Source organism: Pholis gunnellus (assembly GCF_910591455.1).
Source record: "Pholis gunnellus genome assembly, chromosome: 3".
Classification (NCBI taxonomy): domain Eukaryota; kingdom Metazoa; phylum Chordata; class Actinopteri; order Perciformes; family Pholidae; genus Pholis; species Pholis gunnellus.
In genome coordinates this window covers 28,853,064-28,912,500 of record NC_136529.1, presented here as the reverse complement: position 1 = coordinate 28,912,500, position 59,437 = coordinate 28,853,064, and the positions used below count along the sequence as shown (strand labels likewise).

At 43.7% G+C, this 59,437-nt stretch overlaps 6 protein-coding genes across 11 annotated transcripts in view; all 6 read left to right on the top strand.

Moving 5' to 3' along the window:
- Window positions 1-1,461: 1,461 nt before the first annotated feature.
- Window positions 1,462-5,577, top strand: LOC306693947 (deoxyribonuclease-1-like 1; the record flags this gene model as incomplete). Its single annotated transcript, XM_079156634.1, has 8 exons — window positions 1,462-1,542; window positions 1,731-1,825; window positions 2,488-2,574; window positions 4,207-4,210; window positions 4,458-4,612; window positions 4,694-4,790; window positions 4,880-4,994; window positions 5,501-5,577. 8 exons carry the CDS (start codon window positions 1,462-1,464, stop codon window positions 5,575-5,577), a joined length of 711 nt encoding a protein of 236 aa, XP_079012760.1.
- Window positions 5,578-6,632: 1,055 nt separating this feature from the next.
- Window positions 6,633-11,898, top strand: LOC306694024 (deoxyribonuclease-1-like). Its single transcript, XM_079156724.1, has 10 exons — window positions 6,633-6,677; window positions 7,693-7,835; window positions 7,941-8,035; window positions 9,576-9,662; window positions 10,122-10,234; window positions 10,319-10,431; window positions 11,003-11,157; window positions 11,239-11,335; window positions 11,425-11,539; window positions 11,709-11,898. The coding sequence occupies exons 2-10, from the start codon at window positions 7,755-7,757 to the stop codon at window positions 11,789-11,791; spliced, it is 939 nt and encodes a 312-aa protein (XP_079012850.1). The 5' UTR covers window positions 6,633-6,677; window positions 7,693-7,754; the 3' UTR covers window positions 11,792-11,898.
- Window positions 11,899-15,462: 3,564 nt separating this feature from the next.
- On the top strand, window positions 15,463-21,862 carry LOC306694028 (keratin, type II cytoskeletal 8; the record flags this gene model as incomplete). The annotated part of the gene is made up of 10 exons (XM_079156728.1): window positions 15,463-15,780; window positions 17,605-17,813; window positions 17,979-18,039; window positions 18,395-18,490; window positions 19,469-19,633; window positions 20,503-20,628; window positions 20,796-20,939; window positions 21,248-21,324; window positions 21,557-21,603; window positions 21,756-21,862. Exons 1-10 carry the CDS (start codon window positions 15,466-15,468, stop codon window positions 21,860-21,862), a joined length of 1,347 nt encoding a protein of 448 aa, XP_079012854.1. The 5' UTR covers window positions 15,463-15,465.
- A 3,499-nt stretch (window positions 21,863-25,361) lies between these two features.
- smpd4 (sphingomyelin phosphodiesterase 4) lies at window positions 25,362-36,973 on the top strand. 6 transcript variants are annotated; one of them, XM_079156706.1, is made up of 20 exons: window positions 25,362-25,490; window positions 25,787-25,931; window positions 26,074-26,160; window positions 26,451-26,587; window positions 26,677-26,752; window positions 26,918-27,026; window positions 27,378-27,430; window positions 27,606-27,757; window positions 28,217-28,349; window positions 28,494-28,565; window positions 30,504-30,584; window positions 31,754-31,911; window positions 32,578-32,668; window positions 33,475-33,572; window positions 33,702-33,865; window positions 34,331-34,536; window positions 34,617-34,847; window positions 35,018-35,149; window positions 35,352-35,480; window positions 36,061-36,973. In XM_079156706.1, the coding sequence occupies exons 2-20, from the start codon at window positions 25,893-25,895 to the stop codon at window positions 36,382-36,384; spliced, it is 2,472 nt and encodes an 823-aa protein (XP_079012832.1). In that variant the 5' UTR covers window positions 25,362-25,490; window positions 25,787-25,892; the 3' UTR covers window positions 36,385-36,973. The 6 variants fall into 6 exon arrangements, with proteins under 6 accessions (XP_079012832.1, XP_079012834.1, XP_079012831.1 ...); XM_079156708.1 differs by having other exon boundaries at window positions 25,362-25,501; window positions 28,494-28,559; XM_079156705.1 differs by having other exon boundaries at window positions 25,362-25,501.
- A 948-nt stretch (window positions 36,974-37,921) lies between these two features.
- Window positions 37,922-54,420, top strand: LOC306694009 (DDB1- and CUL4-associated factor 1-like). The gene is made up of 29 exons (XM_079156703.1): window positions 37,922-38,108; window positions 39,649-39,845; window positions 39,925-40,001; window positions 40,110-40,183; window positions 40,275-40,388; window positions 40,806-40,943; window positions 41,148-41,729; window positions 42,235-42,336; window positions 43,037-43,195; window positions 43,481-43,660; window positions 43,743-43,852; window positions 44,049-44,148; window positions 44,336-44,505; window positions 44,695-44,819; window positions 45,038-45,114; window positions 45,954-46,115; window positions 46,197-46,352; window positions 46,793-47,431; window positions 48,490-48,767; window positions 49,259-49,457; window positions 49,606-49,688; window positions 49,786-49,870; window positions 50,031-50,264; window positions 50,579-50,672; window positions 50,848-50,952; window positions 51,082-51,155; window positions 51,392-51,481; window positions 53,374-53,529; window positions 54,135-54,420. Exons 2-29 carry the CDS (start codon window positions 39,655-39,657, stop codon window positions 54,273-54,275), a joined length of 4,695 nt encoding a protein of 1,564 aa, XP_079012829.1. The 5' UTR covers window positions 37,922-38,108; window positions 39,649-39,654; the 3' UTR covers window positions 54,276-54,420.
- A 2,653-nt stretch (window positions 54,421-57,073) lies between these two features.
- LOC306694008 (dedicator of cytokinesis protein 3-like) overlaps window positions 57,074-59,437 on the top strand; it is a gene marked incomplete at both ends in the record, with an annotated part of 93,052 nt that continues 90,688 nt past the window's right edge. Inside the window, one exon of the mRNA XM_079156702.1 lies at window positions 57,074-57,110. Coding sequence (XP_079012828.1) covers window positions 57,074-57,110 — 37 coding nt within the window. The remainder of the gene's footprint in view (window positions 57,111-59,437) is intronic.

Sequence of the window (59,437 nt, the reverse complement as noted above, 5' to 3'; positions counted from 1 at the left end):
GCACTGAAGACGTTTAGTTTCACTGCTGCAAACAGGAAGCTGGTGGAGATCCCGCCTCTCTCTTTGTTAACATTAGTGTGTTGTTGTCAGAGCTTCTTCTTCTTTGCTCACATAGCCGGCCGCGTACCATTTAGTGCATGTTAGCGTGCTACCACTGTTAGCTGTGAGCTGCCGGCTCGATGCCACCATGTTGAGAGCCGTTGGGAGTCAATCAAAACGCTCCCGGTCTCTGACTTTGCACCTTTAATATCTTGTGATTTCATTTTGAATCCCCGTGAATAAGAACAGACGGTCTCGTCCAGCGTTCGTAGGAAAACACACTAAAAAGAAGAAGTAACTTCTGATCCATATCGCTCGAACGAGGATTTGTTGACGCTCTGTTGGTTTAAACGTGAGAGTGCAAACAAGAATAATGGAGATCTCAGCATTGACTGAAATAATTGTGATTATCATTTCAGGCGAATAATCAATAATAATCAATAATAATCAATAATCAATGAACGAAGGGATTCAGTGACTCCGTTCATTTATTATCTGTTTTATTCATCATGAACTCAGAGCTACAGGACACGTTGATGTCTGAAATGACACTGACAGAAACATTTACACAACAACTCTTTGTTTGTGTGAGACGTGTTTGTTCAGACGAAAGAGAGGAACCAGAGGAACCAGTGGAACCAGAGGAACCAGAGGAACCAGAGGAACCAGAGGAACCAGAGGAACCAGCGGGTGTCACTGCTCGTCCACTGAGACGCGGACTAAAGGTCCTCGTCAGCAGTGAAGCGCTCGGTGATCCCTGAGGAGCTGCTCTCTAATCACAGCCCTGGAGGAGCTCCTGCTGCCTCCTTCACAACAATCGGCCATCAGGGAACTCCTCACCTTTCACAATGACACAAGAGTTCAAAGTCTAACAAAGAAAAGTTCAGTGAAGATGTTTCTCAGCCCGTCTGAAGGTGGACCTGGTCCCACGTATGACAGGAAGTGGTTCTGGATTACAGATTTTTTAATGCAGTTCATACATTCAAGGTTCCCAGAGGATGAATCCTCTGAGGATCTCCTCACTTTTCCTCTCGCGCCACCACGAGGTTGACATTTGTGGTTTTGAGTGAAACATCCCAACATTTATTGGACGGATTGTCATGAAATTTGGTACAAATATTCATGTTCCCCTCTGGATGAATCGTATGAACGTTGGTGATTCTTTTAGCGTCCAACACTTTGGTTTATGAACAAATAAAAAAATGATATTTCCCATCAGCCTCAGCTGGACTTTGTTTAGTGCTAATTAGCAAATGTTAGCATGCTAACAGGCTAAACTACGAAGGTGATCACGGTAAATGTTACACCTGCTAAATATCAGCATGTTAGCATTTCTGTGAGTGTGTTAGCATACTGTTAGCATTTAGCTCAAAGCAGAGACGGTAAAATAATCATTCAATGATTTTATGTTTTAAAGAGAAAATGAAGATCGCAGCTTTCAACGTCCAGAAACTTGGAGTGAGAAAAGTCAACAATGAAGACATCTGTAAAAATCTTATCAAGGTAACTCACAGTGTGATGATTCATTCATTCATTCATTCATTTAAATGATTTATGTTATGTCATTTGTGATGCTCAGACGGTGTGAAAAAACGAGCTTTTTATGATCAGAGGTCAGATTTAGTTCCAGTTATTATTAATATCACTGAGTTTGGTTTGGAGTCAGTCTTTCTCTCGTGTTCTGTTTGTAGATCGTGTCTCGGTACAGCGTGGTGGTGATGCTGGAGGTGATGGATGTGAGCGGGAAGGTCATGAAGAACTTCCTCTCAAAGCTCAACAAATACGGGTGAGTTCAGTTCACCTGCACAGGTAAACCATCTCACAGAGCTCTGAAGAAATAACTCAGAAGCTAAAACAAATCTGTAGCATGAGGATAATAATGCCTCCTTCAGTATTTCTATGTTGCTTCAGCGTCCGTCTCTGCAGACATTTAACCAGCTTAAAAACACTCGACTCTGCTGTTAACAGAGCCGAACGGTTTGACTTGGTTTGGTTGTCGTTAACCATGTTTTTTCGTTTGAAAAAAAGAATGCTTGATTTACCCAGGATTCATTGCAAATTAGTCCTACTTCAAGTCTAGTTTGATCTCAGTCTTGGTCGTAGTCTACGTTTGTGAAACCGGCCTCAGAAAAGTCAAAAAAGGTCTATTTGTTCAGTAAAACTAGTTAAATTCATCCAAATGGACTCAAACTTTATTTTGAATATGTCAAAATAAATCAGGCGTAATCATCTTATTTCCTTAGCGACGATGTTTCCCGTCCGTCTTTATTAAAATAGTAAATAATATCTTTTCTCTCTCATGTTTAAACTGTTTAGAAAAGTCTGTAACAGGAACAAGAGAATAGTTCAAGTTAAAGAACGAGACTCTCTACGGACTGAATCTAGCGTTTTTAATGATCTCATTATAAATGAAGTTCTGTGTGAATGACGGTTGTGTTTTGGTGACAGGAGGAACAGAAACCATCAGTTCACCATGAGGTGCAGTGAATCTCTGGGACGAAGCTCCTACAAGGAGCAGTTTGTCTTCTTCTACAGGTACGAAGACGATAAATCACCAAATCCTCTTCTTCTCTTTGTTCAGTAAAACAGTTAAAAGAAGAGAAGCTGCAAAACATGAACACATTTTAAATGTGATCATGCTGCTGCAGCGCCACCTGCAGGTGAAACACCATCACGTTACGCACGGACAACAACGACTTTAATTTGGCTACAAATTACAGTAGAAATCTGTAAATGAGTTTTGTTTGAGGGCGATTTGTATTTCTGTCTTTATTGTATTGATGAGTATCTTTAATAAGAGTTATGAGATCAAACATCTTATAAACGATGAGATGGTGAAACTGTCCACAGAGTTTAACTGAAACACTTCAATAGGTTTGCGATATCGTATAAATCAATCCATAAATATAAACATAACAATAATGAATATGAAAGAGTTGACAGACGTCATGAGTACGTCTTCAAAAATAACAACAAAGACGTTTGTTTATAAGGTTTCTGATTAAAAAACAAACGTGTGTCTCAGAGAGGACGAGGTGACGATGCTCAACTCCTACCAGTACCAAGAAGATGAGGAAGATGAAGAAGAAGAGGATGAATATGATGATGATGATGATGATGATGAAGAAGAGGATGAATATGATGATGAAGATGATCAAGATGATGATGATGATGATGATGATGATGATGATGATGATGATGATGATGATGATGATCAAGATCAATATCATGATGAAGATCAAGATGATGATGAAGATGAAGATGATGAAGATCAAGATGATGATGATGATGAAAAAGAAGATCATGAAGATGGAAAAGTGGATTTGCTCGCCAGAGAGCCTTTCATTCTGCATTTCAAGTGTCCAAATACAGGTACTGTGTGTGTGTGTGTGTGTGTGTGTGTGTGTGTGTGTGTGTGTGTGTGTGTGTGTGTGTGTGTGTGTGTGTGTGTGTGTGTGCGCGTGCGTGTGGACACTTTGGTCCAGACCTTCAAAGAGCTGATTGAAGACTTTCGGGGCTTTATGTCTATGAGGGTCCTCACCAGTCTAGTGTCTCACTGGGTGTGTGTGTGTGTGTGTGTGTGTGTGTGTGTGGTCCCAGTTGTGCAGCAGCTGGTGCTGGTCCCCGTTCACACCAAACCAGAGGACGCGCTCATCGAGCTGGATGCTGTGGCCGACGTGGTGGAAGCCGTGAGGAGGAGATGGAGCACTGATGTGGGTTTGAAATGTGTCGAGTACATAAAGTAACAATGTAATTATATACAACAATAGATTATATGAGCCGTGTTTACAGTTAACAATTAACGTAAATATACAAGTATTAGCCGTGTTTACAGTCAGCAGCCTCACAGAAGTCCAGCCGGTAAACGAGCAGAATGTTAGAACAGCTTCATATACAAAACCCAAACTGGGTTATAAATGTTTACATTTATGTTATTGTTGTTCTATAATTAAACTGCAACAATAGAACATAAAACATCTCCGATTTAGCTTTTTTGTACGGTAACACTATAAACATCTCTCCAATCACATTCACACTCATGTACTGTAAACCAAAATCATTTCATCTCATAACATGAGACGACAATTCACGACATCACGTCACGTTAAAGGATTTAGAGTCGTTATTAAGATGCTGTTTTATTTCTGTGTGCATGTTGTCGTCCAGACGAGTGAGAAGCTCTGAACATTGAATTTAAACAACGTCGACACATGAATTCAGCCGATCACAGAGAAACAGCTGGTTCAGAGGGTGTTGAGTTATTCTTTGATATGTTTTTGGTTCTGACTCGGATGTGAGCCGACTTTAGTGATGAGCATCTTTACGACTTAATGATCTGCTCAATGACTAAAGTAAAACATGAACACGTGTGTACATGCAGTGGGTTTTCATCATAGTTTTGGTCATTTCTTTTGCAGAACATCATGATTTTGGGGGACTTTAATGCAGATGGCCGTTATCTCTCCAAGAAGAAGAAGGCAGAGATCCGCCTCTGCTCCGCTGACTATCATTGGCTGATAGACGACGACGTCGACACGACGACCAGTAACCTCAACGACCACACCTACGACAGGTGAGTCCCTCGGCGCTGCGGTTTGATCCGGCTGGTTGTTCTGCTTGATGACCTGATGCTCGACGCGCTTCCTGTCTGCAGGATCGTGGTGTTTGGAAAGACCATGCTGAACGCCGTCGTGCCCGGCTCGGCCAAGTCCTTCAACTTCCAGACGGAGTTCAAACTGACGGAGAAAGACGTGAGACGCCCGTCTGTGTTGAACTCATCGAGAGTTTTATGATTATAATTATTATGATTATTATTATTCAAGCTGTGTTTGGTGTCCAGGCTCTGAGCATCAGTGACCACTACCCTGTGGAGGTGGAGCTGAAGACCAATCAGAGACCCAGAGCACAGAGACAGAGGAGGCCGACGCCCACTGAAGGACAGAAGAGAGGTCGAGGTTCGTCTCTTTGTTACATATATATATATATATATATATGTACACTGAAAGCATTGTTTAACAGCTTGAATGCTTTCTTCTGTCCATACTGGTTGCAAAGTAGATTCAATACAAAAATAAAAATCACATTCCTCTTCATGTGGAAACGTGTATTCCTCATGTGAAATAGTTATTATTTCCTGTTATTGCAGCTTCAGGACGGAAACAGGAAATCTGGTCATAAAAAGAAACTAGTTTGATGAGCTGGAGTTCTGAAGGATTCAGACTGAAAACATTTGTTTAAAGTAACAATAAAATACCTCAATTCAAAGAGCTGAAGGAAAAGAAACAGCATCAGAATGACATTTAAAAACTCAAATAAACGGAATAGAATCTGAACAGATGAGATTAAAGCGACCGTCACAGCTGTCAATGTACAGATGAACGTAAAGGTTTTATTGAAACACAACAATTAGAATCTTATTATCCTTTAATGTGTCTTTTTCTGGGTCAACTGCACATTTCAGGACCACAGAAGAAGAACAACACGCCAGCAAAAAGGAAGAGCGGAGCGTCAAACACACGAGCCAAGAGGAGCCGTTAGAACAAACAAACATCTTCCATCATTCAAGCGTTTGAAAGCAGCATTACTGGAGTTATTAGCTAATCCTGTCATTGCATGAATAGCATAAAGCATAAAGCGTGCATTCTATCATGAAATGTTTGATCAATTTACTTTGAAAACAGTTTTAATTAAAGTGGAAAAGATTCAACAATGTGTTGGTTTTTTTGTCAGACGTTTGAGCTTCGTTGTACAGAATGATTTATCCATTCAGAGCCTCAATCAACCTGAACACACGTCTACGGACTGAGCGAGGAACCCGGAGAACCCAGAGAACCCAGAGAACCCGGAGAACCCGGAGGAAACCCACGTGAAAACGTGGAGAACAAACCCCGGGAATGGAACCCCGGCTCCTGCTGGGAGGTGACAGTGCTCACAACTAGAGGATCTATGAGCACACAAGAAATCCTGCAAGTCATCCTAAAGATATCATTTACAGATGTGCTCAGAATGTAACCTGCTATATTTTATATAGTAGGCTATGTCTCTGTTCGCCCAGCAGAGGGCAGTGGTGGCGCTGCAACAACAAAAACAACAACTAACAACGACTAACAAGCTAATTTACTCCTTAAACATTAAACAAACACAATGTAACATGCAGATCAGTGAGATTTAGAGGTTTGTTAGGGGTAGGCTAGCTGTTCCCCCCTGGTTCCAGTCTTTATGCTAAGCTAAGCTAACAACATCCAGACCACAGCTGTCTACTCAACACTTGTGACATTGATGTCGATCAAAGTTTTCAAAAACTATTTAGTCTCGAAGGAATTAATTTAAATATTTATCTCATGAAATAATCTCTTTTCTGGTGTTTGTGCTGAAGACAGGAAACGCTCACCAGCTCAGATAACAGAGAGAGAGAGAGAGAGAGAGTGTGTGTGTGTGTGTGTGTGTGTGTGTGTGTGTGTGTGTGTGTGTGTGTGTGTGTGTGTGTGTGTGTGTGTGTGTGTGTGTGTGTGAGAGAGAGCGGGCTTTGTGGTGAACAGAAGCACTTCCTGTCTGTTTATTCTTCTTCTACACTTTTCAGTTTCATTTGGTGAAATGATTCAGTCGCAGCTTTCATTGTGTGTATTTCTTCCAGAACTGTGAGTTTTTCTTCTGTTTGTTGTTCTTTTCTGGACTAAAACAATCTCTGAAGCTCAGGAACTGAAGCTGTGGAAGAAACTGCTAAATAAAACAAAAAATACTCTTTTACACCGGAGCAGAATGGTGTGAGCCAAACATCCAAAACATAATTATCCATTATTTTAATTAAAAGGATTATAACGTAATGATGCTTTTAGAAATCCGAGCATTAATAAATGTGTAATATCTGAAGCATTTATAGGTTGTGGGAGTTTAAAAATGTTTTTTTTGCATTTTATGAAAATGTATTTCCATTAACGACAGCGTTATTTCTTTTCCACCACATGTTAGAGATATACTTATACTTATACACACTTGTTTTACTTTTTGCTTTAGTTATTTGTTACTTTACAGGTTAAAACATTTTGTACAAAGCGTGTCGTCATCTTATGAAATTTGATACATTATTACAGATGAAAACCATAACATGTCTAAACCATAACCCTGTAATATGATAAATATATTAATATATAAACTGATTAATATATTAATATATATCTGAACTGTGAAATTCTACATAATACTGGTGTAACTTTATAAACAGATGGATGTTGCTTATACTTCTGTACTCAAGTAAAATAAGTTTCATTGGAGTATTTTTTTAAGACATTTATACTAATAATTATACAATACATAATTCATAGCAATACCAAAACTCCCCCAAAATGCTTTAAGACATGAATGACGTTAAATAAATTGTGTTCTTGCAGAAATTAAATATTTAAGTCAATTTAAGTTCTTTTTACAACAAATAACATGATTTAACGCTTCATATGAACTCTTATCTTCATAAATAAAGTCACCTTCATGCTGCATGTAAAATCATAAACGCTGTGTTGTGAACGTGTGTGAAGAAGCTGACTGACAACATCGGACAGAACCATCCGCAGAGTTCTTTCTCTTCTGGGTTCATCTCTTAGTTTCCCCTGGTTCATACCTCCATCTCTTCCTCATTTTATTTCTCTCCTTATTTAGTTTCGCTTACAGTTTGTCCTCGTTATTCATCCTCTGAAGAGTTTTAATCTTCTGAAGTGAAGATGAAGATCGCAGCTTTCAACGCCAAAAACCTGGGAATGAAAAAGGTCACGGACAAGAAGGTGGTCCACTACCTCACCGAGGTACAACTGCGTCACCAGAATTTGTATCCATAATGTACTTTTCAAGTGTGTTCAGTGTGTTCAGTGTGTTCAGTGTGTTGGATTGAATCAGTGTTGTGTGGACAGATCGTGTCTCGGTACAGCGTGGTGCTGATCCTGGAGGTGATGGATAAAAGCGGTACGGCCATGGAAGAGTTATTTAAAGAGCTCAACAACAACAGGTGAGTTCTCTGCAGAGAAGCAATCTTTTTCTCTCACGGAAAACATTTCCATTTCCCACAATTTCAACCAGAAAGTTGATTCAGACTGAGCACACCTGTTTATTTGCTGCCTGTGGAGCTTCTTCTGTCCCTCAGACAGACATTAGACAGTCATGTCCAAACGTCTGTAAATTATCAGATATGTTTTTTACGTTGTGGATACAAGTGTGCCGGCTGTGAACTCCCTTACTCCAGCAGACCGCTGTTGAGACCGCTGTTGGTTCCTCATTTGAAACGAGAAGTCAATGATGATTTATTTGTTACATAACTTCTGCAGTCATTTTAACTCAAAACACAATCTTTTCCTAAACCTAACTAAGTAGTTTTGTTTAAACCTAACTAAGTAGTTTTGTTTAAACCTAACTAAGTGGTTTTGTTGCCTAAACCTAACTAAGTAGTTTTGTTTAAACCTAACTAAGTAGTTTTGTTGCCTAAACCTAACTAAGTGGTTTTGTTGTCTCAACCTAACTAAGTAGTTTTGTTTAAACCTAACTAAGTAGTTTTGTTGCCTAAACCTAACTAAGTAGTTTTGTTTAAACCTAACTAAGTGGTTTTGTTGTCTCAACCTAACTAAGTAGTTTTGTTTAAACCTAACTAAGTAGTTTTGTTTAAACCTAACTAAGTAGTTTTGTTGCCTAAACCTAACTAAGTAGTTTTGTTTAAACCTAACTAAGTAGTTTTGTTTAAACCTAACTAAGTAGTTTTGTTGCCTAAACCTAACTAAGTAGTTTTGTTTAAACCTAACTAAGTGGTTTTGTTGTCTCAACCTAACTAAGTAGTTTTGTTTAAACCTAACTAAGTAGTTTTGTTGTCTAAACCTAACTAAGTGGTTTTGTTGTCTCAACCTAACTAAGTAGTTTAGTTGTCTCAACCTAACTAAGTAGTTTTGTTTAAACCTAACTAAGTAGTTTTGTTGTCTAAACTTAACTAAGTGGTTTTGTTGACTAAACCTAACTAAGTAGTTTTGTTGACGAAACCTAACTAAGTGGTTTTGTTGTCTAAACCTAACTAAGTGGTTTTGTTTAAACCTAACTAAGTAGTTTAGTTGTCTAAACTTAACTAAGTGGTTTTGTTGTCTAAACCTAACTAAGTGGTTTTGTTTAAACCTAACTAAGTAGTTTTGTTGTCTAAACTTAACTAAGTGGTTTTGTTGTCTAAACCTAATTAAGTATTTCACTATCTTTTCCTGAACTTAACTGAGTTTCCTGTGAAGACAGAATTTATTCATAATTATTTTATTTTATTTTGAAAAGACTGTATTCATGTAAGGAGTTGTAATTGACACCTGTTGCTGGACTTTTGTAGGAAAATGTAACAAAAAAGAGGAGTAACTTCATGTAAGATATCGTACAAACCGTTGTCTGAGGACCCGTTGAGAGTGGGTTTCTGTTCTCCTTTACAGTCGGGGCCTTTTTGCATGTCTGTGCTCAGGGGCCCGTTGTAGTTGGATGTTAGGAAACACATGCTGGTGATTTAGCTCCACAAACTGTTTGTGTTCCAGCTCCAACAGAAACAGTCCTTACTCCATGATCGCCAGCCGCCAACTGGGACGAGACACCTACAAGGAGCGCTTCGTCTGCTTCTACAGGTGAGAACGCCCAGGTGTGATGAAGCCTTGTGACGTTAGTGTGTGAGGGTTCAACATGCAGGTACATGTAGCATTCAGATTCATGTGTTCATGTAGCATTCAGATTCATGTGTTCATGTAGCATTCAGGATCATGTGTTCATGTAGCATTCAGATTCATGTGTTCATGTAGCATTCAGATGCATGTGTTCATGTAGCATTCAGGATCATGTGTTCATGTAGCATTCAGATTCATGTGTTCATGTAGCATTCAGATGCATGTGTTCATGTAGCATTCAGGATCATGTGTGTTTGTGCGCGTGTGCGTGCGTGCGCGTGCGTGTGTGCACGTGCGTGTGTGTGTGTGTGCGTGCGTGTGTGCGTGCATGCGTGTGCTCGTGCGTGTGCGTGTTTGTGTGTGTGTGCGTGTGCGTGTGCGTGCGCGTGCGTGTGCGTGTGCGTGTGTGTGTGTGTGACTCAGAGAGGCTGATGTGACCCTGAGGACTTGTCATCAGTATGAAGATAATCAACCTGGAGACGTGGACGCCTTCGCCAGAGAGCCATTCATCCTGCGCTTCAGCAGTCCATCTACAAGTACATGTTTCTAATACGTGTTGTGTACCTTCAGCCTGTTGTGTACTTGTACGTGTCTGTACACTGTACCTGTGTGTATTCCAGAGGTGAAAGACCTGGTTCTGATCCCGGTCCACACCAAACCTACGGACACACTGAAGGAGCTGGATGAGCTGCACGACGTGGTTCTTTCTATCAAGAAGAAGTGGAAAACTAAGGTGAGAAAGTTCACCATGAATAAACCTTCATGACTCTGAGTTTACTGCCTGAAACAGAGGAGCTCTTATTCCAACTGTTGAAACATTCTAATGATATTATTCCGTTCCACAGGGATCTGTTTTGGCACTCTTTGCTTTTTCTAGTTTTCACAACATTTGTATGCAGATGACACAGTGATGTACTCCTGTGCCTTCACTGGATATACATATATATATATACATATATATATATAGTACAACGTCATTGTTACATCTTTGGCCTTTTCTAGTCTGCAGACTGATTTTAGCGCCCTGTCGGATCTGAAATTGTTCTTAAACTCAACCAAAACTATCGCCATGATTTTCTCTCCTGGATGATTTTGTGATGGCGTCTATTCAGTCCGTTTACAATTACAAATACTTGGGAATCTGGATGGATATACAGTATATATATACAGTATATATACATATATATACATATATATATACATACATATATGTATATGTATATATATATAGTACACCTTCATTGTAACATCTTTGGATCTCTGAAGTGTAAGTAAAGTAAAGTTTTGGTCGTGTTCTTTTGCAGAACATCATGATTTTGGGGGACTTTAATGCAGATGGCCGTTATCTCTCCAAGAAGAAGAAGGCAGAGATCCGCCTCTGCTCCGCTGACTATCATTGGCTGATAGACGACGACGTCGACACGACGACCAGTAACCTCAACGACCACACCTACGACAGGTGAGTCCCTCGGCGCTGCGGTCTGATCCAGCTGGTTGTTCTGCTTGATGACCTGATGCTCGACGCGCTTCCTGTCTGCAGGATCGTGGTGTTTGGAAAGACCATGCTGAACGCCGTCGTGCCCGGCTCGGCCAAGTCCTTCAACTTCCAGACGGAGTTCAAACTGACGGAGAAAGACGTGAGACGCCCGTCTGTGTTGAACTCATCGAGAGTTTTATGATTATAATTATTATGATTATTATTATTCAAGCTGTGTTTGGTGTCCAGGCTCTGAGCATCAGTGACCACTACCCTGTGGAGGTGGAGCTGAAGACCAATCAGAGACCCAGAGCACAGAGACAGAGGAGGCCGACGCCCACTGAAGGACAGAAGAGAGGTCGAGGTTCGTCTCTTTGTTTGAGGTTTGAACATTGAGAAATGTTCTGTCCTAACAGCTGAGCAACGCTTTCAATGCACATATGAGCTGAAACATGTTGTCTAAACGGACTGAAAGACATGTGAAGCTAATTATCACTAAATGTATTTTTTTCTGGGTCAACTGCACATTTCAGGACCACAGAAGAAGAAGAAGAAGATGCCAGCGAAAAGGAAGAGCGGAGCGGCATCGAACTCACCAGTCAAGAGAAAACGTTAGAACAAACAACCATTCAACCATTTTAAAGCCGCATTATTAGTTATAAATGATATTATTAATAGTTAAATGACAGAGTTATTAGCTTTTAAAATCCTAATATTGTATCAACAGCATGTCTTCTTGAATGTAATATGACAAGTGACTGTAATGTTGTCACAGTTTTAATAATTAAATCTTTTAAATCATTTTAAATGTGTTAAACATTGTTTGGGAAGAAAGTTTAAGACTCAAAAACGTGTTGTTTTTTTTTGTCGTTACTTCTCTCAGATGTTTGAGCTTCATTGAGCAGAATTTATGTCCTGAAGATAATTTACAAATGTGCTCAAAATGTAGTACTTTATATTATGATGTAAAGACAAACAAAAGAAGTGTAACTACCTGTTCAGGTACTCTGTTCACTACCTGTTCAGGTACTCTGTTCTCTACCTGTTCAGGTACTCTGTATACTACCTGTTCAGGTACTCTGTTCACTACCTGTTCAGGTACTCTGTTCTCTACCTGTTCAGGTACTCTGTTCACTACCTGTTCAGGTACTCTGTTCACTACCTGTTCAGGTACTCTGTTCACTACCTGTTCAGGTACTCTGTATACTACCTGTTCAGGTACTCTGTTCTCTACCTGTTCAGGTACTCTGTATACTACCTGTTCAGGTACTCTGTTCTCTACTTGTTCAGGTACTCTGTTCTCTACCTGTTCAGGTACTCTGTTCTCTACCTGTTCAGGTACTCTGTTCTCTACCTGTTCAGGTACTCTGTTCACTACTTGTTCAGGTACTCTGTTCTCTACCTGTTCAGGTACTCTGTTCACTACTTGTTCAGGTACTCTGTATACTACCTGCTCAGGTACTCTGTTCTCTACCTGTTCAGGTACTCTGTTCACTACTTGTTCAGGTACTCTGTTCACTACCTGTTCAGGTACTCTGTATACTACCTGTTCAGGTACTCTGTTCACTACTTGTTCAGGTACTCTGTTCTCTACCTGTTCAGGTACTCTGTTCTCTACCTGTTCAGGTATTCTGTTCACTACTTGTTCAGGTACTCTGTTCACTACCTGTTCAGGTACTCTGTATACTACCTTTTCAGGTACTCTGTTCACTACTTGTTCAGGTACTCTGTTCTCTACCTGTTCAGGTACTCTGTTCTCTACCTGTTCAGGTACTCTGTTCTCTACTTGTTCAGGTACTCTGTTCTCTACCTGTTCAGGTACTCTGTTCACTACTTGTTCAGGTACTCTGTATACTACCTTTTCAGGTACTCTGTTCACTACTTGTTCAGGTACTCTGTATACTACCTGTTCAGGTACTCTGTTCACTACCTGTTCAGGTACTCTGTTCACTACCTGTTCAGGTACTCTGTTCACTACCTGTTCAGGTACTCTGTATACTACCTGTTCAGGTACTCTGTTCTCTACCTGTTCAGGTACTCTGTATACTACCTGTTCAGGTACTCTGTTCTCTACTTGTTCAGGTACTCTGTTCTCTACCTGTTCAGGTACTCTGTTCTCTACCTGTTCAGGTACTCTGTTCTCTACCTGTTCAGGTACTCTGTTCACTACTTGTTCAGGTACTCTGTTCTCTACCTGTTCAGGTACTCTGTTCACTACTTGTTCAGGTACTCTGTATACTACCTGCTCAGGTACTCTGTTCTCTACCTGTTCAGGTACTCTGTTCACTACTTGTTCAGGTACTCTGTTCACTACCTGTTCAGGTACTCTGTTCTCTACCTGTTCAGGTACTCTGTTCACTACTTGTTCAGGTACTCTGTTCACTACCTGTTCAGGTACTCTGTATACTACCTGTTCAGGTACTCTGTTCACTACTTGTTCAGGTACTCTGTTCTCTACCTGTTCAGGTACTCTGTTCTCTACCTGTTCAGGTATTCTGTTCACTACTTGTTCAGGTACTCTGTTCACTACCTGTTCAGGTACTCTGTATACTACCTTTTCAGGTACTCTGTTCACTACTTGTTCAGGTACTCTGTTCTCTACCTGTTCAGGTACTCTGTTCTCTACCTGTTCAGGTACTCTGTTCTCTACTTGTTCAGGTACTCTGTTCTCTACCTGTTCAGGTACTCTGTTCACTACTTGTTCAGGTACTCTGTATACTACCTTTTCAGGTACTCTGTTCACTACTTGTTCAGGTACTCTGTTCTCTACCTGTTCAGGTACTCTGTTCTCTACCTGTTCAGGTACTCTGTATACTACCTTTTCAGGTACTCTGTTCACTACTTGTTCAGGTACTCTGTTCTCTACCTGTTCAGGTACTCTGTTCTCTACTTGTTCAGGTACTCTGTTCTCTACCTGTTCAGGTACTCTGTTCACTACTTGTTCAGGTACTCTGTATACTACCTGTTCAGGTACTCTGTTCTCTACCTGTTCAGGTACTCTGTTCACTACCTGTTCAGGTACTCTGTATACTACCTTTTCAGGTACTCTGTTCACTACTTGTTCAGGTACTCTGTTCTCTACCTGTTCAGGTACTCTGTTCTCTACTTGTTCAGGTACTCTGTTCTCTACCTGTTCAGGTACTCTGTTCTCTACCTGTTCAGGTACTCTGTTCTCTACTTGTTCAGGTACTCTGTTCTCTACCTGTTCAGGTACTCTGTTCACTACTTGTTCAGGTACTCTGTATACTACCTTTTCAGGTACTCTGTTCACTACTTGTTCAGGTACTCTGTTCTCTACCTGTTCAGGTACTCTGTTCTCTACCTGTTCAGGTACTCTGTATACTACCTTTTCAGGTACTCTGTTCACTACTTGTTCAGGTACTCTGTTCTCTACCTGTTCAGGTACTCTGTTCTCTACTTGTTCAGGTACTCTGTTCTCTACCTGTTCAGGTACTCTGTTCACTACTTGTTCAGGTACTCTGTATACTACCTGTTCAGGTACTCTGTTCTCTACCTGTTCAGGTACTCTGTTCACTACCTGTTCAGGTACTCTGTATACTACCTTTTCAGGTACTCTGTTCACTACTTGTTCAGGTACTCTGTTCTCTACCTGTTCAGGTACTCTGTTCACTACCTGTTCAGGTACTCTGTTCTCTACCTGTTCAGGTACTCTGTTCACTACCTGTTCAGGTACTCTGTTCTCTACCTGTTCAGGTACTCTGTTCACTACCTGTTCAGGTACTCTGTATACTACCTTTTCAGGTACTCTGTTCACTACTTGTTCAGGTACTCTGTTCACTACTTGTTCAGGTACTCTGTGACATGTGTCTCCAAAAATGACTCAGGGAAATGATGTTCGTTTATAGATTAGATTTCATTTTGGAGGCAAAACAATATATTCTTCTAATTTTCCAGCATAAACTCATCATCCAGCACCTGTTTGTGTAGAAAGAACAGGTAACGTATTGACTTGTCTTCTAATAGTCAGGGACAGTAGATTATCTGACACCACATCTCTCCTACTGACTCCACCCTGGGGAGGTTTAAAAGGCCACGAGACACCTGAGACGCCTCACTGTGGTCCGACATCCTAGACTCACCTGGTTCACTTCATCAGTGACTCAGCTGCTCTCTGCTCAGCCTTCATCTTCTTAATAACCTGCATTTATCGTAAACATCTTTTTTCTCTTGTTTCTCCAGCGTCTTCTTCTTTCAGCTGTCAGTTTTCCGGTTATTCTACCACCTGCTTCTCTGCTTTCATACCTCCGTCTTTCCTCCGTCTCCTCCACCATGAGCCTGAGTCGTACCAAGCGGATCAGCTCCAGTAACTCGGTCCGGAGCAGCAGCGGCGGGTCCAGGAGGCTGAGCGGCTTCGGTCCCGGTCAGGGGGCCTTCGGCGGCCTCTCTCTGAGCAGCAGCTCTCTGTACGCCGGCACCAACGGGCCCCACCACGGCCTGGGGGCCCCTCTGGCCTCCCTGTCCGTCAACAGGAGCCTGCTGGCCCCCCTCAACCTGGAGATCGACCCCAGTCTGTCCATGAGCCGGGCCCACGAGAAGGAGCAGATCAAGAGCCTCAACAACCGCTTCGCCACCTTCATAGACAAGGTAGAGACTCAGACCAGCATCCAGGGTGTGTTTACTATACTAAATGTATTTAAACTAGTAAACTATGATGTATTACTACAAATCAAACTATATTATATTAAAATGAGCTCCACCTTGAAAAAATGAACACATTCATTATTATGACGTAAATATTATTCTGCATATTGAGTACTTTTACTTTTGGTACTTACGACATTAACTTGTAACAGAGTATTTCTACCCTGTGGTATTTGTACCTTTACTGCAGTCAAAGATCTGAGTACTTCTATATCTATGTATATATATATATATATATCTATGTATATATATATATATATATATCTATATATATATATATATATATATCTATATATATGTATATATATATATACACTGGGGAAGTAAACCTGAGAAGTACTCTGTAGTAATGGAGGATCCTGAAGGACACAGAAGCAGCTCAGTGATGATGAAGACATTGATATCGTCTCTACTTTCTCACGGAGTCGGTGACTCCCTCACAAAGAACCATTGTTGTCTCACATCAGCAGAGATCCTGCAGGCGTCCAGAGACACGATGCACAGAACCTCCTGCAGCTTCTCTGAGATCAGATTTACACGTTTAAATGTTCCACAAAGACGTCAAACACTCGTCGTGATGTCGTCTGGAAGCGTCACGGTTTATGATCCTGATGCTTCTGGTCGATGAGAACTGATTCTCAATGAAATACAAGTCAATAAATGAATAAATAGAGAAAATGATGGAGAATAATTAATGTGCAGCGTGTGAAACAGTAAAGTCGGACTTTAAGGAAACTCAAATGTTACATCAGCAGAACAGACAAAGAAATGTTTAAAGTAAATAAAAGATAAGATATCTGATAAACATAAGATGTACATTACACTTTATAAAGTATGCAAATATTAGTGTGAAATAAATCAAGTTGTACAATATGAGTAAAATATTTACAATAATCATGTAATATATGTGCTGTAATAATACAATGAATACATGTCAAATAAAATTAAAAGCTTCTTCTTCTTCTTCTTCTTCTTCTTCTCTTCTGAGCTGCTAAAAGCAAACCGACTGATCCTCTAAAGCTCCTCATTATTCGGACGTTATCTGCTGCGGTTTGACTCAGCGAGCCGATGGCTTCCTGCTGAAGTGTGATTATTGATCCTGGCTGCAGCAGGAAAGCAGCTGATCAGATGTTTAAACCTGAGTCGGTGGATATCTGAGCTCCGTGTTGAGCTGTAACCTGAGGAAGCGGGTCAGACTCAGAGGAGGTCATTGTTCTGTGAACAGAGAGGAGCTTTGTGAGGGAGGAAGGAGCAACAATGGGGGGAGGGTACGATTCCTCAGGCAGGAAACAGGAGCCATCACATACAGACTGATGATGATGATGATGATGATGATGATGGTGATGATGATGATGATGGTGGTGATGATGATGATGATGATGATGATGATGATGATGATGATGATGATGATGATGGTGATGATGAGATCGAGATGAGATGCCGCTTCTTTTCCTTCTCTACAGCTCATATCTTAGTGTTTTCATTGAAACCTTATGGGGACATTAATAGAACTTCACTGTGTTCATCTGTAACACCTGGACAGATGTTAGACTCAATACAAGGTTAAAATAATAAAGTTATTCATCTTTTATCCTTTCACAAGCATGCAGAGATAAAAGAGATATGAATACGAGTAGGAACATCATTCAGGACTCCTTCATACCACACGGTGAAGAACTGTGAAGACCTGCAGCACAGAGGCTCAGGAGACAACATGCAGAGCAGATGATGGAGAATTATGATGTTTGTTGTTCCTCCGCGGTTCAGGTCCGTTTCCTGGAGCAGCAGAACAAGATGCTGGAGACCAAGCTGGACCTGCTGCAGGGTCAGGGGGTGGGCCGGTCCAACGTGGAGCCCCTGTTCGAGGCCTACATGGCGGGTCTGCGGCGCCAGATGGACCTGGTCAACAATGACAAGACCAAGCTGGACGGGGAGCTGAGGAACATGCAGGGCCTGGTGGAGGACTACAAACACAAGTAGGTGGAGTCAGGAGGACTACAAACACAAGTAGGTGGAGTCAGGAGGACTACAAACACACGTAGGTGGAGTCAGGAGGACTACAAACACACGTAGGTGGAGTCAGGAGAAGGTCTGGGAGATGGTCTCAGACCAGGATCACTTTATCTGAGTCTCTGTTACAGATATGAGGACGAGATCAACAAGAGAAACAACCTGGAGAACGACTTTGTGATCCTAAAGAAGGTCAGCACACACACACACACACACACACACACACACACACACACAGACACACACACACACACACACACACACACACAGACACACACACACACACACACACACACAGACACACACACACACACACCTACACACACAAGCGCCACCATCAGGTCAACATGATAATTAGTGGAGTTTAATTTCCACTGAGAACATGACAGGAGAGCGTCTGCTGTATAAGCTCTCATTGAACGCTGGTGTGCTGATCTGGCAGCTCGGTTTTGAACCAGTTGTAGTTTATTGATTGATGTGTGTGTGTGTGTGTGTGTGTGTGTGTGTGTGTGTGTGTGTGTGTGTGTGTGTGTGTGTGTGTGTTCAGGACGTGGACTCGGCCTACCTGGTGAAGGCCGACCTGGAGGATAAAGTCGGAGGTCTGACCGACGAAATCAACTTCCTGCGTAACGTCTACGAGGAGGTACCGGCTCATCTTCCTGTGTTTCTTTATTTACATATACGTGTAAAGTTACACTTTTACTATTTAGCATGTTGTGATTGATTTGATCTATTTATTCCATTGTTTGTGTTTCTGTATTTGCAGACAGTTTTTTTATGTTTCATTTTCTTGTTTAATTTATTAAATGTGATTTTCTTTACATAATTAAAAAGTTAAAGTTTTATGTATTTTCATGTGTGAACTAGAGCTGCAGCAATCAGCTGATTAATCAATGGACAACTAATAATTTATTCATTTAAGTAATTCTTTAAACGATAGTTCCAGGTTCTCAAATGTTTCATTTCTTGTTTTAAACCGTAATAAACTGAACATCTTCTGAAAAACAAAACGTTTAAATTAAATCATTTGAATTGAAAGATTTTACGTCTTTTTTTAAATTTGACCAAATAACGGGCAGAATATTTAATAAGGGAAGTAATCATTAGTTGAAGCCTTTTTTATTTCAATAATCTTTTAATATTTTGTATTTATTTCATAATGTCAGTGATGAACTAACGAGCAGCAGAATCTTAGATTTTACAATATAAGTGCAGTTTACAGTTTAAGGTGAATCTACAAAGACATAAATATTCATATTCATGTTCTTGATTATGATGCGTCAGAAACTAAAGATTGTAAAACAATTAAACTGATATTATCATAAAGTTTTATTCAAATTATTTCTGTAAAGAAAGAATCAAACAACAATCTCCGATCAGCCAGAGCGCTTTCAGAAACACACCAACTTTAACTGTGAATAGAATAAATGTGAGATTGTGTTATGTGTGTGTATGTTTAGGACATCGTGTACTCTGTGTATTCTGTGTACTCTGTGTACTCTGTGTATTCTGTGTACTCTGTGTACTCTGTGTATTCTGTGTACTCTGTGTATTCTGTGTACTCTGTGTACTCTGTGTATTCTGTGTACTCTGTGTACTCTGTGTACTCTGTGTACTCCAGGAGCTGCGTGAGCTGCAGGCCGGCATCAAGGACACGTCGGTGGTGGTGCAGATGGACAACAGTCGCAGCCTGAACATGGAGACGATCGTGGCCGAAGTCAAAGCTCAGTACGAGGACATCGCGGCCCGAAGCCGAGAGGAGGCCGAGGCCTGGTACAAGAGCAAGGTGAGGAGACGAGGAGACGAGGAGACGAGCACCAGCGTCCTTCATGATCCGTTATGTTACAGCCTAACAGACACATTATACTTTCTACCTGCTGACCCCACAAAGAGAGGACCCGGTGTCATTCCAGAGAAACCTGAAACGCTTCCAAACAGACACATGAAGACATTGAAGAGGATCAGTGAGGGAGGAACATTCAGTCAAAGTGCTCTACACTTTAAAAATACTTATAAAGTTCAAAATGTTACTGAAGTGGAAGTACTCGTACCGCACTTCAAACATGAAGGAAGGTAGAGACGATAGAGTATTAGCATACATTGTAGGATTTGTAAATTAGATGAGTGAGAGCGAGATAAACAGGATAGTAGTGGCAGAGCTGTGGCATCAATATAAGTGTGTTTTGTTGTATTATTACTGATTCATAAGCAGCACTGTTGGTTAGTTTCACCATCTTTTATAAACTGATTTTATGTTTTATTTGTAAAACCTTAATCTGTAAAGTAACTGGTAACTCAGTGTTAATTAAATGTGTAAAAAGTACAATATTTCCCTCTGAGATGTGGTGGAGTAGAAGTATAAAGTGTGGGAAATACTTCAGTAAAGTACCTCAAATTGTAGTACTTGAGTTGAGTAAATATACTCATTTATGTTTTCACACTTAAAGGCTCAGTTCACCCACAAAAACACATGTTTCCTCACATGCTTCTAGTGCTTCTCATGAAGAACTAGAACTGTTTGAAGATGATGAATTCATCCCGTAGCGTCGCTCTCTGTCGCTCTCTGTCGCTCTCTGTCGCTCTCTGTCGCTCTCTGTCGCTCTCTGTCGCTCTCTGTCGCTCTCTGTTCTCACGTTGAGCTTCCTCCGTCTGCAGTTCGACCAGATGTCGGTGCAGGCGAGTCAGTACGGAGACGAGCTCCGCGTTGTGAAGGGAGAGGTCGCCGAGGTCAACCGGCTGATCAGCCGCCTGCAGAGCGAGATCGAGTCCGTCAAAGCACAGGTACGTCTACAGGACACACTCACAGATCGGTTTAGATCATTTTAGATAATTTTAGATAATTTTTTGATAATTTTAGATAATTTTTAGATAATCTTTAGATAATTTTAGATAATTTTAGATAATTTTAGATTCAGTATGGAGGATTTGTTGTGCCCCCCCCCCCCCAGCGTGGTGGTCTGGAGAACCAGCTGGCTGAGTCCGAGGAACGTGGAGAACTGGCTGTGAAAGAGGCCAAAGCTCGGACCAGAGACCTGGAGGACGCTCTGCAGAGAGCCAAGCAGGACATGGCCCGACAGCTCAGAGAGTACCAGGTGAGGGGTTACAGCTGCATTCTGTCTAGTGTCCACCAGGGGGCGACTCCTCCGGTTGTATAGAAGTCTATGAGAAAAAGACTTCTTCTACCAGAGTTTACTGCTTTCCTCTTACAACTTCACCCTTTCACCGTGTTTTCACTTCATCAAAGTTAACATTTTGGTCGTCTGAAAATGTCTTATTCAGTGTTCAGTTCATACTTATATTTATACAGATATGCAGTTATAACACAGAAAAGACTTGAAAAGATTGAAAGAAGACGATCAGTTCCAGATGCACCGTTTGAAGTTTTCTTCTTCACCTGCAGGACCTGATGAACCTGAAACTGGCTCTGGACATCGAGATCGCCACCTACAGGAAGCTGCTGGAGGGAGAGGAGGACAGGTGAGAGGAGGAGAGAGGAGGAGAGAGGAGGAGAGAGGAGGAGAGAGGAGAGAGGAGAGAGGAGGACAGGTGAGAGGAGGAGAGAGGAGAGAGGAGGAGAGAGGAGGACAGGTGAGAGGAGGAGAGAGGAGGAGAGAGGAGGACAGGTGAGCGGAGGAGAGAGGAGGAGCACAGAGAGGTCTCCTTCAATACAAAACACCAACACAAACTGTTTCTTTTTCTTCTTCTTCAGAATCGGACATCAGTCCATCCTCAACATCCAGACCGTCTCCAACTACAGTAAGTAACCAACGAGGAAGATGAAGAAGACCTCTGACCTCCTTCAACGGTGAAATGTCTCTAAGAAGACACATTTATTTATATTCTCTCTCTCTCTCTCTCTCTCTCCCTCCCTCTCTCCCCCTCCCTCTCCCTCCTCCCTCTCTCTCCAGGTACTAAAGGTACTAATGGTTACCACGTGATCAGCAGCTCTGCTGCTCCAAAGCTGCTGATAAAGACGACTGAGACCAGAGACAGCTCCAGATACAGCTCTCACTGAGAGGATGGAACTCAAGTACTCAAGTACTCAAGTACTCTAGTACACATTTGTGGTACTTGTACTTCACTTGAGTGTTTTTCTTTCATGCTACTTTATACCTTTACTGCACTAGATCTCAGAGGCAAATATTCTAAATGTATCTGATAAATCACATGAAAGTAATCAATCAATTAGTCTGATAGTTATTCATAATGTTTATGTATTAGTCATAACGTTTATGTATTAGTCATAATGTTTATGCATTAGTCATAACGTTTATGTATTAGTCATAATGTTTATGCATTAGTCATAATGTTTATGTATTAGTCATAATGTTTATGTATTAGTCATAACGTTTATGTATTAGTCATAATGTTTATGTATTAGTCATAATGTTTATGTATTAGTCATAATGTTTATGTATTAGTCATAATGTTTATGTATTAGTCATAATGTTTATGTATTAGTCATAACGTTTATGTATTAGTCATAACGTTTATGCATTAGTCATAATGTTTATGCATTAGTCATAATGTTTATGTATTAGTCATAATGTTTATGTATTAGTCATAACGTTTATGTATTAGTCATAATGTTTATGTATTAGTCATAATGTTTATGTATTAGTCATAATGTTTATGTATTAGTCATAATGTTTATGTATTAGTCATAATGTTTATGTATTAGTCATAATGTTTATGCATTAGTCATAATGTTTATGTATTAGTCATAATGTTTATGTATTAGTCATAACGTTTATGTATTAGTCATAATGTTTATGTATTAGTCATAATGTTTATGTATTAGTCATAACGTTTATGTATTAGTCATAACGTTTATGTATTAGTCATAATGTTTATGTATTAGTCATAATGTTTAAGGTGTAATTTCTTACTATTTTCACTATTAGTGCTTTAGTGTAGCAGAGTATTTATACTGTGTGGTATTAGTACTTTTACTCTAGATCTGAGTACGTCCTCCACCGCTGCATGCATGTACAGTAACATCAAACACATCTGGATGCTTCACACATCACATGTGATATCTGTGTGTGTGTGTGTGTGTGTGTGTGTGTGAGGCTGCAGGTTCATTACTAACTTTTATTTACTAGAATAACGAAGAAATAAAATCTAAATACAGAAAATGAAGATGAAATAGATGTGAGGATTCTGTCTGATGTCATTCACACTTTATGAAGATTGTAATGTGTTTACTGTCCAGAGGTGAGACCAAGTCATTGTTCTGCAAGTCACCAGCAGGTCTCAAGTCTTTGCATTCAAGTCCCGAGTCAAGACCGGCGAGTCCCAACGTACGAGTCAAAAGTCACGAGTCATTGGTGTTAAAGTCCAAGTTTAGCTGCAAGTCTTTTTTGATTCTGTCAAGTCGATTCTAAATCAAATTCATGACTTGAGTCTGATTAGAGTCACATGACTGGAGCCCCCCCCCCCCCCCCCCCCCCCTCTGCTGTGGTGTGTGTGTGACTCAGACTTTAGTTGTGATCAGCTGCATCGAGTCTTTAACTCTCTTACTAACAAACACTGACGTCTGTGCTCAGTTCATCTGTAGAGTTATTAACATATGAACATATTGTCGTGTTGAAGATCATTTTGGGGAATGTTAGAGCATTTTATAGAAACGCAGAGTTTTGTTTCTTTACTGAGACGTTGTCTGTTTGTATTCAGTTTGATAGAAACATGTTCTCGCTGCTTTCAGATAAACTAGAAGTGTTCATCTACAGATGCTCATCTACAGATGCTCATCTACAGATGTTCTTCTACAGATGTTCATCTACAGATGCTCATCTACAGATGTGCTCGTTGGGTTTGAGTCTCTTTATTACTTTCTGCTGCTTTCACCAATAAAACTAAAATGAACAAAAAGGCTTCAAATGATCTTTTGTGTTGTGACCAGCTGCTCATGTAGATTTAAAAGTTATGAAATATACGATTGATATGTTCATTACTGTGAAGTTTAGCCAATTACTGATTAAAGATATAAATGTGTGACATACAATTTAGCCAATCAGCGCCCAATGTCAAAAAGGAGCAACAACACAGAGGAAGCAGTAACTGTTAGCAGAGAGCTATTTATCTTAGCTAGCTGTGAGCTAACTGTTAGCAGAGAGCTATTTATCTTAGCTAGCTGTGAGCTAACTGTTAGCAGAGAGCTATTTATCTTAGCTAGCTGTGAGCTAACTGTTAGCAGAGAGCTATTTATCTTAGCTAGCTGTGAGCTAACTGTTAGCAGAGAGCTATCTATCTTAGCTAGCTGTGAGCTAACTGTTAGCAGAGAGCTATTGATCTTAGCTAGCTATCAGAGGAAATGAAGAAGTAGACTAAAGGAAAACAAAGCAGACATCTGTATCAAGTTATCCAAAGCAGAGGGAAAGGACATCATCAGTATGGCAACAACATTGGGACCAGGAGACAAGGGGGAGACCCCTACACTCAATTCAGAGTAAAGTGAGCAATGTAAGATACAGGAGAGGAAACAGGAGAGAAGGTGTGACATCGCCAGGTGTGTGTGTGTGTGTTTTTAGATGAGAATAGAAAATGTGTTGGAATGCTGAAATCAATCACAAAACATTGCTGAAAATACAGAAGACAGACAGACGGAGAAGAGAGACAAAGAAGAGACAGACAGCTGCTGAATCAGCATTCCAACAAATATGCTCATTATTGATAAACTATGATGAAGATTGCACACAGATCACAGAGAAGAAGTGACCTCTACTCATGAAATGAACAGATTCTAACTCGTCTAACAGATTCATATTTATTTCTATATTTCTGTTCACCTACATTTCTTCATTTATGTGTCTGTATGCTAAAGCAGGATTGGTCACAGCAGTGTGATGCTTCTGGTCTGCTACTGCTGCCTTGCTCAGTAACGTTGAAGTTGGCGAGCCCGGTGTTGCCAAATTGACGACTTTCTCACTAAATCTGGCGACTTTCCAAATCCTCTTGGCGACTTTCTTTGTCAAAAGCAACTAGCGACAAATCTAGTGACTTTTTCTGGTGTTATTGAAGACTTTGCTGGTGTTTTGGAGACTGACGTGAAAGCACAGATCACTTTCGGACACAGAAATACAGAAATAAATAAATGAAGGAATACAGAAATGTAGAAATAGATTTATGTATTTATATCCTGTTTCGGTATCAACTTTTATTTCTTTATTTCAGCATTTAAATATTTAAGTATTTATTTCAGCATGTATTTCTCTATTTCTCTATTTAGACATTTATTTATGCATACATATATTTATGCATACATATATTTATTCCTGTATTTATTTATATATTTATGAATGCATTTATTTATTTATGCTTTAGACATTTTTCGTCCTCCATATTGTTTTGGGGTAAAGAGAGTAAGTGATTCACACTCCAGCAGTAGGTGGCGGTAATGCTTCAATAAGATGGATGACAAATGTCGTAAAACTAGAAGAGTAATTCCGGAAGGCGGCAGTAATGTGCAACAACATGAGTTAAAAAAAAAAAAAAAACACCACTGAAGAAGACGTCAACGCCTGGTCGCGGTTGAAACACTCTGATGGAAGCTAAACGCGGTTGATGAGAAACTAGTGAATATATATTTTGATTCCTGTCAGCGGAGAAGATAAAGAGGAGTTCTGCTCCAACGATTTAAGGTTCTCTCAAAGTGTGTGTGAGCTAAACTTCTCTCCGTCGCTTTGTGTGTTTTTAAAGCTATCGCTAGCTAGCCTCATGCTAACTTGCACGGTTCCATTGACGGACTGAGTTTCCCAGTCACATTGTTTTATCGGATCAAGAGAACACACAGTTATCTTCCTGTTTCCTCACCATCCGTTTGTTTAATGATCAGCAATGTTTCTATCTGTTAAGGAGGCTAACAAAGTAATGCTAAGCTAGGCGCTATCTCTAGTTGGAAGAAGTTAAAAGTTGTGTTCGTGTTTACCGCCTCCAGTTGAAAGACATCAACATCCGGGTCCCCCAGAAGACCTCAACATACGGGTCCTACAGAAGACCACAACATACGGGTCCTACAGAAGACCTCAACATACGGGTCCTCCATGGCTGCTCCCACGTTACAGCAGCCCAGTTTCCTGCTGGTGAGTCTCTCTGAACGAGATTGTTTTCTAACCTGTGATTCAATAAACGTGCTATGACGTTTAGTGAATGAGTTGTTAATGCTTGTTGCTCATTGACGTGTTGTGCTTGTTGCTCATTGACGTGTTGTGCTTGTTGCTTCAGGTCAATCTCAAAGCAGATTCGATCACCAAACCTCTGCTGCAGCGATGCCAAGATCTGGTGAAGATCATCGATGAATATCCTGCAAAGGTACTGTAAGAGTATACATGGCGATATATATATTTATCTCCATCCACTGCTGACTGCATCAGTCAGTTGTACAACATTAGAACTAGTCACTCTAGCGTACAGCACATCTTAAAGCTCTGCCCGTGGTTTAAGAGGACCTTCTGTTGTCTTTCCTTCAACACTAAAACCAGAGTTCAGCTTTTCCCTGCTGGTCATCAGACCAGAGCCTTGAACTACTGAGGTTCACCGTGCGTCCGGTTCATGATGCAGTGTGTGTGTGTGTGTGTGTGTGTGTGTGTGTTTCTCTTCAGGAGCTGCATGTGATCTTCCCCTGGCTGGTGGAGACCGTGTTTGGGAGTCTGGACGGCATCCTCTCCGGCTGGAACCTGCGCCTGCTGCATTCACGGAGCAACGAGTACAACGTCGTTCTGGAGTTTCTCAACCCGAGGTAGACGCGGCGGCCTGTTCTCCACCGTCGCATCGGTAGTTTGAATCCTCGGGTTCAGAGAATCAAACGGTGTTCTCTTGTTCTTTCAGCGGGCCGATGATGAAGCTCGTCTATAAACTTCAAGCCGAAGAGTACAAATATGAAATACCCGTCAATTATCTGCCGGTAAGAACGCTCGTCTCTTTAGTGTCTCTGCCTCCGTTGTTTCCAGGAGACAAAGTCTTATTGTAGAGCACCGAGCCTCTGAACCTGCTCTGGATGTTTGAGAAGAGTGAAGTTGAAGAGCTGTAGCGGTCATTGTTACCCCGGTGTGTGTGTGTGTCTTTGCAGGGTCCCGTGAAGGTCTGCATCCAGGAGGGGGTCCTCCCAGAATGCCCTCTGTTCCACAACAAGCTGCAGTTCCCTCTCTCTGGTCTGCTGACTCTGAACCTGGCTCTCAGTATCCTCACAACACAAACCCTGATCCGTCTGCTCTCCGTGTTCTAGAGGCAGCAGCAGCCTGATGATCACAGCTGCTCTGCAGGGTTTAGTGTTGAGTCGCTTTATCGCAGCGCGTTCAGCAGACTCTTCTTTTCATCCTCGCTTAATCTGCAAATATCGGCCTCGTTTTGTCCGATCAATAGCTAAAAACCTCAAAGATATTTACTTTAATATGTGACAAAGACAAAGACCTGAAAGAATAAATCCCGTCTGCTGTTCTCTGAGTAATCCGTGATGAATCTTCCAGCTGTGATCTCTCTGAAGGTTTAGTTTGTTCCACTTCACGTCGTTATTCCTCAACGCTCTGCAGATCCTTTTGAGTTCTTCATGTTTCACTTTGCCTCCTGTCTCATCACGCCGAAGGTGAGTTTGACATGAATACTCTCTGTGACGTTTAGTTTTGAGTTAAAGAGCTTCTTGTGAGGCCTTCGTCGTTTGATGAAGCGCGTGCTGAGTTGTGGGCCGTTAAAGATAATAATGTGGATTCATGAAGCTGCTCTTATTTTTAAAGTTTGATCGTAACGCGTTTGTTTTTCAGAGTTACCCTCAAGGCCACCACGGGAGCTCCACCGACTCCGCCTACTTTGTGCTGGTGGACACGTACCTGAAGTACTTCCTGCCCAGTGAAGGAAGCGTTCCTCCTTCTCCTTTCTCCGACTCCAGAGGCTCCGTCACTGCACCGTCACCCAGGTGTTTAACCTTTTTGATTAAGAAAACCCTCAGTGGAAGTTGGATAGTTGAATGTGTGACTCAGTATTACACTGGTATAAATAAGAAGTGGGCGTGGTCATGGTGACCTCACCCGATGGTTTGTGGGTGTTTTGAAGCCTCGAGTTCAGCGATTTCGTTGTCCCTAAAGCATCCCCTGCTTTATGGTCTGTGTGACTCTAAATGGACCATCGTTTACTAAATGAACATCATGCTGTATTGAAGAAGACTTGAAACTAGAGATTGAGACCATAAACTCATGTTTACAATGTTTACTGAGGTAATAAATCAAGAGAGAAGTAGAGTCATTTTCTCATAGACTTCTATACAACCAGAGGAGTCGCCCCCTGGTGGACATTAGAGAGAATGCAGCTTTGACAGGTCGTCTCCTGGTATTTGGTCAGAATGTTTCATAATTCTTTCCTGTTTTAACTCCAACAGGTCTTCCGGTGTGTCCTTTGCTGGTTATGGTGTTCACAGCCCGAGTCTCCTCAAACATCACATATTCCATCAACCGTCAGTGAACGCAGATCCGGCCGCTCAGGAGATCTGGAGGTCCGAAACGCTGCTGCAGGTGAGACGCGGAGCTTTTACAGGCCAATGAAGATAATTCACATGTCCGTCCTGTAATGAGTCGTACTGAGGTGTTGCGTCTTTTAGACTGAAAGATTCTTTATTTTTAATGTCATAAAAGATAACTTGTGTGTTTATCGTTCAGATGTTTGTGGAGATCTGGCTCCATCACTACTCCTTAGAGATGTACCAGAAGCTGCAGTCTCCTCAGGTAAAGGTAAGATACACACACACACACACACACACACCTCTTCCTGCACGGCTGGCTGTAAACTGACACGAGTCAGAATCAAACACGCGCAGCCGCCTCTGGAATATATTCCACAGAGAGTTTAATATCCTGATGTGAGTGTAGCCGGCTTTAAACACAACGAACGAAGCTTCAAACTCTCCCTACTTAGTTATAGAAATAGAAACGATAGAGTCTCCACGCTTTAGTTAACCGCAGGAGTTAGAAATGTGTCTTCCCACCATTAAAGGACCAGTTCACCTAAAACCCTGTGACCACGCTGCAGATCAGCTCAACATGAGCAGAGACGCCAATCAGCCGACCGGGAGATGTTTCTGGAGTCGCTTGCAGTGTGAATGCACAGCAGGAATCCCTGTTTGGTTATTTATGTATATATACATATGTATACATGTGTACATATATATATATATATATATATATATATATATATATATATATATATATATATATATATATATATATATATATACATACATCATGTTTTTGAAATCCTTTATCCGATGAGTTGCTGCAGAGTTAATCTGCTGCATGTCGTCGTTTGCATGCGTTCCCTGTAGAAGTGCTTCTGCTTCTCTTCACCTCCTGTTGCATGTTTGCATGTGTGAGTCACTGAGTGTGTGTGTGTGTGTTCTGTGTGTGTGTGTTCTGTGTGTGTGTGTTCTGAGTGTGAGACGCCACCATGAAGGTTTGTGGACCCTGTAGTGTTGTTGGTTATGGCGGGTCTGGACTCTTCAGATGTGAACCTGTGAAACAACAAATATCAGCTCATCCAAAGAGGCCTGATGATTGTAGGAAGTCATGTTTAGTGTGACCGATGAGATGAGATGAGATGATCCTCTATCAGTCCCGGATTATCTTCTCTCCTAAAGATGCTTGAAGCTACTTTAAATCTAAGCTATGAGCTCTGCAGAGATCCGGTCTCCCGTCATGTTGATGTAGATGTGACGACACGGATCCCGGTGAGACTTCATGCTGGTTCTGTTCACCTGCAACGTACCTGCACTCATGCACAGCTACATGCAGGAGACGTCTTCATCGGCTCCATGAAGCTGCTCCTCGTAGACTCCCCGTTAACCACGGCGCTGTTATCGTGTTGTGTCTGTGAGGAGTGGACTGAGACTGTAAGATTCACACTTCATGTTTCTATTCACCACATGAAGCAGTTTAACCTCAGAACATCTGATCTCACGTCATCATCTGCTCACCGGATCTTACAGCTCTGAGTTCACTCTGTTAATAATGTTCAATGTTCAGGATGGGAATCATTCTAAGCACAATCTATATCTATATATATATATATATCTATATATATATATATATACGTATATATATATACGTATATATATATATATATGTATATATATATATATATCTAGTAGAGTAAAACCCACACACTGGTGTGTGTGTGTGTGTGTGTGTGTGTGTGTGTGTGTGTGTGTGTGTGTGTGTGTGTGTGTGTGTGTGTGTGTGTGTGTGTGTGTGTGTGTGTGTGTGTGTGTGTGTGTGTGTGTGTGTGTGTGTGTGTGTGTGTGTGTACAGTGATCCACAGTCGTTGATTGTTGCTCATTGATTCCCATCCTTCAGCCCATGTGACCCCTCAGTGTGAGTCGAGGCCTCTTCATCACGTTGTGTTCCCACAGTCAACATCTCATTTTGTCTCCTTCTTCTTCTTCTCTGCTTCCTTTCTTCCTCCTGAATGGTTTCCGTCTGGTCGCTCTCTCTCTCTTTCTTTATGTTTCTTTTGCTGCCACCTCTTCCTGCTGTTCTCATGTGTACCTTCCTTCCTCCTGCCACCTTTCCTTCCTCCCTTCTCTCTGCGCTGCCGTTTCCTCCTCCTCCACCCTTTTGTTGCCGTCTCTCCTCTTCCTCATCCTCCTCTCCCTCCTGGTGGTAACGGGTGATCAGCTGGCCCTGCTTCAGTACCGCCTCAGTATGTCCAGCCAACCCTTCGCCCCACCAGGCTCTGGGACCCTCCACACCTACCAAGTACTGTGACCTCTTACCTCCGTCAGCTCACAGCAGGAGGTGTTTCTCTGGTGCAGACTGAGCGCAGAAAGGTTAACTAACGGAGGTTTAGTCTGAGCAAACGCTGATGAGTCGAGATGCACGATAACCCAAAATGATCAGAGACGATCCGGCTGATTAGAGCGGAAGTAGCTCCTCAGCACGACTACTTCCTCTGTCCCTTCAGGTCAGTGAGGACTTAATGAAGACCTTAATGAAGACCTTAATGAAGACCTTAATGAAGACCTTAATGAAGTCTCTAAACGTGTTTGATGTCGTTCAGTCTGACGTCAGAGAAACGCCTCCACAGCAGACGCTGGATCTAATATCTGTAGTGAGTTCGTCTGGATGCTGCTTCTCTGTTGCTGCTTTAAATGCATGTTTTTAACTGTGTGTGTGTGTGTGTGTGTGTGTGTGTGTGTGTGTGTGTGTGTGTGTGTGTGTGTGTGTGTGTGTGTGTGTGTGTGTGTGTGTGTGTGTGTGTGTGTGTGTGTGTGTGTGTGTGTGTGTGTGTGTGTGTGTCGACACTATTGCTCAATAGAGCGCAGGAGATACGTCTCTTTACAGGCCGCTCATCAGATGTTTTGTTTGTGGTTTTTGCAGCTCTGAGGTCCCAGAGACACGTTTATTAAACTGTGATTTGGTTCGTTCACGTTTTAATAAATCACGGTCGTCTTGAAGTGATAATTTAATAATCAGATAAAACTGTTCATCCACATCCTGTTAAGTCTCTGAATTATATATCGACTGAAAGACGTTTACAGACTTTAGGAAAAGAATAAATTATGATTGTTTTGATAAATTCAAAGGAAGTTCTTGGTTCCAGACGTTATTATTATTATTATTATTATTATTATTATTATTATCTCATGGTATATTATTGTCTCTCCATGTAACGGGTCAACACGCAGCAGAGCAGTGAGAGACGTTCACACCGACTCTCAGCAACATTAAACTAACTGTTCATAGACCTGAGACCTCTGAGCTCTGCAGAGAGAAAGCAACGCGCTCGCGCTCTGTGATTGGCTGCTGCTGGACCGAGGGGTCGCGCTGTGATTGGCTGCTGCTGGACCGAGGGGTCGCGCTGTGATTGGCTGCTGTGAGCTGCTTGGTGGTTCTCTGTAGCACCGTGTGACCGCTTTTCTCCTCAGGAGCCCTTCAGCCCGACGGAGGAGCACGTCCTGGTGGTGCGCCTCCTGGTCAAACACCTGCACGCCTTCTCCAACAGCCTGAAGCAGGAGACGCTGACCTCCTCTTCACCGTCGGCCCACTCACACACTCACACCAGCCCGCTGGAGGAGTTCAAGAGGTCGGCTTCATCCACCAGTTACTGCTCATGACCTGTTTATTGCTTTATTTACATTAATACATCATCACGGTAAAGGCTCCAGAGTTATTACATAGTTCTGTAACACCTGGACAGATGTTACAGAGTCAACTCAATACAAGCTTAAAATAATACAGTTATTCATCTTTTATCCTTTCACAAGCATGCAGAGATAAAACAGGATATGAATACGAGTAGGAACATCATTCAGGACTCCTTCATACCACACGGTGAAGAGCTATGAAGACCTGCAGCACAGAGGCTCAGAAGACAACATGCAGAGCAGATGCATGACGGAGAATTATGATAGAAACATGCAGATTATATAATCTATATATATATTAATCAGTCCGACACAGCAGAACAACAATAACAGACACATGCAGGTGAACGAGGGTCTTTACATTCTAGTGCTGACGGAGCTGAAAGTACGAATAAACTGTTTAAATGAACTGTGTCCTCTGATGAGCAGCTGTTACCTGTCTTCACTTTGACGTTACTCGTTCTTGACTTCCTGCTTCCCTTATGAAATAAGTGTGTATATATCTCTATATATCTCTATATATATATATATATATATATATATATATATATATATATTATTAAAGTGACTCCTAACAGCATGTGTGGTGTTGCTCTTGTCTACAGAGTGGTGGTGCAGCGTTTCGTGCAGCAGAAGCTCTACCTGTTCCTCCAGCATTGCTTCGGTCACTGGCCTCTGGACGCCTCGTTCAGAGCGGTAAAATTAATATTCATATTTATTTTGTTTCTGCATCTTTGACCTGACGAGAGTCAGACAGCTTGTGTTGATTCACAGGGCTCATCGGTAACACCTTCTCCTAACTGGACGTAATATTTTTGTGAAGTCAGATCTTCACGTGTCAAAGCTGCATTCTCTCTAGTGTCCACCAGGGGGCGACTCCTCTGGTTGTATAGAAGTCTATGAGAAAATGACTCTACTTCTCTCTTGATTTATTACCTCAGTAAACATTGTAAACATGAGTTTATGGTCTCAATCTCTAGTTCCAAGTCTTCTTCAATACAGCATGATGTTCATTTAGTAAATGATGGTCCATTTAGAGTCACACAGACCATAAAGCAGGGGATGCTTTAGGGGCGGGGCTACACAGTGATTGACAGGCCTCTACGTCGTCGCTCCTCCTCAGTCCAGATATGATCACTTCCTGTTCACTGGTTCCAAATAAAACATGGCGACGACCTAATTCCCAAACTCGAGGCTTCAAACCGACGAGTGACGTCACGTTTACTTCTGATATGAAGTCTTTGAGGAACCGACTGAAACTCTAAATATATTTCTGTACAGTTTGCAGCAAAGTGTATAAAACATGAAAGCTGAGTTTGGTCTCTGTTGTTCTTTGATAAGCACTAATAAATCAGATTAAAGTGGACTTCAGCAGAAACCACGTCCTTCTTATTTCCCCTTCAGACATTTAGTTGATGCTCCTTGTCATAAGTTCAGCTGTGGAGCCGTCGAGACGCTCGCGGGTTCAGCGTTTAGTTTATTGCGATCGTCTCTGTGTTCAGGTGTTGGAGACGTGGCTGAGCTACGTCCAACCGTGGAGATACACCGAGGACAACACCAGTCCTCAGCCGGACCCCAACAGAACCGTACCTGACAAGTGGTGAGTCAAACATAGACGCCTTCTTCTGACTTCATCCAACATGCAGCCGGTCCTCAGCTCCCCACAAAACGTGATAATGTGTGTCGGTACGTCAGCTGATCTGTTGTTCCACGTGTTTCTCTTCGACAGGGAGTCGTTTGTTCAGGAGAACCTGCTGATGTACACGAAGCTCTTCCAGGTGCTGCTCAACAGAGCCGTGAGGACGGACCTGGTCAACGCCAGGAACGCGCTGATGGTCTTCAGAGTGGCCAAAGTGTTCGCTCAGCCCAACCTCGCTGAGATGATCCAGAAAGGTCTGTTACACATCACAGAGGCTTCATCTCTGGGTTTCATCTTCTATTTGTGGAAAGATGTTCGTTCTCTGTGACACGTTGTCTTCATACAGAAGTCCTGAGAGGACGGTGAGAAGGTCTGAAGCGTTTTACGAGTACGACAACAACAAACACGGAGAACCTGATCATCACTCGGAAGCTTTTCTTTCTGCTTCACTGAAGAGAAAATGTTTGAGGAAGTTGAACGCTGGTTCATGAACACAGACTTTACGTGTTGACCTTCAGTCGTACCGAGAACACAAACGATTGTTGAGCAACTTTAAATGTTTTATACTTTTTTTTAAGCAGGATTCAATGAGACTGGAACCGTTTCACCTCACATCTTCTGTTTTGAATCAGATCATTTCATGCTGAACGGAGTATTCTGGTCTGTTGAGCTGATGTGAAGCGTCGCTCTGTGAGATCATTTTGAACGTCTCTCACCAGGAGAGCAGCTGTTTCTGGAGCCGGAGCACGTCCTCCACCACCGGCAGCCCCGCGGATACCTGACGCCCAGCCAGGGCGGCAGCTTCCTGTCCTCCCGGCAGCGCGTGGTGACCGACATGGTGTTCAGGGTGAAGGGCCACGTCTACGCCCTGGAGGGCCAGGACTGCCAGTACAAACAGATGTTTGGCTCCGAGCTCAGAGGAGCGGTACGTTCTGGTCTTCAGGGGATTTGAGTCTCTGTCTCTCTGCAGGAGACTCAAAGTCACATTTCTTTGTTTTTTTGCAGGTGATGAAGTTGATCCAGATTATCGCACAGGCCCGACAGACGGCCAAGAGGATATCGGATCACTCCAGCGAGGTGTCGGCCAACAGCTCGTTCCTGTCGTGGTTCGGGATGGGAGCCTCCGAGCTCAACAACACGTTCTCCGGGGCCGAGCCGGAGGAGAGCGGAGAGTGTCTGAAGAAGACCCACGAGTTCCTGGACAGAGCTCTGGAGAACCTGTGTCAGATCTTCAAGGTCAGAACACTTTGTTCTGTGTTTTATTGTTTGTGTTTGTATTTCTTATATGGAGCTCTGGAGGTGTTTTGCACACATTTTAACCAACATTCGGAGCAGCTCGTCCTGTAAAGCGTTCCCGTCTGCAGCTCTGAACCTGGTCCCGTTTACTGAGTGTCTCTGTTCTGCAGCTGAACCAGGGTCAGCTGGCTCAGCTCATCTCTAACCTGAGCTCCTCTCAGGACGACGGCAACAACAAGCAGCTCCCGGACTGCATCCAGGGAGAGAACGGACTGATTCTAACGGACCTGGGCAGGAAGCAGGTATTCATGAACCATCGACACCAGAGAAGAAGAAAGAGGACGAGCATCAGAACTGTGGGTCACTCTGTGTGTGTGTGTGTGTGTGTGTGTGTGTGTGTGTGTGTGTGTGTGTGTGTGTGTGTGTGTGTGTGTGTGTGTGTGTGTGTGTGTGTGTGTGTGTGTGTGTGTGTGTGTGTGTGTGTGTGTGTGTTCTTTTGTGCAGATCATAAGTGGACTGCGCAGGTTTGACATTCAGTACCAAGGAGACCCGGAGCTGCAGCCCATCAGGAGCTATGAGAACGCGCTGCTGGTCAGAATGTTCTACCGGATCTCTTCTCTGGTTAACGAGCGGGTGAGAAGATGCTGCAGTTATGAGGACATTAGATATTATGAAACATGGAGGCTTCATATGTTAAACTAGTCACATGTTTCAGCCTCTCCTCCTCTCCTCTCCTCTCCTCTCCTCTCCTCTCCTCTCTCCCCTCCTAAAATGTTTTTTAATAAATATTCGTTCGTTTTTTGTTTAGTTTTGTTTGTCACACATGGTGTGTTCAATGGACGTCGGAAAGATGACAATCTGACCATAATGACTGTTTTTACAGTTTCTGGCTGCGATAAACGATTTAGTTTAAAGACCCGGCGCCGAGTTTTGTGGTTCAGAAAGTTAATAAAACATCTTTTACCGATGCATTCAGGTTCCCATGACGCTGCCTCACGTTGTGTATATCCTCAGAACATTATATATATATATATATATATATATATATATATATATATATATATATATATACACATGTAAACACCATGTAAGGAACAGAGTAAATGTCCCATAATGCACCGTTGATATTTAAAAACAACCGACACGTTTTGTCGTCCTGTTCTTTGGAACGTGTGTTGACCCGTAACCTGACAGGCGCTCGTATCTCCCACAGTTCGGAGGGCACATGAACGCGCTCTGCTCTCGTCCGGACCTGCTGGGTCGTCTGGGTCGTCACTACTTGTCGGATCTCGATTCCTCCGCCAAGAAGCCGAAGCTGAGCCCGACGTCCCGCCGCTCGTGTGAGAGGAACCGGAGCGCTCGTCTGAGTCTGCGCCCGCTGGCGAGCTACCGGACGCTGCTGCTGCTGCTGCTGCTCTACGCGCTGGGAGCCGCTCTGTCGCTGGGCCCCGTGAGCAGCACCCTGCTCCTCCTCACGGGGGGCCTCCTGTACGGACTCCTCATCACGCTGTGTGGAGACAAGCTGAAGGCTCACTAGCCGAGTCAGCGGGGTTCACGGCGCTCGACTGAAGGACTTTAAAGGGTTAAAGCGCGGCGCGGAGGTCCCGCCATGAGTAACGTTTGTTGTTGAGGATTATTTTTATCATCGATTAATCTGCCGATTGTTCCTAAACTCTATAACATCAGAAACGTTTAAAGTGTTGTGACGTTCTCCACAACCAACAGCCTTAAAAACCCCAAATATTCAATGTACTCGATTAATCGATTATCAAAATATTTGCCAATAAAGTTTAAATAACTGACTAATCGCTGCAGCTGGATTCTGATCCTGTAGATGAATGTGTCCGAGGTCAGAGGTCAGAGGTCAGAGGTCAGAGGTCAGAGTCGATGTTCATCAGGAATAATCTTATTATTATAATGATTATTCTCATGACGTCTGCAGTGATTTCGTCTTATTTCTGAGTTTAATTCAGATGTTCAGGACTCTGAAGAGACGTTGTGGAACCTGAAGGAACCCTGAAGGAACCCTGAAGGAACCCTGAGGACCGGCTGCTCGTGTTCTGTAAATAAACAGACTTTTCTTTTCTTCTTTTTGTCCCAAAGACTCAATAAACCGTTTGCACTTGTGTGTAGTTGTGTTGTCCTCGTTCATCTATTGATGTGACGTGTTTCAGTCTCAATCACGCTTCATAATGAATCTGCATTTTAACTTTGGCTCATTGTGAAACTTCTGAAAAGGTGAAAACAAACCGAAGTAGTTTATTGAGACCTGAACATGTGGATGTGTTTCTATTCATAGAGATACGAGGTTCTTAAAGGACAAACGTGATGTCATCGAATATGAAGCATTAATGAAGATTAAACATCAGATATTACATTCAACTGATGGATCAGTACTTCACTTACATCATTAATAAGGGTTAGAATGCGTTCAGAGATCATGTTTCACAAACATTTGTAATAATCTTGAAGTAAACGTTATTTTCCCGCTCGTTACTGAACAACAGATTTACAAAGAAGAAGAAGAAGAAGGTTGAACACTGAAGATCCTTCATTCTGAGTAGTAAATCAAGTATAAAATATAAATACATACAAAATAGAATGGTAAGTAATGAAAATAAACTAAATGATAAATAAATATAAAAGATATTTAATAGGTAATTAAGTTTTTAGCAGTTATTTGCACGTTTTAAACTCAAATGTATTTTAATTTTGAACTAAAACTTTAACACAATTATAAGAAGTTTGTACCACTTTGTGTAAACTTCTATAATCATAAACGCAGCAGTTGTAATAAAACATGATTAATATTAAATGAATTAAATAAGTTTTAACATGTTTCTGGTTGTGTATTCAGAGGAAATGTTTGAACGCGACAGTTGGGTCAATGAAGTTGTTTTATTTAATTATTTTAGTCAAAATGATCAAAAATCATGAATGATATCGATATTCTTTCTAAAAGTTAAATAAAGCGATCAGAACTCTGAACTACAAGTCCCACCAGGAGGCTTCTCCGTGTTTCGTCATCAAACGTCGACCGCCGTTCTGTGACGTAGCGCGCAGCCGCCGAGGAGAAGTTTTTGAAAATAAACGTGAGAGTTGTTTTTTTTCATATTTTCTGAACACGTTTTGTTTGCTTTCCGGCAAAAAAACTAAACACAGTTATCAGAAGTGAGGCGAACCACCGTAGAAGAAGAAGCAGAAGCAGAAGAAGAAGAAGAAGAAGAAGAAGCAGCAGAAGAAGAAGCAGCTCTACTTCAGGTGAGTTTGTGACATTTAGAAACAGTGAAGTTGCTGCTAGCTGGAGCTGTCTGTGTGACATGAGGCGACACGCTGCTAGTTAGTCACCCGTTCACACGTTAACCCGTTAACCGGAGGACCGGGAGGAACGTTACACACGAACGAGACGTTACGAACGTTCAACACTCGTTACGTTACGAACGTTCAACACTCACTCACGAGTTAGCACAGTTAGCTAACTGCTAACTGTCACATCGTTAGCTAAAAGCTCAGACAACTCAGACATCTGGTGAGTTTTATGAAACTGAACTCATCAGAAGAATTTAAATCAAAATACTGAATCAGAACGTTTATTAACAGAGATTGAGCTGGTGGACAGTTCATGAGATCAAACAATCAACACAGTACTACAAATAGAACATATTAAGATTTAATATATAAAAACATGTAACATTAGTGCACAAACTAACATAACTTTATACTTTATGTACAAAATATTTTCTTAAAAATACACTTTAAAACTACTAGAAGTACTCGTTATGCAGAATGTCATTTAATAATAATTTAATAATTTTAACTCTTTGTTTATCATGTTCTATTGTAAATATGTTTATTTTTAAATGCTATCTTATACTATTGCACTGATAACATCTAATAATTCTGTTATATTTGTATATAAATATGTTATATCTTATACTAGTGGCGTTACTTTAAACTACTTTACATATTGTTTGTATTTTAATGTTTTATGTATCATCATTATGATGGTTTATGATATTACTGAGCTTCGTCTCAGTACAGATGATTCACGTGACGGGAAAGAATTATTCCAACGTTCATAAAGATGTTTCCGACATCAATATGCAGAGTGATGGAATAATAAATCACATAAAACAGTCGTCTGTGTGAGAACTGCAAACATCTGCAGACGAACAGCAGCTCTTACGTTGGTGAATTAACGAGATCTGAATAAATATTCTTCAGTTATTTACAGTGAAGCAGCTTTGAATCAGGTTTTCTGTGTTGAGCAGAAGTGTGATTGACAGCAGACACAAACATGAATCTATACTGTGTATTCATACAAACCTTTATGAGTCCGTTTCTGTTGACAGGAATGTAAAGTTATAAAGATCACTACAGATCTGCATCAGAACCTGTTGATGAAAGACTTTCTGGTTTCTTTTAGTTTTGTGTTAAAAGTTAAAATAACGATGAAACATGAACAAAGGAAGTTTCTTCACTTCCTCCCCTGATGTCACTGTCCTGAACTTCTTCTTCTTCTTCTTCTTCTTCTTCTTCTCCTCCTGCGTACCTCGACGCCCCGACAGCATTTATTTTAAAGGAAACAAAGTTTAGATTATTAGTCTTTTCATTTTTCTGCAAATTCACATAAAAATATACAGAAAACTGTACAAACAACACGACAACATCAACGATGTAAAACCTGTTCATGAAGTTCAACGTCACGGTTCACTCTGCTCCTTTTCTCTCCTCCTCACTCGTCCTCTTCCTCCTCGCTCGTCCCTCCTTCTCTTTACTTGTCCCTCTTCCTGTCCTCCAGGCATCGATGTCTTCCCCAGAAGAAGAACAGTCGGCTGCCGTGTCGTCTGCGCTGTCGTCTGCGCTGTCGTCTGCGCTGTCTGCGGCCGTGTCGGCCGCCATGGCGGTGGACTCGAAGGTGGACCTCGCCGCGCTGCTGGACGAATGGGAGGAGGCGCAGCAGGGAACCACGGAGCAGCTGGTGTCCATCCTCACTAAGTTAGCGTTCGTGATTTATCTCTCGTCTCTCGTGTCTCGTCTCTCTCGTCTCCTCTCTAATGTCTCTCGCCTCCCACAGAATGTCTGAGCTGATTGAACGAGAGACAGGAGAGTACCACAAAGCGGATCCTGACCCGTTTGACGACCGTCATCCAGGTCCTCATCATCTCTTCTTATAAAGAACTCCTTTAGTGCCACAGGCCGCCTGTTAGCCTGTTAGCCTGTAAATGAAGCTCAGTTAATGTTTCTGATTGGTTCGTGCAGGACGAGCAGAACCAGACTGCATGCTGGGACAGCTCCTGAAGATGCTCTTCATGAATGACGACTTCACTAATGCGGTGAGGACCGTTCATTGCTCTTCTATTCTGAATGTAGCAGCACTTCAGCGGTTGCATTGATGTTGGTGATCTGCTCTGATTGGTTCTCCAGCTGATGGACACGTACATCATGACCAGCGGAGAGCTGAGCCTCAACACCGCCGCCTGCCGCCTGCTGCAGAACATCGTGCCGGGTCTGGAGACCGCCGTCGTCTTCCAGGAGAAGGTGAAGAGATCACCTAAAACCGTCTCTGCTCCCTCCAAACACACCAGACTCTCAGAACACAGGAGCTGCTCTACAGCTGCCTCCGTCACTTAGTGTGTGTTGTTGTGAGACTTTAGTGTTTTAAATGTTACTTCAGATTCACCCCAGCAGGTCTCATGTCCGCTGACGATGATCGTTTTGACTTTAGGCAGCGAGTTTCAGAGGAACCTGCAGCCAATCAAAAGAGTCCTGTGACATGTTGACATGTTACAGAGAACGTCTTCCCTCCTGAAACACACACACACACACATCAATACACACTTAAATATGTGTTCGACTACATTGTGGTGTGTTGTAAAGACATCGGTTCAGCGTTGACTCTCTAAATGCTAACGTGTTAGCGACGCTTGGTCACCTAGCCTCTGTGTCATGTGACAGGAAGGTCTGGTGGAGAAGCTGTTCAGCTGGGCCCGAGAGGCGGAGCCACCGCTGAGCGTCTTCTCTACGGGCCTGTTAGCCCGAGCCATGAGCAACCAGGAGGTAGCAGCGAGCTACAGGGACGAGAACGCGCTGCTGGTGGGTCACACACACACACACACACACACACACACACACACACACACACACACACACACACACACACACACACACACACACACACACACACACACACACACACACACACAGGAGGCCGTGTGGTTATTTCATATTGAACGTTTGTTGACTGAATAAAGCTCCTCGTGATTCTAACAACATCTCTGGTTTAATCTGAACGTCCAGGTTCCGATCATGATCCGGCGGCTGCACGAGCTGCAGGCCGAAGAGGCCAAGACGCCCCAGAATCCACCTCGGGACCCCCGGACCTCCGGGCCGGAGGGGGAGGACACGGGGGAGGAAGGAGGGAGGAAAGGGGGAGAGGGAGGGAGCAGCAGGACGACGTCAAAGGTCAAACCCAGAACCCAGAAGAACAGCTCGACGCGGCTTCTCCCAGACTTTGTCTACCAGGCGAGGCCGGCGTCCTCCAGGGAGACGGGAGGAGGAGGAGAAGGAGGAGGAAGGAAGAGACGGGCAGTGATGCAGAACGGAAGGAAGGCCAAGCAGAAGCTCACCTCCTGCGAAGAGGAAGAGGAAGAGGAAGAGGAGGAGGAGGAGGAGGAGGAGGAGGAGGAGGAGGAAGAGGAAGAGGAAGAGGAGGAGGAGAGACACTTCGATTCCAGCGACCAGCCAGCCGGCAGCAGCACTTCCTGGTCCGAGGTGAGCTCGATGGTGATTGGCTCCGACTACCGCCTCTCACCGCTGAGCCCGGCCACGGAGCAGAGGCTCATCCTGCAGTATCTGACGCCGCTGGGAGATTACCAGGAGGTTAGAACACACACACACACACACGCACACACACACACACACACACACACACACACACACACACACACACACACACACACACACACACACACACACACACACTTAAATATCACAATGTGAAGCTTCCTTTTGCTGCTTTTTGTGACTGAAATGTTCATCACACATGATGTGTTCAAGGACCGTCTGACAGATGAGAATCTGATGATGACGACGGGTTCTGATAAACGGTGTAGTTGATGCACATGTTTAAAGAAAATGTGTGACACATACACACACACACACTCGCTCCTCACTAAATAATGAAGAACGGGCCGTGAGGAGCTACGTGTGTTTGAAGAGGTCTCGTCTTTAACGCTTCATTGTTTGAGCACCATGATGAGTCCACCAGAGTCCTCGTGATGTGAACTCAGAGTCCTCCTCTGAATAATAACACACGTGTGTTCATGACTCTCTGGAGCGTCTTCAGACGTCCGTCTCTTAATCTTTTCCTCTCGTCTGCACTCAGCTGCTGGCCGTCTTCATGCAGCTGGACACTCGCTCGCTGCTGATGAACTACATCGACCTCAGAGAGACCAAGAACGTCCAGCTGACCTTTGACGCTCTGCTGGTAAGACCTCAAAAAGTCACTCGTACAAGTAATGCACTTTATTATTGTCCCAGTTTAAATGTCACCCGTCATCACTGTTCTCACATCTGACGGTCTTTGAATGCAACACTCAGCATCCTCTGTTTATAGGAGGATGAGCAGAATAACGTCAGATACGAAGTTTAATACGAGTAAACTCTTTAAAACTCATCGATTATAAACTGTCACATAATGATCATTCGTAAAGCATTGAGTAACAGATTTAGTGAGTTTCCTTTGTAAAGCAGTAAACAGGTCCAGTGTGTTACAGCCTTGAAGCAGCCGTGCTGTCTTTGATCTGCCCCCCCACAGAGAGTCTGAGTGGAGGATGAGATGAACTTCACTCGGCTGCGTCTCGTCTTTTTATGAAAGCAGGATGTCTGAAGTTCAGCTCCATCAAAATAAAGAAGAAGCATCACAAAGAGAAGCTGCACCGATTATCTTTAAACGGGACATTTAGGTTCAATAGAAGCTTTGAGTGTCATCGATGAGTTCCTGTCGTATAGAAGTGATTCATGGTGCTGTTAGCGGCGTGAAGACGTCAGATGTCTCTCTATGAGGATTATTCAGAACAACGTCTCCTCTCCTCTCTCCTCTCCTCTCTCTCCTCTCTCCTCTTGTCTCCTCTCCTCTGTCCTCTCTCCTCTCCTCTCTCTCCTCTCCTCTCTCCTCTCCTCTCCAGTATCTGGCCTCTCTGCTCCTCCATAAGAAGTTTGCAGCAGAGTTCATCACTCATGGAGGAGTGCAGAAGCTTCTGGGGATCCCGAGGCCTTCGATGGCTGCAACCGGAGTCTCCCTCTGCTTATACTACCTGGCTTACAACCAGGACGCTCTGGAGAGGGTACGACACACACACACACACACACACACACACACACACACACACACACACACACACACACACACACACACACACACACACACACACACACACACACACACACACACACACACACACACACACACAGACAGAACACAGACAGAACACAGACACACACACTGTTTTCTGTTGATTTCAGGCTAATTCCCTTTGAGTTCAGTGTGTTTTCAGTGTGTTGGGCTGCTGGTCCGGTAGATGAAGCTTCATGATGATCGTGTCGAGTGTTTCTCTGACCGTGTGTCTCAGGTGTGCACGCTGCCGGACGGCGTGCTGTCAGACGTGGTGTGTTACGCTCTGTGGCTGCTGGAGTCGTCTCACGCGTCGGGCGTCTGCCACGCCACCATGTTCTTCTCCATCGCCTTCTCCTTCAGAGCCGTGCTGCAGCTCTTCGACCACCAGGACGGCCTGCGCCGGCTGGTCAACCTGGTCCGTGCTCCGTCGTTAACATCCGCCGCTACGAGTGTTATCTGTGAATCGGCTGTGACGTGTGAACCGTCTCTCGCTGCAGGTCAGCACTCTGGAGATCCTGACCACACAGGACGAGGTGTCCATCATGAGCGATGACCAGGTCTTTGCCAACCGACAGACGGCTAAACACACCTGCATGGCCCTGCGCAGGTACGACCGCACAGCGATGAAACCGACCTGTAACAGTCTCACAGACGCTGTGTTTGACAGAGATGTGCTCGTAGTTTCACCTTAAATGAAATCTCCTTTGATCCGACACACACAACGATACATGTTACGCAGCAGGTGTGTTGCAGGTGTGTGAGCTGACTCTGAGCGTTCATCGGTCTTTGATGTCTTTGTTCAGGTACTTTGAGGCTCACCTGGCGGTGAAGGCTGAGCAGGTGAAACAGTCTCTGCACACGTCAGACGAAGGAACCGTCGTTCCCCAGCAGCCCTTCTATAAGGTTCCTCTATCTGTGTCGTCAGCATCAGTTTGAACAGAAACGTAACGAAGGAAGTGATGAACAAAGAGAACAGTGTGTTCATTCTCTCTCTCTCTCTCTCTCTCTCTCTCTCTCTCTCTCTCTCTCTCTCTCTCTCTCTCTCTCTCTCTCTCTCTCTCTCTCTCTCTCCCCCTCCCCCCCCCTCCAGGCGTATACGTACACCAGAGAGCAGGTCATTGAGATGATGGAGTTCCTCATCGAGTGTGGACCTCCTCAGCTCTACTGGGAGCCGGTGGAGGTTTTCTACAAGTTGTCCTGCGTCCCTTTAATGCTGCAGCTCATATCGGCCGCCTGTGACTGGAGGACCTACTACGGCAGGTAAAGAGCTCGCGATGCTGAATGTGTGCTCTCATCAAAGACACCAGACTCCATCGAGAGAGTCGGTCATTTGACCTCTTTGACCCCTTGATGGAGGCAGCGGTAGACCAGCGCCTGTGTTCTGAGAGGTCAAACCGGATCCTTTTTCTTTCATTTCTGTCTCCGTCTCTTTGTGTCTCGTCTGTCCAGGAGCGACACGGTGCGTTACGTCCTGGACATCATGGCCATGCTGGTGGTGGTCCCGAAGGTCCAGCTGGTGCTGGCGGAGACCGTGGAGGTTCTGGACGAAACCAGGTCGTCCGTCTCCACCGTGGGTCAGTAGAGCTCTCGGTTCCCTTCAGTTTCAGCCTTTTGGATCCATTTGTCCTGGATGTGCATCGATGTGTGTGTGTGTGTGTGTGTGTGTGTGTGTGTGTGTGTGTGTGTGTGTGTGTGTGTGTGTGTGTGTGTGTGTGTGTGTGTGTGTGTGTGTGTGTGTGTGTGTGTGTGTGTGTGTGTGTGTGTGTGTGTGTGTCTGTCACGTCCGCTGCAGGTATGAGCATCATTCTGGGAGTCGTTGAGGGCGAAGTGTTCGTCAACGACGCCGAGATCCAGAAGTCTGCGCTACAAGTAAGCACGCGGCTTTAGCCGGTGACTGATGATGTTTCTGTTCGCCGCGCTAGCGGTCGTAGCGACGTTCGTTGGTGATTCTCTTGATAAAGAGAACACCTGCTAAACATCAGGATGTTAGCATTTAGCTCAAAGCATAGCTGTGCCTCAGTAGTAGCATCGATTCAGACCAGGAGACATGTGTTAAAGCTGCATTCTCTCTAGTGTCCACCAGGGGGCGACTCCTCTGGTTGTATAGAAGTCTATGAGAAAATGACTCTACTTCTCTCTTGATTTATTACCTCAGTAAACATTGTAAACATGAGTTTATGGTCTCAATCTCTAGTTTCAAGTCTTCTTCAATACAGCATGATGTTCATTTAGTAAATGATGGTCCATTTAGAGTCAAACATACCATAAAGCAGGGGATGCTTTAGGGGCGGGGCTACACAGTGATTGACAGGTCTCTACGTCACTCCTCCTCAGTCCATATATGGTCACTTCCTGTTCACTGGTTGATAAAAACAAGATGGCGACGGACAAATCGCTGATCTCGAGGCTTCATAACATCAGTCCACAAACCAACGACCACTTCTTGATAAGAGTAGCTCCTCCTAGTAATAAACTCCTAAAGATACTGAATCACTCCCTGCAGGCCACCGTAGTTCTCCCACAGGGCTGAGCTGAGGGGCGTTTAGTTGGCTGCAATCTTCAACCTCACCACTAGATGCCACTAGATCTCACACGCTGGCCCTTCTTCAGCACAGTTATCCGTCTAATTAGAATTCTTTCTGTGTCTTTTTCTCGCCCTTCATCCCGTCTCCTCCTCCTCCTCCTCCTCCTCCTCCTCCTCCCACCAGGTGATAAATAACTGTGTGTGCGCTCCGGACCAGAGCCTGAACACCGTGGGTGCGTTTGCCGTCGCCACCCTGTGGCCGTCGCTCCACAAGCAGCCGCCGGCGCCCCACAACGGCGTGCTGGCCCACATGTGGCAAATGGTGCAGAACAACAACGGGATAAAGGTGAGCGTCCGGCTTTTCTTCCCTCTGAATGAAATATTAGAACACTGGACCGGGTTGACCCCCCGTCTCTCGTCTGTCCAGGTGCTTCTGTCCCTGCTGTCGGTGAAGATGCCGATCACGGACGCGGACCTGATCCGAGCTCTGGCCTGTAAGGCTCTGGTCGGACTCTCTCGCAGCTCGGCCATCAGACAGATCATCAGCAAACTGCCGCTGTTCACCAGCAGCCACATCCAGCAGGTGAGCCGAGAGCAGACGCACCGATAACAATGATGTGATCAGGACGTCATGATGGAAGCAGAGAGAACCAGAACATGTCTTCAGTGAGAACAACAGTTATGATGACATCATCATGAAGGACAAGAACAACAACTTGAAGTTCTTTGATTTTCTTTTTTACTTCCATCCTCTCCTCTCTCCTCTCTCGTCTCCTCTCCTCTCTCCTCCTCTCCTCCTCTCTCGTCTCCTCTCCTCTCTCCTCTCTCCTCTCTCTCCTCCTCTCTCCTCTCTCCTCTCCTCGGATGTCAGAATTATTATTATTATTATCGTCTATTATCAGACGATTGTTGTTTTTGCTGCTCGCGGCTGATAAACGGTGAAGTTTTGGCGATTTGTTTAAAGTAAAACCTGCTTTTTCAGTCCCAGGTTTTAACACTCCGGTGTTCTCTTCACCTCCTCAGCTGATGAAGGAGCCGGTGCTGCAGGACAAGCGGAGCGAGCACGTCCGGTTCTGCCGCTACGCCGCCGAGCTGACGGAGCGGGTGTCCGGTAAGCCGCTCCTCATGGGCACCGACGTGTCGCTGGCCCGCCTGCAGAGGGCCAACGTGGTCGCCCAGTCGCGCATCACCTTCTCCGAGAGGGAGCTCTTCATGCTGATGAGGAACCACCTGGTGGCCAAAGGCCTCCACGACACGGCCAACACGCTGGCCAAGGAGGCCAACTTACCGGCCGGCTCCCTCTGTCCTCACTCCTCCTCCTGTATCACGCCTCCTCTTTCCTCCTCTTCCTCCACAATGATTCCCAGGACTTGCCGGTTGGCCGTCGGGATCGCCGCTCGCGTCGCCGGCCACGTGGGATCTTCCCCCGTCTCCTCGGTCGCCTCCTCTTCCTCCCGCTCCCTCCTCACTCCTCACCCCTCGTGCTCCTCTTCGTCTACCACCCCCCTCCTCCCTCCTCCTCCTCATCCAGCGTCTCACGGTCAGGCCTCGCATCCGGTCGGACGCATTCTGTTCACGCGGGAACGCCCGACGGCTCATTGCAGCTCAGGGAAGAAGCTGCGGGCGCTGAAGCAGAAGTCTGACCACGGTGCTTTCATCCAGGTGATGTTTGATTATTATTATTATTATTATTATTATTATTATTATTATTATTATTATTATTATTGTTATTATTATTATTATTATTATTGTTGTTATTGTTGTTATTATTATTATTATTGTTGTTATTATTATTATTATTATTGTTATTATTATTATTATTATTATTATTATTATTATTATTGTTATTATTATTATTATTATTGTTATTATTATTATTATTATTATTATTATTGTTATTATTGTTATTATTATTATTATTGTTGTTATTATTATTGTTATTATTGTTATTATTATTATTATTATTATTATTATTATTGTTGTTATTGTTGTTATTATTGTTATTGTTATTATTATTATTATTGTTATTATTATTGTTATTATTGTTATTGTTATTATTATTATTGTTATTATTATTATTATTATTATTATTGTTATTATTGTTATTATTATTATTATTATTATTATTATTATTATTGTTATTGTTGTTATTATTATTATTATTGTTGTTATTGTTATTATTATTATTATTGTTGTTATTGTTGTTGTTATTATTGTTATTATTGTTATTATTATTATTATTACAGTTCATCCAGCAGAAGGCCACACAAGCTCACGTTTCTCTGTTTTATACCACAGTAAACTTTTGTCTCTGAGAACATTTTACACCATTTTAACACTTTATTAACAGAAAAACAACATATATTATAAATCATCAGTCGTCCTAAAGAACATCTAAAGCCTCGCTGAGGTCCTCAGGATCAAAGTGTTCCTTCAGCAGAGGTCAGAGGTCAGAGGTCAGCGGTGGACCGTAGTGCAGACAGACTAGAATACATCCAGTAGTTTCATATCAAAGCTCTAAACACATTATTCTACTTCATTAATAATAATAATGATGAGATGTTTTCATCTATAAAATACAGTCTTGTGTTTTATGAAGAAAAAAACCCAATAAATGACTGTAACAAAGTAAAAGGAGGTCTTTTGATGGTGAAAGTTGTGTTTCCTGTTCTGGTTTCTTGTGATCTTGAATGACCTCGTGACCTGTTGTTCTGAATCAGACTCCGGCGATGAAGAAGCAGCTGGAGCGCCACCTCCCCTCCCCCCCGACCCTGGACCGGATCATCACGGAGTACCTGAGGGAGCAGCACGCCCGCTGCCCCAACCCCGTCACCACCTGCCCCCCCTTCTCCCTGTTCACCCCCCACCGCTGCCCCGAGCCCAAGCAGAGGAGGCAGGCCTCCACCAGCTTCACCGCCCGCCTGGGGAGCCGCGTGCTGTACCCCAAGTACGGAGGCGTCGACCGAGGCTGTCTGGACCGACATCTGATCTTCAGCAGGTAGTGAACTCGCTCCGTACGTCTGCTGACGCCGGTCAACACTCTGAACCACGAAGGTCCAGGTCCTCTGTTCTCTCTGAAGTCCTCGTTCTCTGCTTCCATCATGAAGCTCCATAGAGCAGCAGAACAGTAACAGTGTAATCTATAAATCCAACACGTTTGTGTCAATGTTAGAAATAAACGGAGTCTCTACAGGTTATAAATATTAAACTATTCACATGATTCAGCCTCTCTCCTCTCCTCTCTCCTCTCTCCTCTCCTCTCCTCCTCTCCTCCTCTCTCCTCTCTCTTCTCCTCTCTCTTCTCCTCTCTCCTCTCCTCTCCTCTTCCTGTAGTTCAGAGTGTCTCCTCTCTTGTGGTCACATGACTGTTGGTCTCAGATGAATCAGTCATGACTTCATGACTTCATAGTTTAATGTTTTTAACAGAATGTGGTTAAAGTGAACAGATTACTGAGGGCGAGAACATGATGTGTTCAAACCTCTGCTCAGGTTTCGTCCGATGTCGGTCTTCCACGAGGGCGACGGAGACGAGAGCGGCTTCACCTGCTGCGCCTTTTCTGCCCGCGAGCGTTTCCTGATGCTGGGAACCTGCTCGGGTCACCTCAAGTTCTACAACGTGTTCTCCGGAGAGGAGGAGGCCAACTACACCTGCCACTCGTCAGCCATCACACACCTGGAGCCCTCCAGGGTGAGTCAACCACTCTGAGCTCCTCCTGAGCTTCAAAGTCTTCACCAGGTCGTGATGCTAGAGGCTAACGCTACGATGCTACGTGAGACTAAACGTGTGTGTGTGTGTGTGTGTGTGTGTGTGTGTGTGTGTGTGTGTGTGTGTTCAGGATGGGAAGCTGCTGCTCACCTCTGCTTCTTGGAGCGTCCCCTTGTCGGCCCTCTGGAGTATGGACGGTGTCTTCAGCTTGAAGTAAGTATCACACACACACACACACACACACACACGGGTTTAACCCTTTGTTCTCGGTGTGTGTCCGTGTCGTTGACGCGTCCTCGTTGTGTCGCAGGAACTCGTTTGTGAACGATCACTACGTGGAGTTCAGTAAACACTCTCAGGACCAAGTCATCGGCACCGAGGACCAAGTCGCTCACGTATGTCTCCTGAAGTGTTTCTGTTAACATCTGATCAACAGAAAAACAACAATAATTCAAACTAAAACATTTCAAAAGTCAGACAGAGGTCGAGTCTCACAGCGTGCCTTCACAGATCATCCAGCTTCTGTTTCCACCTCGTGTGTCTCGTGTGCCGCAGATCTACGACATCCAGACGGGTCAGAAGACCGTGACGCTGAACGACGCCGCTCTGGCCAACAACTACAAGAGGAACTGCGCCACCTTCAACCCCACCGATGACCTGGTGCTGAACGACGGCGTGCTGTGGGACGTCCGGGCGTCGGGCGCCATCCACAAGTTCGACAAGTTCAACATGAACATCAGCGGCGTGTTCCACCCGAACGGCCTGGAGGTCATCGTCAACACGGAGGTCGTATCCTCTGATCCCGCCGGGTCTCATGTTCTAAACTGCTTTTAGATGAGATGATTGATGCCATTCTCAATGTTTTACGATAAATGAGAAGCCGCTGCTTAGCTTAGCTTAGCTTAGCTTAGCTTAGCTTAGCTTAGCTTACTTCAGATTCACCAAACACACAAACCGATCAGAGAGCAGCAGCTCCTGTGTCCTGAGTCTGGTGTCTTTAAAGTCTTTAAATATTTCCAATAAGAGAATTATGAAATGAAAATGTGCACAGAGAGTGAGGCCGTTCATACCTTGTGGTTGTCGGCCTTGACGGTCGGCGTCAGTGGGACCTGAGGACCTTCCACCTCCTGCACACGGTCCCGGCGCTGGACCAGTGCAGACTGGTGTTCAACAGCAACGCCACCATCATGTACGGAGGTACGGAGAGACGCTCACCAACGCACGTCAGAGCAGCACGAGTGTGTCACTTCTTACTGACGTGTTATCGTCTGCTTCCCCACACACACACACACACACACACACACACACACACACACACACACACACACACACACACACACACACACACACACACACACACACACACACACAGCGATGCTGCAAGCCGATGATGAGGATGACGCCATGGACCAGCAGATGAAGAGTCCCTTCGGCTCGTCCTTCAGAACCTTCGACGCTACGGACTACAAGCCCATCGGTAGGCTGCACTTCCTGTTTGCTGCAGACTGAAATCCTATTGGTCGGATACAGAACTACAGAACGTTTCTATGTGATTTGATTTACCGTGGTTTCAATTCATGATGAAGAACTTGAACTTGTTTTTCAGCCACTGTGGACGTAAAGAGGAACATCTTTGACTTGTGCACCGACACTAAAGACTGCTACCTGGCTGTCATTGAGGTGCGTCAACATGTTTTAACATTGTTATAAAGATTGTTATGTCTGCCGACGGGGCAGAAGACATTAACTGCATCCGGGAGATAAATGAGTTTCGCTCACTAGAGGAGGAGGAGCCAACTGTGAATGTAGTTTACAAACCGACCAATCGCCTTCGTTCAAAGATCGGTTTACGATCTCATCAGACAAAGAAAAGCAGCAAATGTTTGTTGTGTTGTCTGCTTCCTGGTCGGCTGTAGAACCAGGACACGGTGAGCTTGGACACGGTGTGTCGTCTGTACGAGGTCGGACGACACAAACTGGCAGAAGAAGGAGACGACGACGATCAGGTGAGACGGAGATGTTTGTTTGTCTCAGAACAGGAAGTGTGGACAACAATTCAACACTTCAAATGTCTAGTTTGTGTTTTAGATTCTTCTTTAGTGTTGCACAGAGTACAAGAATACACAGTTTAACCAGAAGTGCAGAGTAATGCACATATAACTAAAGGTAATATAAATAGTCAATTTAATAGACCGTATGAGTCATAGCGCCAAATACAAGAGACCACAAGTCAGAGCTTCATGTGTTAAAGCTGCATTCTCTCTAGTGTCCACCAGGGGGCGACTCCTCTGGTTGTATAGAAGTCTATGAGAAAATGACTCTACTTCTCTCTTGATTTATTACCTCAGTAAACATTGTAAACATGAGTTTATGGTCTCAATCTCTAGTTTCAAGTCTTCTTCAATACAGCATGATGGTCCATTTAGAGTCACACAGACCATAAAGCAGGGGATGCTTTAGGGCGGGGCTACACAGTGATTGACAGGTCTCTACCAGAGACGTCTAAGTCTCTACGTCACTCCTCCTCAGTCCAGATATGCTCACTTCCTGTTCACCGGTTGATAAAAACAAGATGGCGACGACTTAAATCCCGAACTCAAGGATTCTAAACATCAGTCCGCAAACGTCACAACGACTACGTCCACTTCTTATACAGTCTGTGGTAAAAACACAACACATTCAACAAGAAGAAGAAGAAGAAGAAGAAGTGCATTTATTCAGCTGTGCTTCGGAAACACAACGTCAGAAATGTAATCCATAATAAACGGTCCGTCACAGTCTTAGTGGTTCTACCTCTGGTCGTACCTCTGGTCGTATCTCTGGTTGTACCTCTGGTTGTACCTCTGGTTGTACCTCTGGTTGTACCTCTGGTTGTACCTCTGGCTGTACCTCTGGTTGTACCTCTGGTTGTACCTCTGGTCGTACCTCTGGTTGTACCTCTGGTTGTACCTCTGGTCGTACCTCTGGTCGTACCTCTGGTTGTACCTCTGGTTGTACCTCTGGCTGTACCTCTGGTTGTACCTCTGGTTGTACCTCTGGTCGTACCTCTGGTTGTATCTCTGGTTGTACCTCTGGTTGTACCTCTGGTCGTACCTCTGGTCGTACCTCTGGTTGTACCTCTGGTTGTACCTCTGGCTGTACCTCTGGTTGTACCTCTGGTTGTACCTCTGGTCGTACCTCTGGTTGTACCTCTGGTTGTACCTCTGGTTGTACCTCTGGTCGTACCTCTGGTCGTACCTCTGGTTGTACCTCTGGCTGTACCTCTGGCTGTACCTCTGGTCGTACCTCTGGTTGTACCTCTGGTCGTACCTCTGGTTGTACCTCTGGTTGTACCTCTGGTCGTACCTCTGGCTGTACCTCTGGTCGTACCTCTGGTTCTACCTCTGGTCGTACCTCTGGCTGTACCTCTGGTCGTACCTCTGGTTCTACCTCTGGTTGTACCTCTGGTTGTACCTCTGGCTGTACCTCTGGTTGTACCTCTGGTTGTACCTCTGGTCGTACCTCTGGTTGTACCTCTGGTCGTACCTCTGGTTGTACCTCTGGCTGTACCTCTGGTCGTACCTCTGGCTGTACCTCTGGCTGTACCTCTGGTTGTACCTCTGGTTGTACCTCTGGTCGTACCTCTGGTTGTACCTCTGGCTGTACCTCTGGTTGTACCTCTGGTTGTACCTCTGGTCGTACCTCTGGTTGTACCTCTGGCTGTACCTCTGGTCGTACCTCTGGCTGTACCTCTGGTCGTACCTCTGGCTGTACCTCTGGTCGTACCTCTGGCTGTACCTCTGGTCGTACCTCTGGTCGTACCTCTGGTCGTACCTCTGGTTGTATGCAGACGACATACTTGTGTTCGTCGTTCTTTTCCTCTGAGTCATACTAACACACCTATTGTGTCGTCCTCCAGGATGAAGACCAGGACGATGATGACTCCTCAGACTCAGATGATGATGATGACGATGATGATGATGATGATATGGACACTGACCCGCTCATAGAGGAACTGGCCAATAACAGCGACCCGGAAAACGGGGACGGACCTCACTCTCCTACAGACGAAGAGGTGACGCCCCGATGTTCTCCTTCAAGTCATGAAGGATGAGTTAAATGTGTCGTATATATCAAATAGTGGTCTTGATCTTCTCTGTAGCATAAAGTTCTGCTCCTCTATGAACCGTCATGATAGAAGTAGAGAGAACGAGAACATGTCTTCAGTGAGAACAACCGTTATGATGACATCATCATTACAAAGAAGAAAACAAGTTGAATTTCTTTTCATGACTTCATAGTTTCACAATTTAATGTTGTTACACCGTCTGGTTAAAGTGAACGCTTCATTAGTGGAGACTTTCAATGAGAACATGAAGAATAAAGTGTTTTTTAAGTGGAATCACAAATTAAGCTTCGTTTTGGTCACAGTGTTTATCACACGTGATGTGTTCAAGGACCGTCGGAAAGATTAAAATCTGACATTAAGTGCTGTGATTAACGGTGAAGCTTTGGTGATTGTTTAAATTCTCCTCCACTATTCTTTCTCTTGATGTTGAGTATAAACTCTTTTTATCAGTTGGTCGACGAGATATTAATATATTTTAATTCAACGTGTGAGCAGCTGGTCCAGATGTTTCCTGTTTCCACGCTGACGCGTTCTTCTTCTCTACTCCTCAGATTGCAGACCTTCTGGGCTCTGACAGCGACGGGGACTCGGAGGACTCGGACCCGCCGTACCCGAGCGACCACCAGTCGGACTCTTTGACCGACGACGAGATTTTAACCCTTCGGGACCTCCGTGACGGCTGGTCGTCCTGACAACGAGGAATGTTTCTCTCTTTTTAAAAACTGAATTCTGTCGTAAACGTTCCGAGTTCACCGACGTTCACATTTACAGAAGAAACGTTTCTCTTTATATTCTGACTTTAGAGACGTTGGACTGTGATGATGAATAAATATTTAAGATCATTCAGATGAAAACACTGTTTCAGGAGAATTATTCATCGTGTTTGACCTCTGATGGAAGCTTTCATGTTTATTTATTTATATATATATATATATATTTATATATATATAATGAATCTGTTTGTCCGCTGGCTTCACTTCGTGGTGACGTCGTCGCCTCACTTCTTACAGTTTCTTTAAAACACGTTTGTTTTTCTATAAAATGATCGTTTTGAAACCAGATCTTGTGATGAAGCCGGTGAACGGTTCATATTGAGGTTTCCTCGTCTTACAGCAACATAATCTACACGTTTATGATCCTCCAGTTCAGTTCACACCAAGAGACGAACACGCCAACGTGACCTCAGACGTGCAGAGATGATGATTAAAACGTCGTGGATCAAAGACAAACGTTCACTTCATAAAATCATAACTTGTGTTCTTTAGAAGGTCGTTAACTCAAACCTCCGCTGGTCTGTTGACCTGTGAGACACGTTCACCTTCAACACTGAGTCGTTCATGGACCGGATGAGTTTCATGTCACTCTCGTCTTTGTCGAGGACGACGTGAAACCTTCAGAGCGCTCAGTGAAGGAATCCTGTTAGTTTGTAGCAGCTGATGTTAAACGTGTGAAACATGTTAATGTGACACATTATATATTATTATTATTATGGTTTCATAGTCCGCTGCTACAATGTCTTCAACACAAGATGAAGTTATATTTTCTATAAGAACAGATTTCATATTCTTCACTGAACAGTCGAACAACAAACATGAAACTTTACGACGTTTTAAACGTCTTTTAAAACCGCGACAAACAATCTGCAACATACTTCTGACAGCAGAGTGTTTTGCTGAATGCATGTGTTGTTGTTGTTGTTGTTGTTCTTGTTGTTGTTGTTGTTGGCTCTTCATCGCTGCTGCTGTGTAGATGTTTCTTCTCTTCAGTAACCAGCAGACTGACATCACAACGATCCCTTTGAACCGTTTCACTGCAGAGTTGTGGTTGTGAATGCACATTATCTTTGTGTTCAAGCTAAATTAAAAGTAATATTAAATAAAAAATGAATCTGTATTTCATGCCATCAGCAGCTTTTCAGAGCCGTAGAATCGTTTTTGTAACAGATTGTGTTAATAAATTGTAAATGGCTGGTTTTAATAATAAGACGTCTCTTCACAGCGACGCTGCGCTGACTAATGTTTACACTTTAATCTCCGCGTGTGAAACTCTTCGTCATCACAAGTTCACCACAGTTTGTTTACAGCAGATAATAAATCACAATTTAATCAACTTTTTATTCTCAGTGATGATCGTGAAGCTGAGCTCAGAGACACTTTAACTCAAACTTAGTTACATCATCACTGAAGTACATTTACTCAAGTACCACGTTGAGGTATTAATATATTAAAAACGCTGAAATATGGTGTGTTGACCTATAATGACCACACGGTGGCACAATACACACAACGACTGTCTCGTGCTTTTCTTCACGCATGTTGCACACTGAGACTTTAACTCTGACAGTGTGTGTGTGCGTGTGTGTGCGTGTGCGCGCGCGTGCGTGCGTGTGTGTCTTTGCACAGCGCGTGTGTGTGTTTCTGTTTATATGTTGAACATGTTGAGGTGAGTCCAACATGTAGACGTCCATGTGCGCGCGCGTTTGTGCGTAAAGCACTAATTACTATGTGCACGTGCGTCATGACACCAGTGATCACTTTTAAGGATCAGGTGGTGCAGAAAGACAACACGCATTGTCTCTGTCTCTCTAACTCTCTCTCTCTCCCCCCCCCTCTCTCTCTCTCTCCCCCCCTCTCTCTCGCCCCCACCCCCTCTCTCTCTCTCTCTCTCTAACTCTCTCCATCTGCAGCTTTTCATTCTCCTGATCCTCTTAAACTGATGTAGGCTTCCCTTCCCTTCTGCTGCTGCTGGCTGCGCACGACTCTCCCGGTCGGTTCATACACCGACACCGAGCACAGACCGGACCGGACTCTCTCTCTATATATATGTATATATATATTTATATCTTTTTACCTCCATCATCATCTCGCTCACAACAACTTTGACAGCTGCTGCAGCGGGAGAAGAGCGTGCGTAGGCTGCAGGCTGTGAATAAGAGAAGAGGAGCTGAGGAGGCTGAGAGATGCTGCACTGATGAGGAGGGAGGAGGCGAGAGACGAGGGAGCAACTTAACGGAGAGACGCGATCATTATTTCGGTTATATTTTCCCGGTATGTGCTCGGAGCGTTGTGCGCCCTCGATCCCGCTCCGTGGTGTGACAGTCTGCGGTCTCTAACGGTCCGTTTAGCGGGTCCGCAGCGCTGCAGGAGCTCCTCCCGGTGCTGTAGTAGAAGTGTGTCTCTGAGGATCTCTCCTCTGAAGCGTCTGTACTCAAACACTCTGCTGGTTGTTATGCAGCGCTTTTAGTGCTTCCAGCGGAGATGGACACGCGCACACATTGCGCCATGCGTCACTCCAAAACCTGACTGGATATGAAACTCCATCTCATTTAACGACACCTGGAGAGTGATTCTATTTCTAGTTCCCTCCCGTCATCCTGAAGAGCTGAAGTCAACTTTGTGTGGTCTTCTTCTCCGGGTCCTCCTCCTCGGGGTCTCCATGAGGACAGCGTCGTGTGATTACACTTTGTGGAGGATTTAGCTCGTTGGACATCATGTGGACTCCCACGGAGGACGAGAAGATCGGAGTGGGTGAGTTCCTCCGTGATGTGTGTGTTTGTGTTCTTCATTCTGCTGCAGTAAGCGGTGATGACATGTTCCTCTGTGATGCTTCTAAAGAGGAGCCTGTGGGCTCTGTGGGGAGTTCACTTCATGGTGCGTTTTCATTTACACTAGTGTGTGTGTGAAGAAGTCCTCTGGTGATCTGTTGGAGATGTGAGGCTGTTACCTGAAGCTAACACGGGCCTCTCTGTGACCTGATGCTAGTATCTGGATCAGGGTTTATAATCTGTCTGAGGTACTGAATATCTCTTAATGTTCTACATTCATACAGCACACGATCATTGGGATCATTTCATTGGCTTGTTGAAATAAGGGGCTGTGTAGTTGCACCAAATGTAGATATATAGAGCTATAGATATAGATATAGAGAGAGATAGAGCTGTATCATATGTGGATATAGAAACTGTGGGCAAAGACAGTGAACAGGATGCAATGATGTCTAATGAACAGAGGAATACATATTTTCCAAATCTTCTCTGTCAAAACCAAACAGCTGATTCTGCCATTGACTCTTGTTTGGTGAAGTTTGGTGGATGATTGAAGTCTGAAGAAACAAGACATATCGGCAATTTAACAATTTATTAATTTAACAAACAGGAGGCTCAGTAGCGTGTGGAAGAACCACACACAGCCACAACAGCCTGGCTCCTCCTCCTCCTCATGCTGGTCAACAGCCTGGCTCCTCCTCCTCCTCATGCTGGTCACTAGCCTGGCTCCTCCTCCTCCTCATGCTGGTCACTAGCCTGGCTCCTCCTCCTCATGCTGGTCACCAGCCTGCTCACACACTGCTGTGGGATGCGTCCCTTTCTTCAGAAAGCGTTTGTCTCCAGTGAGCCACCGTAGTTGTGTTGGTCACTCTGGCAGGACCAGCTGAAGTGTTCACCAGGTTGAGGTCAGAGGTCAGGCCTGCTGCAGCGCTCCATCCTCTCCCACATCCTGCAGCTCGTCTCTGATGAACCGCTCTGTTGGCTTTTGACAGAGAAGATTTGGCAAATTGTTCATGAGCGCAACCCTCATCCTCAGCTGTGCTGCTCGTCCCACAAACACACGTTCCTCACACACGTGGACCTTTAAAAGGGAACTAAACAGGCTTTCAACGGTTTAAGATTTATTGCCAAGAAGCATCGTTACAACAGAGAAATAATCCACCAAACAAACACTGATGACCTCACTATCTGTGCTATGTTTACATTCACACAGTTTAATGGACAGTGCAGGTGTCTCTGATTTATTCATCAGTATTATATTTCATAATGTTTTCAGATGAGAGTTGGTGGTTTAAGGTCCATAAGCCGATGATCTTCTCTCTCTCTCTCTCTCTCTCTCTCTTCTCTCTCTCTCTCTCTCTCTCTCTCTCTCTCTCTCTCTCTCTCTCTCTCTCTCTCTCTCTCTCTCTCTCTCTCTCTCTCTCTCTCTCTCTCTCTCTCTCTCTCTCTCTGTCTGTAGATCTAGTTGTTGTGATGTTCATGAAGCTTAGATTAAAGTTCACATCAAACGAGTCTTTGTGGTTCAGCTCATGTTATCTGCTGATGTCCTCATGATGACACTGTTCTATCTCGTGATGCTCATCAGTACTAGGACTCTTATTGCTCCAGATTATCGGTTTGGTTCCTTATCAATACTTTTATCTGTTTTATTGTGGAAAAAAAAGACAATTAATTAAGAAAATAATCCACATCTTAATATTATTCTTGTATGTAAACAAACATTCTTTCTTTAGCAGCATTACAAGAAGTTGTAAAGTCTTTAACATACTCAGTAGTTATGTTTCATTGATGTCTTAAAGAGACAGAGAGACGACTCACTGACTCACTGCAGGACTACGAACGTACGGACAGAGGAGCCGATGACTCCGGACCACGTCCAGACTAAACAGGGTTCAGGTTTCAGGTTTCATGTCTGATAACTGATCCACAGGTGATCGGTCTGCCTGGTTGGTGCTTCCATAGTTATCACCTCATGCTCACATGATACAGTTTAACACAATCCAACCGCTCTGCCACACGTTTGATCTTTATGATGATCTTTATGATGGAAACGTTTTATTAAAGCTCTCCATAAGGTGAGTCAAGAAAGGTGTTGAACAAAACATGAGACACACCTGCAACACAATTCCGTCCAGTTTAACACCTACAACCTGCATTACATCAACACCTGCTTCCATTAATCTGTTATTGACTTAATAACCTGAGAACATCATTTCATGTCCACTCGCTGCTTTTACTCTTTTAATATCTATTTTGTATTTTTGTGCCCCTGAGACCTCCTCTTCAGTAAAAACAACGATCCTTACTCTC

Bases quoted from the DNA above. Each gene is read 5' to 3' on its own strand.
- LOC306694024 (XM_079156724.1), top strand. From the start codon at position 7,755: ATGAAGATCGCAGCTTTCAACGCCAAAAACCTGGGAATGAAAAAGGTC. The intron at 10,235-10,318 runs GTACATGTTTCT...TGTGTATTCCAG, and splicing joins CTTCAGCAGTCCATCTACAA to AGGTGAAAGACCTGGTTCTG. The intron at 10,432-11,002 runs GTGAGAAAGTTC...GTTCTTTTGCAG, and splicing joins AGAAGAAGTGGAAAACTAAG to AACATCATGATTTTGGGGGA.
- LOC306694009 (XM_079156703.1), top strand. From the start codon at position 39,655: ATGTCTTCCCCAGAAGAAGAACAGTCGGCTGCCGTGTCGTCTGCGCTG. The intron at 44,506-44,694 runs GTAAAGAGCTCG...TCGTCTGTCCAG, and splicing joins TGGAGGACCTACTACGGCAG to GAGCGACACGGTGCGTTACG. The intron at 50,265-50,578 runs GTATCCTCTGAT...GGTCGGCGTCAG, and splicing joins TCATCGTCAACACGGAGGTC to TGGGACCTGAGGACCTTCCA.
- smpd4 (XM_079156706.1), top strand. From the start codon at position 25,893: ATGGCTGCTCCCACGTTACAGCAGCCCAGTTTCCTGCTG. The intron at 33,573-33,701 runs GTGAGTCAAACA...TCTCTTCGACAG, and splicing joins AGAACCGTACCTGACAAGTG to GGAGTCGTTTGTTCAGGAGA. The intron at 33,866-34,330 runs GTCTGTTACACA...GTCTCTCACCAG, and splicing joins CGCTGAGATGATCCAGAAAG to GAGAGCAGCTGTTTCTGGAG.